Below are 72,089 nucleotides of genomic sequence, written 5' to 3'. Positions count from 1 at the left end.
TTGATATAATCAGCTTTTATAACACATTTAAACAATATGTTCACACCTTTTACAAAAGCAGATTGAAAATGACACCTTCATACATTCAAAAGGTCTCGTTTCTTAAATTCAGTCAAATGAATCAATCATTTAGCTTTGTAATTAACAACCTCTTTGACAGATTATTTCATCTTGCATGCTTCAGTAATCAAAAAATCTTTTGGCACCACTTTAGGTTACAATTTACAGTATTAACAAACACTACCAGCTTAATAGACTACTAATCACCTGTTTAATAATAGTAAAAAAGGTAGAAATTGGGTTTAGGTTTCAGGATTAGAGATGCAGAATGAGATCACACTTTATAAATACACAGTTAATACCGGTAACACTTTATTTTAGGTCACAAATCACGGTATTAACGAACAAATAACTAACACTACAAGCTTAATGAACGACTAATGAGCTGTTTAATGAGTAAGGTAGAAGTTGGGTTTAGGTTTTGGGTAAGATTAGAGTAGCAGAATGAGATCTTACTTTATAACTACGAATGAAGTTACTATATTAATAATAAGCCAGTATTTAATAGCATGAATTGTGACCTAAACTAAAGTGTTACCTTAATATCTGAATAATAGGCAATTAATAAGCCAGTTAATAGTATGAATTGAGGCCAAATCTAAATTGTTACCGATCTTTTATATTAGTTCTTCCTCTATGTCCTCCTGCCACGAGTCTCCTATCATTTTTTTCCGACAAACCTCATGTCCAAGAATAGTCTCCCTGCAATTGTAAGTAAGTATGTCTTAGAATTGAAAATCCCCCAGACTGGGCTCTCGCCTGTGTGTTTGTGTGTAAAGCGGGCTGCGGGGGAGTTGAGATGTGTTTGAATAAACTCCCCACAGCTCTGACTGAAGTGTGCTATCAGGGGTTCAGCCACGGGACGCAGCTGCATCTGGATTATATGAAGGACGGAGATGCTGTGGCTTTCAAAACTATATACTTTTTTTCTAAATGTAACCTGCACCCGAACCTTCACCTGCTAAGCAACCTGCCACCGTCAGCATCCGCAAACAGAAAGAGGCGCCCGTGACTTGATGGACTTTCGCCTTCCACTATGCATTAGCCTGCAGCTTTAATTTGCATGATGTTCAAGGAAGGTTCATGGTGGAATTTATTAGTTTAGAGCTTGTCTAGCTAAATGTATATCCGAAAGCTGCAGTTATCTTAAGGGAATAGTTGACAAAAATGAAAATTAGCCCATAATTTAATCAAGCCATCCTCGTTTTACTTAAGTTTTTTTTCTGTCAGATGAAGACAGTCGCACACATTCAAAAAAAATTATTTAAAATGAGTTGAAACAACACAATTCACGAGATTTCATTGGGACAACTTAATTTTTTTTATGTTCAATCCACATAAATTTGTTAAGAGTCTTAAATTAACTTAATCCATTTATGTTGAGACAACATGAATGAATTGGGTCACACTTTACAATAAGGTTCATTAGTTAATGTTAATTAATGCATTTACTAACATGAACAAACAATGAACAATACATTTACTACTGTATTTGTTCATGTTAGTTAACGTTAGTTAATGAAAATACAGTAGTTCATTGTTAGTTCATGTTAACTCACGGTGCATTAACTAATGTTAACAAGCATGGACTTGGATGTTAATAATGCATTAGTAAATGTTTAATGATGATAAATAAATGCTGTACATGTGTTGTTCATGATTAGTTCATGTTAGTAAATGCATTAACTAATGAACCTTATTGTAAAGTGGTACCATGAATTGTGTATAACCCTGTATTTTTTACAGTGCACTGTAGAAAAAAAGCAGGATTCCACACAACTCATTCAAGTTGTCCCAACACGGATCGATTATGATAAATTTTAAGGATTAAGTTGATTGATCATTTTCCCAGATATGGATTTCGGCTGGAAGGGCATCCACTGCGTAAAAACCTGCTGGATAAGTTGGCAGTCCATTCCGCTGTGGTGACCCCGGATTAATAAAGGGACTAAGCCAAAAAGAAAATGAATAAATGAATGAATGAATGGATTGAACATAAAACAATTAAGTTGTCCCAAAAACATCTCAAAAGTTGTGTTATTTCAGCTTATTTTAAATAAGTCATTTGAACAAGATAGGTGACGCAGTGGCGCAGTGGGTAGCACGTTCGTCTCACAGCAAAAAGGTCGCTGGGACGCTGGTTCGAACCTCGGCTCAGTTGGCGTTTCTTCCTGCGTTCACTTGGGTTTCCTCCAGGTGCTCCGGTTTCCCCCACAGTCCAAAGACATGCAGTACAGGTGAATTGGGTAGGCTAAATTGTCCGTAGTGTGTGAGTGTGTGTGTGTGTGTGAATGATTCCCAGAGATGGGTTGCGGCTGGAAGGGCATCCGCTGCGTAAAAACTTGCTGGATAAGTTGACGGTTCATTCCGCTGTGGCGACCCCAGATTAATAAAGGGACTAAGCCGATAAGAAATTATGAATTTGAACAAGAAGCAAACTTTTTTTGAGTGTAGTTTTCAATTTTATTTTGGCTCTTTCATGCTGTAAATAATGGTGTTGTATAGTGGATTTTATTTTGAAACTTCCGAAAGCACAATAAAGTCGACATGAAATCTAAATTGAGAACTTTAACAACACAGGCTCATTCTGAAAATGTAGCCAGGAGTTACGTATGACAACATTTTTTCTTTAAAACGAAAGCTACTGGCGGTATGACGCCATTCGCTTACTAGCTGACCAGTTTGTCAATTAGCTCGTCATGTACGTCAGCAGACTTGAGATGCAGAGAGAAGATGACCACGATGATGGCATTCGAGTCTGGCGAAGAACGGTTCCAAAAAAGCGGATAGGACAAAACAAAAAACCCCAAAAAAAAAACAGGCGGGACTCGAAACAGCGACCTTTTTGCTTTGAGGAGATTGTGGTACCCACTGCGCCAACATGCTGCTCTATCTATCTATCTATCTGTCTGTCTGTCTGTCTGTCTGTCTGTCGTCTGTCCGTCCGTCCGTCCGTCCGTCCGTCCGTCCGTCTGTCTGTCTATCTATCTGTCTATCTATCTATCTATCTACGGGCGGTATGACGCCATTTGCTTACTAGCTGACCAGTTTGTCCAGTTAGCTCGTCATGTACGTCAGCAGACTTGAGATGCAGAGAGGAGTTGACCCTCAAAGCTGCTTTACTTCTGATCACATGGTATGCCTTTAGGGTGGAGCTATCAGTACTTAAGGGCAGGAGTACGACTTTTGAACATTCCTTAATCTTCCTCCATTTTGTTAGCAATGGCTATCTTCCAATAATCTAATCAGTTCCTAGACTAACAAAGTCCTGCACCACCCTTCATTTTTTTCTAATTTAAGGAGCGTTTCAATTGTATGTACGTCATGATAATGGGAGAAAAGGACAATCATAACTTCCGTTTCATGGAGATGTGGCACTTCAATAATATAGTTTTCACTCCGAATAGCCCTTCAGAGGGCAATATATGCCAACTGGAACATCCAACAGTCTCATGTGCACTTTGTGAGAGGTCATTTTAAAAGCGATATGAAGCTGATATATTATGCACGACGACAAGCTGACCAACTTCCCTCATGGATGCGTATGAGAAGGATGTTGAGATTGGCAGAAATGTACACAGCGCCCTCTAGTGGATTTGTGAAAACAAAACAGCAAGCAGATGTAACAATAATAATAATAAGAGATTAATAATAATAATAATAATAATAAGAGATTATATGGAGTACACATACCAGCTTTGTTCCAAGTTTTCGAAACAATGGTAATGTGCTCAAAAACTATCAAAAACTAAAACGGTCCTTTGTTGTATGGCTATCTTTTTTTTTTTTTTTTTGGAAATAGCTAAAAAATACATTGTAGGAGTGAAAGTTATTGTTTTATTATTGTATGCCAATAATCATTAAAATAATTAAGTAAGATTCATGTTTCAGGAAGACTTTTGTTTTGTAAATTAATCCAAAAATCATTTTTGATTAGTAATATGCATTGCAAAGAATGGGATTAGGACAATATGAAAGAAGATTTCATTAGTATCTAGATTTTATGAACGCTCAGATTTCAGATTTTCAAGTTGTATCTTGGCCAAATATTGTTCTAACGAATATAGTCACCATATCAAGGAAAAGCTTATAAGTTCAGCTTTCAGATAACATATGAATCTCAATTATCAATAACTGACACTTAAGAAGTTTTGGGATAAAGCAGGTTCACATTTTTAAAATAAAACAGCCCTGATGTGAAAATCCGATTCATTTCAATCCACTTAGAATTCAGCTCCAATCCTAAAGAGACATGTTTCATATCTCCTCTCCCGACCACTAGGTTGAAATACACCAATCCCCTCATAGATATCAGTGGGACATTGGATCAAAACACTGGATAAAATTGAGCTCTACCATTTGGCCATGTTTCAAACCTCTAAGCCTCATGGTTTGGTCTGCCAAGGATTTAGGCTTGCCATCAGTTTTAGGGCAGTACAATAACAATAATTAAAACCATTATAAATAAAATAGGGTTTCTGTACATAGTGCTTTAATAAGCATATGCTTCCTCCCTCTCCATTGTAAAGGCTTGATCTGAGAATACTAATATAATTGTACTAGAAAACAAGACAAATAGTTAATACCGAAAGTCATTTTGTAGTGCATTAGACATGTTACCATCCCTGTTTGATTAAAATGATGCAATTTCATCTCAGGATCATGCAAACCCCTGAACACTGTGTACTGGCAAAACTATATAAATTGATTTTTTAAAGGGACCAGAACTATTTGATCGACTTGTAACAGTCTTAAATGACAGATAAAGTCCAACGTACACACTTTACAGTAGCCTTGCTGTCTGAATTTTGTAAATTTCGGTGTCTGATTTAGTTTTGTTTTAGCTGAAGTGGTTCAGAATACATGCACTTACAGATAGCATTGACACTTTAAAGGACAAAACAACATTTTAATGTGGCATAAAGTTCTGAAATCACATGAAATATGTCCTTATGGTGGCTACAGAATGGTTCGACACAAAAAAGCATGAATGCTAAGTAGTGGCATATAAAAGCAAAATATAACACTTGTATTTAGTGAAATATTTAGCTTGAAAGGATTGATTGTGGTGCCTTTTTTTAAATAAATGCCTTTTTATTTTTGTTTTGGGTACTTTTTGTGCTGAATAGTGTTCCCTAATGACATTAAGACATTTTTTTAAAGTGTTGCTTAAAAGCTTAATGATTAATATTTTAAAGAGAAAACACACACAGACAGAAAGTTTGAACTGGGGAACGCACAGAAATATGCACATTGCATAACAGCTCTGTTATTTAAAGATCCATATCACTGTATTAAAATGGTTTACAAACCGTGTCATAGCAATACCACACTGCCCTCTTGTGTTCCAATATTAAACTTGCAACTCTAGTTTTAGGAAGAGAAAAATAGATAATTTGTGGGTATTATTATAGAGAAAAGCAATAACGACTTGTTGTCTCAGCTCAAAAACATTAGATCACAATTTGCAGGACCTCAGTAAATATCTCCAGGTAAAAAAAAAAAAAACTACCAACAATAAATAAACACAAAAAACTTTTAAGTAAACAATAACACATTTATATAATTCTTAGGTTTATAAAGATAAAAAAAAATATATATATTAATTCATAATGTATAAACTAAAAATCAAAGCAGTTTTTAAAGATATACTTTTGATTTTAAAATAAAATTTACATTTAAAGGCAGCACGGTGGCGCAGTGGGTAGGACAATGGCCTCACTGCAAGAAGGTCGCTGGGCATTTCTGTGTGGAGTTTGCATGTTCTCCCTGCGTTCACATGGGTTTCCACCGGGTGCTCCGGTTTCCCCCACAAGTCCAAAGACATGTGATATATGTATTTGGTAAGCTAAATTGTCCGTAGTGTGTGTGTGAATGAGTGTGTTTCCCAGTGATGGGTTGCAGCTGGAAGGGCATCAGCTGCATAAAACATATGCTGGATAAGTTGACGGTTCTGTGGCGACCCCAGATTAATAAAGGGACTATGCCGACAAGGAAATTAATAAATGAATGGATCTACATTTAAGGGTTCTATTTTAAAGTCGCATTCCCACTAAAAAAAATCCTTCAAATTCTCTCCAGATAAAAACTATTAAAATTGGGCAAAACTTACAATTTTACAATCAAATAAAAGAAGCATATTAAATGCGATTAAAGTTACTTCTTTAATATTCCATCTTCATAAAGTGTAACTATATACGTATGCAAAAAACAAACTATACTTGTTATACTTAATATTATATACAGTGGAAGTCAGAATTATTTGCCCCCCTGTTTATATTTTCCACAATTTATGTTTAACAGAGAAAAGATTTTTTCAACACTTTTCTAAACATTATAGTTTTAAAAACTCATCTCTAATAACTGATTTATTTTATCTTTGCCATGATGACAGTACATAATATTTTACTAGATCTTTTTCAAGACACTTCTATACAGCTTAAAATTATTGTATAACGATGGTTTGTTCTGTAGATTTTCAATATATATATATATATATATATATATATATATATATATATATATATATATATATATATATATATATATATAGCTTAAAGAGACTAAAAATATTGACCTTAAAATGGTGTTTAAAAAATTTAAAGTGTTTTTATTCTAGTCGAAATAAAACAAATAAGACTTTTGTCTGGAAGAAAAAATATTATTAGACATACTGTGAAAATTTCCTTGCTCTGTTAAATAAAATTTGGGAAATATTAAAAAAAAAATTCAAAGGCGGGGTAATAATGATACGACTGCTGTTATTGCAAGATTAAAATTAACAAATAAATATTATGAGGATGAACTGTGATCTTTGGTCTTTTAATATGTTATCAAATTATTATTGCTTTTGACATATTAACTATTGTTACGGGTGTCCTCTGTAAATCATGGTTAAAATAAGTTTTATGACATTCACTTTTTTGCTTCTAAAAAAATGAAGAAATAGGGTGTCACGGTGGTGCAATGGGTAGCACGATCGCCTCACAGCAAGTAGGTCATTGGTTCGAGCCCCAGCCCCAGTTTGAATGTTCTTCTTGTGTTGGCGTGGGTGTCCTTGGAGTGCTCCGGTTTACCCCACAGTCCTAACACATGTGCTATATGCGAATTGAATAAGTTAAATTAGTCCTAGTGTAAGTGTGTGAATGCAAGAGTGTATGGGTGTTGCGGCCGGAAGGGCATCCGCTGCGTAAAACATATGCTGGATAAGTTGGCGGTTCATTCCGCTGTGGCGACCCCTGATGAATAAAGGGACTAAGCTAAAAAGAAAATGAATGAATGAAAGAAAATTAAGAAAAATATTAGAAAATCTGAAGAACAATTACAAATTCTGTCAAATGGCTTTAACCTATCAAATTATTAATATCAATATATTCCTTTATTTCTTTTAATTATTTTTTTTACTGACTGACCTTTTAAATTTATAATAAAAAAAAACAGGCAAAACATGCCCTAAATATGTTTATTACTATCAAATTATTTATAAACATTTATACATTTTATTCATTCATTTATTTTTATTTAACTTTTTTTTATTATTTCTTAATTTATTTTTGATTGATTGACATTGATTGACCTTTTACATTTTATAATAAAAATCATGTAAAAACATGTCATAAAAATTTACATTCCTATCAAATTCTTAATATCCATGTAAACTTATTTATTTATCCATTCATTCATTTATTTATTCATTATTCATTCATTCAATTTTATTTTATTTAAATTAAATTAAATTAAATTAAATTAAATTAAATTAAATTAAATTAAATTAAATTAAATTAAATTAAATTAAATTAAAATTATAATTGTTTCCACTTAGGCGTCACGGTGGCGCAGTGGATAGCACAATCACAATCGCCTCACAGCAAGAAGGTCGCTTGTGAGCCTTGGCTGTGTCAGTTGGCGTTACTGTGTGGAGTTTGCATGTTCTCCCCGTGTTTGCGTGGGCTTCCTCCGGGTGCTCTGGTTTCCCCCACAGTCCAAAGACATGCGGTACAAGTGAATTGGGTAGGCTAAATTGTTCGTAGAGTATGAGTGTAAATGATTGTGCATGGATGTTTCCCTGAGATGGGTTGCAGCTGGAAGGGCATACGCTGTGTAAAACATAAGCTGAATAAGTTGATGATTCATTCCGCTGTGGCGATCCCAGATTAATAAAGGGACTAAGCTGAAAATGAATGAATGAATTAATTAATATTCCTTTGTTCATTCTTCATTCATTCATTTTAATTAATTAAATATTGATTGACTTTTTAAATTTGTAATACATAAAATGTGCACTGCTCTTAAATTCTTATTATATATGTAGACATTTTATTTATTCATTCATTCATTTTTATATTCTGTTTTTATTAATTTATTTTTTTATATTAATTGACCTTTTACATTTTATAATAAAAATATGCAAAAACATGCCCTAAAATTGTGCATTACTAACAAATTCTGAATATCCATATAGTCTTATTCATTCATTCATTCATTCATTCATTCATTCATTCAATTATTTATTCATTCATTCATTAATTCATCTATTTATTTTAACTGATTTAATTTTTAATTTTTATTTTTTATATAATATATATTTATATGTCATGTCATGCATTTATTTATTTAATTATTGTAAAAATCAGCATTATTCTTAGGACTTTGAGATGGGATATTATGACAGGTTTTATGCAATATTAAATTTTAATTCACAACAGATCAAACAGGATTTTGCTCTACAAAGCACCTTGTATGACTGCAACTAGTGATTTAATTGCACTGCACTTTGCCCGTGAACAGTAAGCAAACACAAGTGTGTCCATGTGGACCCCCCGCCCCCCTACACCCTGACACACACACACACACACACACACACACACACACACACACACACACACACACACACACACACACACACACACGCTCTGATAGCCATGTCCTACTTTTAGTGACAGCATTTGTCTTCGAATTTCGATGCGATTTCTGTGTGCACTCCAGGGAGTAAAGCTCAAAAGATGACATGCACCCAAATAAACTAAAGCAATATGGGATGAATGAATCTCAATATTAGCAGATTTCCTTCTCAGGAACTCATATGCCTTTTTTTATTTTTTTTTGGTGGTAGTGTGTGTGTGTGTGTGTGTGTGTGTGGTGGGGGGGGGGGGGGGGGGCGTTATCGTAAGCTAAAGAAATGCATACAGTGATGGATGGGCATATAAATAAATAAATAAAGAGGATGAGATTCATACCTGGTTGCCATGGCAACGTACCTTCTCCTCACTTCAATATCTGCTGAGCGGAGAGGATTCCTGGCTCTGCAGTGAAAGACTGGAGGAAGAAATCCTGAAATAATGAGAATTACACTGTAAACGCCTATGGATTGTGCATGAAAATCTTTGGAAATTACATGTTTATAGGGTGTTTATTCTAGAAGTGAAGACGTCTGACATTCATGTGACTGGAGACTTGCAGCTTGTGGTGTCATTTATATTCATTTCCATCTAAATAACATGCAAATATTTTAAGGCTATTATAATATAAACAAAGAGAGAAGACAATATTAAAGATGAATGATTTTATATTAGTGATTAAGATTGAGTGTAAAAATCCTTCTTTAAACCTTCTGGAGACAACATTTTATGCAGCCTAAATGGTTTGGTTTATTTCTATTTCTAAAGCAATTTTAAAGTCTAAAACCTTCCAGACCCTGGATTTTAATTCATTTTCATCAAAATAAGAAGGATAAGTTATTAAACCAAAAAGATGAGCAATTTAAAAAGAACACATTGTTATGTTTGACGTAATATTTTTTCAGTAATTATGATGTTACTTTACTGCAGGTCACATTTCAGGTAAAAAAAAAAAAGAGTAATAACTTCTTGTGGAGACTGAATTTAAAGCAACTTAGGATTTTGAAACCTTTATTTCCATCGAAATAATATGGGTAAATACTATTAATTACTATAAACATAACAAACACAAAAGAAGGTCAATATTAAGATAATACAATTTTACAATTACAAATATAACATATGTAGTGCTCAGCATATATTAGTACACTCCTAAAAGAAATGAATGGGTATTCATGGCTATATTCATTCATCAGGCAGAAACGATCCCCACACACACCACCCCAACTCACTCACTCACTCATTTCAGACTGAACAATGTCTTTTGCAGGTACACATCTCTTTTACTCGCTTAGGTGCCGATCCTTCAGCCTGATCTTACAAGGAAACAGAACAATTTTTTCAGTTTAGTGGCTAATTCATATGAGTTCAAGCTGTGCAAAATTGTATGTTTTTAAAAAAGAGGCGCGGCACCCAACCCAACCCCACCCCTAAACCCAATCGGCAAATTGTACAAAACTGTGTGAACGAGATCGTAAAAGTTCATTTGGATTAGCTACTAAACCAATAAGGTATGAACTACCATGAAAGTGTTGGATCCTCCAACGTGAATCAATTTCCTTATAAAACAGTGTATCATATCTTCACACAGACTAGGTGTCTGTTATGTGAATCCATCTGTTTGTGTCTTTCTTTCTTTCTTTCTTTCTTTCTTGTTTTGTTCTTTTTGGTTATTTATTTATTTATTTATTTATTTATTTCTCTCTCTCTGGAAAGAAGCACAGAGAAGGAATCTTGTTCTCTTTCTTTCTTTCTTTCTTGTTTTATTCTTTTGGGTTATTTATTTATTTATTTATTTCTCTCTCTCTGGAAAGAAGCACAGAGAAGGAATCTTGTTCCCTTTCTTTCTTTCTTTCTTGTTTTATTCTTTTGGGTTATTTATTTATTTATTTCTCTCTCTCTGGAAAGAAGCACAGAGAAGGAATCTTGTTCCCTTTCTTTCTTTCTTTTATTCTTTCTTTCTTTCTTTCTTGTTTTGTTCTTTTTGGTTATTTATTTATTTATTTATTTATCTCTCTCTCTGGAAAGAAGCACAGAGAAGGAATCTTGTTCCCTTTCTTTCTTTCTTTCTTTCTTTCTTTCTTTCTTTCTTTCTTTCTTTCTTTCTTTCTTTCTTTCTTTCTTTCTTGTTTTGTTCTTTTTGGTTATTTATTTATTTATTTATTTATCTCTCTCTCTGGAAAGAAACACAGAGAAGGAATCTTGTTCCCTTTCTTTCTTTCTTTCTTTCTTTCTTTCTTTCTTTCTTTCTTTCTTTCTTTCTTTCTTTCTTTCTTGTTTTGTTCTTTTTGGTTATTTATTTATTTATTTATTTATCTCTCTCTCTGGAAAGAAACACAGAGAAGGAATCTTGTTCCCTTTCTTTCTTTCTTTCTTTCTTTCTTGTTTTATTCTTTTTGGTTATTTATTTATTTATTTATTTATTTATTTCTCTCTGGAAAGAAGCACAGAGAAGGAATCTTTTTCCCTTTCTTTCTTTCTTTCTTTCTTTCTGCCAATCTCCATTCAGCAAATCTCTGAGTCTAGCAGGAGCACTTTTAGCTTAATTTAGCAATAATTATTTTACCATATTAGACCATTATCATCTCCCTCAAAAATGACTAAAGTATATCTAGTGCTAGTTCTGTGTCCATGCTCACCATATATACCCTCAGTCACTATTCTCTATTTTACTACACTTGAAGGACTGAAAATTCGATTACTCAGAACACAGGAAAGGACAGCATTTTGTTTGTGCTTTGCTGGTTGATAAATCATTCAGATGGATTAAAATTTCAATTTCTTAGGTCAGACCCTGTTATAGTTATTTCAGCGAGCTGGCTATGATTAATGAAACAAAGTATTTAGATTTCTGTAATTTATTGTTCATTATGTAATATATTTTCAGCGCCTATTTTTATTTTCATTGCAGTTATTTTATGCCTAACTCTGTAAATTCATGTTAAACACATACTTTGAGACAGGAAGAATGTTGAAAAAATATTTGGTGGAGAAAAATGATTTTTGTACTAATATAAGAGCAGTTAAAACAGACCGGTCAATTTTGACCGGAAACACGAAAGTAAGGGGCAGGATGTGAACACAACAGGAGGGTTAAATTAATATTTTCTATAGGACTTTACAATATTCTATTTGTGCATACACATTAGATTAGTCAGTACTGAAGTCAAATCTGAAGCTTATCTAACAAAATAACTTACAATAATGGTTCAAAAATTGGTAGGCCAAATTTATATGTTGGGGAAAAATATTAAATAAGTTTTTTAAAAATAGCAAAAATCAATCAATCAATAATTTTATTGTCGGCTTAGTCCCTTTATTAATCCGGGGTCGCCACAGCGGAATGAATCGCCAACTCTCGCCTCACAGCAAGAAAGTCGCTGGGTCGCTGGTTAGAGCCTCGGCTCAGTTGGCATTTCTGTGTGGAGTTTGCATGTTCTCCCTGCGTTCGCGTGGGTTTCCTCCAGGTGCTCTGGTTTTCCACACAGTCCAAAGACATGCGGTACAGGTGAATTGGGTAGGCTAAATTGTCCGAAGTGTATGAGTGTGAATGAGTGTGTGTGGATGCTTCCCAGAGATGGTTTGCAGCTGGAAGGGCATCCATTGCGTAAAATATAAGGTGGATAAGTTGGCGGTTCATACCGCTGTGGCAACCCCAGATTAAAAAAGGGACTGAGCCGAAAAGAAAATGAATGAATGAATATTATTACCCCAGGTTATATTTCAGGGTAAAATGTCAGAAGAAATCAGTATTGTTTGTTCTTACAGATCTATGTAAAATGACTTTCTTGGTTCCTGTACGTAAACCATTCTAGACTCTCTCAACCTTCATATTCATTTGTGATTTTGAGGAGAAAAAATATCTAAAAGTGAAAACAAACTAAGAACATTTCTGAGCAACGCTTTCAGTCAAAGGCATAAAAGCAAGCAAACAGATTTGAGGATGGTCAGAGGAAAAATAAATATCTTGATTTGTTATTTTTCTACTGCATAATCCTGTAGGAAATCAATATCATTTGGTTCTTATAGGCCTATGTAAAATTACTTTCCTGGTTCCTATATGTAAACCTTTCTAGACCCCCTCAACCAGACAAAAATATCTAAAGGTGAAAAACTAAGAACATTTCTTAGCAATCCTTGAAATTAAATTAATAAAACAAAGCAAACAGATTTGAGGGTGGTCTGGGGGGGAAAGTCTATATTTGTTATTTTTCTATTGCATAATCCTGTAGGAAATTAATATTATTAGGCTCTTATAGACGTATGTAAAATTACTTTCTTGGTAAAGCTTTCGAGACCCCCTCAAACTACAAATTCATTTGTGATTTTGGGGAGAAAAAATATCTAGGAGTGAAAACAAACTAAGAACATTTCTGAACAACGCTTTCAATCAAATAAATAAACCAAAGCAAAGAGATTTGATGGTGGTCTGGGGGGAAAAGTCTATATTTGACTTTTTTCTATTGCATAATTTGGTTCTTATAGAACTATGTAAAATTACTCTCTTGGTTCTTATATGTAAACCTTTATAGACCCCCTCAACCTTCATATTCATTTGTGATTTTGGGGAGAAACTGAAAGCGAGACGTGACTTTTAAGGGACTGTTTAATATGAATTTATTAATCATTCTTACTGTTCAATGAAAGCAAATTGTCGTAGTTTATTAAAGACGCAAACCTCTCATTGCACGACAGCTGCACCTTCAGCAAACCTCCTAATTCATGCAGCACGAGGACTTTATGATTGTTCATGAACGTCAAAGGGGCTGATCTGTTCTGCAAAATATTTGACTTCTTGTCACTGCATATCAAACGACTTAAACGATATAACTAAAGAAATCTCCACTGTGCTGAGCGAGAGCGCTTCTTAATGAACAGCGCATCATCGATGACGTAAGCGTGCCCAGGCCCGAATGTAATGTGAACAGCGCATCATCAATGATGTAAGTGTGCTCAGGCTCAAATGCGATGTGAGTGCGGGCCGTCGGAGGGGACAAGCGTGCTTTGGCCCGGTTCAAGGCAATAGGGATGGGTCGTTCATCAACGATTCGTTCATTTTGAACGAATCTTCAATATGACTCGGGAACTACGAGTCCTCTTAGGAAATGATTCGTTTATCCGCGCGTGCGCACATTTGTGCAGGTAGTATCAGTAATTTCAAGTCTTCATCATATTGGCAGAAGCCAATCATATGCATTTAGAGCCGGAAAAAGAATTGATCCGCTCCCCTCTCCAGTCCTCTATCGGGTCTGAGTCACTCGTTCATCACGAGCCAATCATACGCGTTTAGAGCCGGAAAAAAAAAATTTATTCGCTCATCTCTCGAGTCCTCTATTGGGTCTGAGTCATTCGTTCCTCATGGGCCAATCATACGCGTTTAGAGCCAGAAAAAGAATTGAACCGTTAATCTCTCAAGTCCTCTGGTTTGAGTCATTCTGTCACGTGATAAACGAACGATCATGGCTCCTATCGGCTTAGACTGTGCATTATATGTGACTGTCAGTGTAACGTGAATAAACCACTGACATTTAAAGACATGAAGAGGTGAGCTGAGCAAAGAGACAACAATACCTTCATAGACAAAACAGCAGGTAAACATTGAATTATTATTTTCTTCTTCTTATATTCTATTTATGACTTATTTGTCGTGTGATCAACCTTTTGGGCTAGTTGTAGATGTGTTTGGATGCAATTGGTAACATTTTAATAATATTTTTGCATATTGAACTAAATTAACGAAATGATTCAAAAAAAGATTTGTTCATCTTGATGAACGAGACTCAAAGATCCGAGTCAGTAAAATGATCCGAACTTCCCATCACTACAAGGCAACTGTACATAGTGTGAGTACGCCCTAAGAACATGTCGGACCAATGCTTTCAACTAAACAAATAAAACAAAACAAACAGATTTACGAGTGGTCTGGGGAGGAAAAAGTATCTTGATTTGTTATTTTTCTACAGCATAATCCTGTAGGAAATCAATATTATTTGGTTCTTATAGGATTATGTTAATTTTACTTTATTGGTTTATTTTACGTAAATCCTTCTAGACCCCCTCAAACTACATATTCTTTTGTGAATTTGGGGAGAAAAAACATCTTAAAGCAAAAAACTAAATACATTTCTGGGCAACACTTTCAATTAAAGGCATAAAAGAAAGCAAATAGATTAGAGGGTGGTCTGAGGTGGAAAAAATATCTTGATTTGTTATTTTTCTATTGCATAATCCCGTAGGAAATCATTATTTGGTTCTTATGGGCCTATGTAAAACTTACTTTCTTGGTTCCTATACGTAAACCTTTATAGACTACATATTCATTTGTGACTTTAGGGAAAAAAATATCTGAAAGTGAAAAAAAACTAAGAACATTTCTGAGCAACACTTTGAATCAAATAAATAACCCAGGATTTAAGGGTGGTCTGGGGGAAAAGGGATCTTGATTTGCTATTTTTCTATTGAATAATCCTGTAGGAATCATCACTGAGAGCAATGGGAATTGTGAAAAGCTAAGGAAATGATTCAAAAATGTATATGTTGTCCAAATAAATAAATAAATTGTACATTTAAATTATGATTTGTAATAAGTTAAATGATATTAATAACAGTTAGCATAATATTAGCAATAGTGTTGTCAAATAAATTAGCTGTGAACACAATTCAGCTCAAAAAGTCAGCAAAAATGATTCATTTGGGGCTCTCAAACCTTCAGTCGTGTGCTGTCGCTTGCATAAAGCGCTTATTCACTGATTTCAACTTCATTTCAAAGGAAACAAGCACCACAAAGTTGTTCTACACTTAAACTGGGACATCTTGCATATCGTAAGGGCCTCTTTTTGTTTCTGAGCCATGCTGTTCAACCTATCCGCAAACGAGGGGGAGGGTAAACGCTTTGGAGACACGACGTTTGACAGACAGCCTCGAAAACCAATGACAAATCAAACAACTGTTCAAACCGGCCAATGGCGTCGCTCTCTGGGCAAATCTGACCAAGCGGGCGGGGTTTGAACGAACACGCCCCGCCTTCCGTCCAATCGTTAGGTTGCGCGAAGGCTGCAGTTTCAGTTTGTTTTATTCACCATTTTGAGTAGCTGAAGGTAATATTTAAACTAAATACCTTCGTAGAGCAGGAATACCTCCAGCATTGTTTAGTTTTCGTCACAGGGAGAGGACGTTGGTTTTTTCGACGTGCCCCCTTGTGTTTTAAAAACACCACGTTTTGTTTGCATTTACCCTGCTTTTCTTTGGCTCCTTTTCACAATTTTAACCGCTACAGTATTCCTGCAAAATGGCAAGACCAGTGAGGTACGTGGGTTTCATTCGTCCTACTGATGGCTACTGCATGCACGCTGGCTACTAGGCTTCACGCATGTGCCAGGCATCCTTAGCTTCTTGTTTAGCGCTCGGATTTTGTAACATTTTGGCTCGTTCGTGCATGCATTTTGCTCGTTGTTTCTTCCCCAGTGACGAAGGGCTGTGTTTTATGCTCGTGGCTACACCATGCACGGTTAAAATCCGCATTAACCGGGATTCTGCAGCGTGATGTTTCTTGTGCATCACCTACCTAGATTTCAGATTATATGTGTAGTGTGAGAGGCACTGAAAAAGGCTTCATGTTTCCTTGTAAGCCAGTGAGAATATGGCTTCCCATTCATCCTCGCCAGAGCTTCAGGAGGGGAAATAAAATCCCGCTGGAGGTGCTCGTTGGCCCGTTCGTGTGATTTTTGCAACCTGTAATGCGCACATATTTGGGCGAACAGCACGGTTTATGCGGAAACAATAGATTGCGAAAGCGCGTTGGTGTTTTTTTTTAAGGAAAGCGCTTTTTTGGTTTTTTTTCGATAGCGGTAAATTAACACGACGCGGGTGACGTCAGAGGGGGGCGGGGTGCCTGAGAGCGACCACACCTCCCGTGTGGAGTTTCTTATGTGCAAAACGTGCACCTAATTCGATGTTTAATCTTCGTGTTTTGATTTTAAACGACATAAATTGATTACTGCATATGAATGTTTGTTAACTGCGTCTACAGAATACGGTATAATGTTATACAAATAGGGGAAATGCCGCGCGTCGTCTTCACGTAGGCTGTGTCGTTTGTACAGAGAAAAAATGTCGCGCGAAGGCCTTAGTAAAACATTCGCCATAGTAATCTTGTTAATATGTTCGAAAATGACTTCAGTTCGCGAAGTTATTTTAATTATTAAACAAATTATTTCACAATTTGAAGAAAACAAAAGTGTTTATCCAATGTGATGTTTTAATTTACATACAATTTGTAAAAAATATATGGTATTTTGAACTATTTGTATATAAAATAATTTAGAAATATATACACACATACATGTATGTATGTATGTATATATATATATTACATACACACCTCTCCAGAGAGAGGGGGTGTTTATGTATGTGTATAGATAGATAGACAGACAGATATATTTAGAGAAAGGTCTGTGAATGTATATGTGTGTATATACATAGTTGAAGTCAGAATTATAAGCCCCCCTGTTTATTTTTCCCCCAACTTCTGTTCAACGGAAATAACACTTTTTTCCAACACATTTCTTAAGTTCTAATAACTCATTTCTAATGACTGCTTTATTTTATCTTTGCCAAGATGACAGTAAATTATATTTTACAAGATATTTTTCAAGACACTTCTACAAAGCTTAAATGGACATTTAAAGGCTTGACTAGATTAATTAGGCAGGTTAGGATAATTAGAAAAGTTACTGTATAACAATGGTTTGTTCTGAACTCTTATCGAAAAATATATATAGCTTAAGGGGGCTAATAATTTTGGCCTTAAAATGGCTTTTAAAAAATTAAAAACTGCTTTTATTCTAGCCGAAATAAAACAAATGAAACTTTCTCCTGAAGAAAAAATATTTTCAGACACAATGTGAAGTTTGATTTAGGAAATATTAAAAAAGGAAGAAAAAAATCAAATGGGGGCTAATAATTCTTCAACTGTATGTATATATATACATACATACATACCTACAGGCACACACACCTCTCTCATTCTCTCTCATTCTCTCTCATTCTCTCTCATTCTCTCTCTCTCTCTCTATATATATATATATATATATATATATATATATATGTATATTTATATATATATATGTATATTTATATATATATGTATATTTATATATATATATATATATATATATATATATATATATATATATATATATGTATATTTATATATATATATATATATATATATATATATGTATATTTATATATATATATGTATATTTATATATATATATATATATATATATATATATATATGTATATATATATATATATATGTATATTTATATATATATATATATATATATATATATATATATATATATATATATATATATATATATTTAGAGAGAGAGCTGTATGTATTATTTAGTTTTTAAATTTAAAATGTCAGCCGATATTTATTCTTGTCTGGGGGTCAAGTTTTTCTTAAATTAAAATGGAAAACAGATGAATTTGTATGGTAATTGGGTTTTAGAATATTAAAATATATTTATATAGTAGTTTTAATTAATTTCTTAACCCATTTTAAGTGTGATTTTTAACAGTTTCTAATTTAATCTCTTGTAAATTTTGAATGCTTTGGAGCTCAGAACATAACTTTGCACTTTTTTTAGAATCACTTGGCAGAGTTTGTGCAGTCCAAAACAATCACAAATCTGAAGTCGTGCACCAAATTTGAAATTGATATCTCACAAAAAGTGCAAACCATTATGATGTCTGCTAAAAGTAAAATGTATGGGAACGAACTAGGAATAAATGACTAAACCATCAGAGGGTTTTAAATATAAATCAATTGACACATTTTGAAAATTTTCTTAGAGGTCTCTATTGATGCCATGGTAGAACAAATCCAAATATTTTTGCTCAATCGGTTAACAATTAGAAGTATTTTTCACTAAATGTTACCGCTAACAATAGTTTAATGGTTTTTTAAAAAAAACTATCAGAAACTAATAAACCAGTTTTTACTCAGAATGATTAAATATAAATGTGTAGATTACTGTTTATATGTTGTCATCCTTTCTAAATTGATTATTATGAATTATTGCAAGTTCTAATCCAGAAATTGAATCATTTAAAGTAACTTGTGGCTTTTCAGTCCTCTCAACACCGAGTCGGGCCTGAGTGGTTAAATGGGACAAGACTGCAGTATTAATGAAACCCTCATTGAAATGCTAATTGAGGAACTGTTTAACGATCATTAATTCAAGTAAACATAATGAAGCAAGGCATGTTAAACGAGCTTTTCGTTTCCTGAATAAATGCTGACCACTTTCAGAAATTCAGTGAGCCTTTAAAACAGGAATTAACGTCGCTCTGCTCACAAATGTGTCATTGGGAAGATGTTTTGCATGTATTCATACATATTTTTTTGTCTTACAGGAACAGAAAGGTGGTGAATTACTCCCAGTTTAACGAATCTGATGATGCAGGTAATTAAACCACCTCTAAAATGCATTGCATTAACTTTCAGGAAACTGTTAATGTACTCATGTTTGCTTATTACTGCTCTGCAAGTCGTTTGATGACCTCTCATGCATAATCTATTTGTGTGTCATGCTCTTTAATTGTATAATTAATTCAATTTCTGCCTCCAGATGAGGATTATGGAAGAAAGGAGAAGGAAACCACCAAGAAGATACGTGCTCCACCCCGTGAAAACAAGCACAAGAAGTCTAAGAATTCGCAGGAAGAAAGGCAAGAATCTGTCTATTTTCAGCACGCTATCAAAATAAATGTAAAATGTGCTCAGAGATATAATCAAGGTTCACAAAGAATGTGCAATGGGGTATTGTGTGTGTGTTTATTTATATATTTATATATATATATATATATATATATATATATATATATATATATATATATATATATATATATATATATATATATATATATATATATGCATACATACATACATACATACACACACACACACACACACACACACAGAGATGTTATAAATATATATATATGTGTTATAAATGTACTACTAAATATATTCATAGACAATAGTAGCAAGTGTTTACCAAATAAACTAATCCATGATTTATTAAGGGCAAAATATGAATAATGCCTTGTAAATCTATTTAATACATGTCCAACTGTGAGATTTTTGCATGTTCCGATCTCTAGACATGGTAAACCTTTTTGAGATCCATTTTCTCCTTGTGACCCACATATGCAACGGTTAATTATAACTAGGAAAAAATGCCACATACAAGGACATTCTCCTTCAAGGATCAAACTGCTAACGAATGTTTTCTGATTTTTCCCCACAGCGAGGATTCAGATGAAAAACTGACCAAATCCAAAAATGATTCGGCAGGTAAATTACGCTTTATCTTTATCTCCAGGGCTGCACTATATTGATCAGGCCTGGGTGATTTTTGCCTAAAATCTAAATATTAATTAATTGAGTATTTTAATTCTATTACGATTAATGAATGATTGTTTTATTAATTTTTTTTTTTTTATTATTTATCTTTTTGCCCTCATAGTTCACTGACTGGTTTTGTACAGGCAGGGTTCATACACATGTTTTTGTTTTTTTACAAAAATTCCATAACTTTTTACCGGGAGTCAATTTTTCATGACTTAATATTTCATGTAATGTTTACATATACATGGTAAATCAGAAGAAACGTTTACATTTTATTACAGCATATCATAAAACACGCAGTTAGTTTCAATTAATTTTAATATCTGTATAAAATAATGTGAGAGCATGTTTTTGGCCAAGAAAAGAAGTAAAAACTAACCTCCATTCCAGTAAACAGTTATGTGTCAAACTAAATTTAGTAATCTTAATAGTTTGTTAAACTGCTAAGAGTAGGTAAAATTGCTTCTCTTTTAAAGCTGTGATTACTCTGCACTTTTCGCTCCATAGACTTCATAGGCATGCGTTTCTGGCCTGCTCCATTCGCAAGCACGTGTTTTGCATTTCACTGCGTTCGAAAGTTCAAGCTTGGCGAATTCTTACCTGTGAAATCACATCAGGTGATCGCGTGAGACCAATGGAAGATAATTTTAAATAAGCAATTTAAAATATGGAGAAATTGTTCACTTTTGTTAATGTCTAATCAGATTTTCCATGACTGTATAAACCCTGACAGTAAATATGCTCGCATATTACAAGTGAGGGACTTCTGAATGAAGGATGCATTACTTGATTATTACATAATTGAAAGAAACACAAACTATCTTCAATCTATTATTTGCTGGATATCAACTTTAAACAACTGAAATTCACATTACCTAAAACGAACTTCTTATAAAAAAAAAAAAAAAAACTGGAGCTCCTTCACGAGACTCAACACTAAACACTTGCTCCAACGAGCTCACGGCTGTCCCGCAGCTCTCAGCGCCACCTGCGCTCGTCATCACCACCAAACCGACCAATCACAGCTTCTGCTCTGCATCGTTGTGACGTTTAGTTTCATTTTTTTGAAAGGTGCATGGGTATGCGACCACACACACAAGTGGGGTCACATGTCTCCACACACGATAGGGAAATTAATTGAAAAAAAAAAAACGACCTGGAGAAATTAGATTGATTATAGGGTCTGAATATTGATTTTGATTCATTTTCAAATAATCGAAACATTGCGATTATTTTCTTATTCTGTAATGGATATTATGATATGAATACAATTTCACCAGATGACTTGAATATTGCTAACTGGAAAGCATTTTAAGTTTTTGACTGATTGGATGATTCTGTAGATCTGAATCATCTGCATAACATATAATAAACAATCAACTAGCATAGATAAATCCAATAAAGAAATTATACACATAGAATAAGGTGTTAAGAGTCTTACAGTATTCATATATACAGTAATTTTAATAATCAATTCTGCATGGTCTTCGTGGGATAAATATTTCAATAAATTCAATCATTAATAAAGTTACAAATTATACAATTTCTTAAATCTGAATGCTTTTAAAATCCTCATACAGGTCAGAGGTGTTAAACACATGCTAATTATACATTACAATACAGATTTAGCATTGCACATCCTGTGATGCAACTATTTCGAATGATCACATTGCAATATCGATGCTTAATGTTGTGCAGCTCTAATTTGATCCAGAAAGAAAGAGTTTAATGTAATGAGCGTCTTCTGGTCTTTCAGATGACTTCGGTAGCGATGAAGACAACGACTTTGGAGAAGAGCAGGAGGAAGATGGAGGAAGCGACTATGGTGATAAAAAGGCTAAAAAGGGAAAGAAGCCAAAGGTGGAGAAGCCTGGCAAAAAGTCACTGAAGAGGAAACGAGGTGGAGGTAAGTCGCAGATCGACATTAAAAAAAATGTCACTTTCCCTTGAACTCTCATGCATAAAGCATGAAGCGGCAGGTGCTAAGCTATCAGCATAAAGGCTAGTCTTATTTTCAACAATAACCGCCTATTTAAGACCATCTGATTGTCACCGATTAAGTAATAGATCATGTAACACAGTGTAGTAACAGAAATCCTTAAGTGCTTAAATATTAATCTACAGTTTTTCATATATGTTATTTGCCACACTAGCATAATGCTGAAAAATTTAGAAAATGCAACTGCAACATGCTCAATTTTGACTTTGGATGTAGGCCTGTCATGATATCCATTGTCTGTTGTGCGATTATATTGCAACAAAATAAATTGATGAATGACATTATTGTCATCTTATTATATATTGCCAGATTGAAAATATAATATCATCACAATGCAAGTGCACACTTCCAAAGAACACATATTTTATTCTTAGGAATAGATAATTTAATTATAGTCATTTTTAACAGTTTAATAATCGGCCATTGGAATCAAGTGTGAAAACGCATAACCTAAATAAATAATAAATGTTAACAAAAAAGTGCAAGGTGAAGAGGAACAGAGGCTGCGATATCTGCTACCAGATCTACAGTGTTTTCAGTTGTCAGAAAAATACTATAGTGGGTTTTCCGCGAGGTCTTCAAGTCTTAAGTCTAAAATTAAAAAATCTAAATTTTTTGCCTTAAAGTTTTAAAATTTGCTGTTTTAGGTCTTAAATATTTTTACATGATGTCCATGTAATGCAACATTTAATGCTCATTTAAATTATTTTTGTTGTTGTTGCTTTGTTTTCGTGGTGTTGTAGTTCTTTATTTCACTAGTCCAAATTTAATTTGTGGTACAACTACAACTACAAATGAGGCCAACATGCAACAGCCAATCAGCTTTCTGTTATTGAACTCAGTGCGCTCGGCGAATGTGACGTCATTGCAGAGTTTGCAGTGGTTTGCTTTGGGTGCAAACGGCATGATTTCGGCTGGCCAAGCGCACAAAATATTTTGTGACTCGTGCGAATAGTTCGTGCGGTGCTGCGTTTCATTTGAGTTGTTTCTCTGTTTATCCATCTGACTTTATGGTGGCTTTCTTTTAACCACCCCTGTCATTTTAAAGAGCCTCGTCTGTTTAACGTATGTGCGCAGTCAGCGAAGGTGCATGATGCGGAGCCAGGGGAAAGTAAAAATCAGCCTTAAGATGTTTGTTTGTTTTTTTTCCTCTAGTTCAATGTTGCATCTAACCTGTCTTCAGTAATTTTGTGAAATTTTTTTTTTTTTTTTTTTTGCATTTTCTCTTGGTGCATGCGTGTTTTTGATATTGTAATATAGGTCTTAAATTGAATACTTGATGGTCTTAAAACATCTTAAATTTGACATTACGATATCAGCAGAAACCCTGTATAGTGTGTTTAACCATACTGACAGTTGGCACCTCCAATAGAGATGGAGATGATGCACAATCAGCTAAAATGTTGCTTGAATTGCTTTTTGTGTATGGACTATATATATTGCAACATCATAAATGATTGAGGTCATGTCCATGTGTTGTGTGGTAAGTCCATATATTAATTATTCTCACAGGCCTATTTGGAATAGGTGTAGAAACGCACAACTAAATGAGAATAAATGATGTATTTGTGTGTGTTTTTGACAATTGTGTGTCCTCTGCAGATGATAGTGATGATGATAAAGAGGTGAGCAGGAAACCGAGGCAGGTGAGACAGGCTGCGTCAAAGGCTGTGTCCAAACAGAGAGAAATCCTGCTGGGAGACGGAGGCAGTGAGGATGAGGAGAAGGATGAGGAAGAACAGGCCTTCCTGGACCGTAAGTGTCATCATCATTATCTTTTATAAAATTCCTCATTGTTGAAGCTTGTGGGGAAGAAAGTCTTTTTGTTTTTATGTAAATTAAATCTTGAGGCATTTAAGGGTGCACTAGTCTGTCCAAATTGTGCCCAGGTGCGTTTCCCGGTTTGACCAAGTGTAATGCTGTGTTCACACCATATGCGGAAGGTGCGTCAAGCACAAGTGATTTACTGTTAAGTCAATGCAAATTCAATGCGCGAATTGCACGTTTTGCGCAAATCACTCAAGTTTTAAAATCTGAACTTAAGCGGATATTCGCCCCGCCTTAACCAATCAGGAGTTTGCTCTTGTGGGAGCGTAATTGTGACGAGGGCCTGTTGTTGGTGTCCCAGGGGAAATCCTCAAGCTGACGCCTACAACAGTTCATCAAACTGGGCTCGGCTCAGTCAGAAGCACCGCTGAAAGCCTCCGTCATTCAGGTTAAGTTTCTGGAGGAGTTTGAGCTCACAGAGCTGGATTCACCTTTGAAGGGATCTAGTGGACTCAGACACGGCCCTAAACGTATCGACGCTGTTTTTTCAGCCTTCATAAAGCACAAACACTGTTATTTAAAAAAAAAAAAAAAAATCCATGTTAGCCATTTAGCAACGAAGCTAGAGTTATGGGCAGACAGAAGCCCTGCTCATCATGCGAATCCGCGTCTGTTCTGAAGTGAATTTGATGAGCGAATTAAGCGGATTTGATGCGCGAATGAAGCGAGTAAACTTAAATTTTCACACGGCTATTTACGTACGATTTATCCGCACGCTCCGTGTCTGGTGTGAACACAGCGTGCGTGCTACGAATCGGGTCCAGGCGTGGTTCAGTTGGCCAATCCTGGCCAAGTTGGAAGAGGTGTGCCAGAATGAGGTTCTGTTAGACTTAATACACTTGTAGTGTGAGTGCAAAAGGCGCCTGAGCCCGAAACTAAAGACGAGACGTGACTTTTAAGGGACTGTTTGATATGGATTTATTAATTATTCTTACTGCTCAATGAACAAAAACTGTCATAGTTTATTACGCAATGACTTTATAGTATTTGACTGCGTGTCACTGCATCCCAAGTGACTTAAAGCTGAGCGAGAGCACGTTTCTTCCAGTTAAACTGAACGGTTGCATCAATGACGAAAGTGTGCCCCGGCTCGGAAAGTAAAATGCAATGAGTGCAGGCTGTTGGGAGGGGGGATCAAGCGTGTTTTGGCACGGTTCAAGACAACTGTACCTAGTGTGAATTAACCCTAAAAGGAAAATGTTCTCACTATTTACTCACCCTTAAGTGGATCTAAACCGTTGACTGACTTCTGTTTAACACAAAAGACAGTATTCTGAAGAAAGCTGCAACCATAACCTGTAACCATTGACTTACATAGTATTTGTTTTTCTTACTATGGAAGTCAGTGGTTACAGCATACTTCAGAATATCTTCTTTCGTGTTTAACAAACAGGTTTGGAACGAGGCAGAGTAAATAGTGGCATAATTTTCATTTTTGAGTGAACTATCCCTTAAAAATATACTGCTTTTTCCCAGCAGATGATAAAACAAAAATCTATATCCAAACATTTAATTGTTGAACCAGTAATGGACAAGCACATATGACGGATCCAAAACTAAAATGTCACTGATTTTGAATAACATAAACTTTTAAATATAGATTTGAGCTTGCTAATTCTCTTTTTAAAATTGAATAAATAGATTATTAGGGTAGTATGTAGAAAAACGTCACACCGCTGATGCTGTACAGAAAATGTTTTATATTTGTATGTGTGCCCACTTCAAAATCCTGTTTCTCTGTTTTTTTTTCTACATATAGGTTACAAATAATATCAGCATTTCACTTAAATCCATAAAAGTAATTTCTCCCAAATTTCAAGTGGAAATATTGTCATTTGGACCATTTCTTCAGATGATTATAATTAAATAACAAAGTTTCATTTGGTGCTATTTAACCAAATATTGATTTATCTTCAGCTTAATGTAGTGTTGTCAACACTGGAATACGGTACCATTCCATACTGAAATTTTCCTGCATACTGAAACCTGCTAACATTTCAGCGCGTTCTTAAACGGCGCTGATTTGCCATTATGTTCAGTCATCAGTTCATTGAACTCACCGCTGTATACTGTGTAACTACAGATATAGGGACGCTGGAATATTTTAAAGCCATGAAGATCAGTCCATTCATCAGCAGATCACTCGGATGTCAGCTGATTTAATAGACTATGAGATCTTCGCGGCTTTAATACGCTCCAGTTCCCTGTATCTGTGGTTACACTCCATAAACTGAGGTGAGTTTGGTGGACTGATGACCTTTACAACCAGTCACAGTCATTTCTGTTGAGCACGAGAACACGATGGCAAATCAGCGCTGTTTTAGAACGCACCGTTCTTACGTTTTTAAAATTCCAGTATCGTGACGACACTAGTTTAATGCAAAAAAAATCTAAATGGCATTGCTATTTTAAATTAGGAAGAATTTATCATTAGTTAGAAGAAATAAATGAATATCATTACATGCGAACAAGTAGGTTTCATTAGTTGATGTATTTACTATCATGATAGGAGTATGAACAATACTTGTACATTTTCATTATTTGTAAATCACTTTTTCCAAATGCCTTATTGATATCCAAATTCATGCTTGTTAACATTAGTTAATGTACTGTAACATGAACAACTGTATTTTCATTAACTAACATTAACTTGCATGAACAAATATGTAATGTATTGTTCATGATAGTAATGCATTACTAATACAACCTTACTGTAAAGTGTTTCTCTAAATTGTATATGAGAGATGTGTGTGTGTTTCCCAGAGATGGGTTGCGGCTGGAAGGGCATCCACTGCGTAAAAACCTGCTGGATAAGTTGGTGGTTCATTCCGCTGTGGGGACCCTGGATTAATAAATTGACTAAGCCGACAAGAAAATGAATGAATGAATATGAGAGAAGCTGTGAATTTCCAAGTGGTCTCTCTTAAAATGTGAATCTTCAATTTTTTTTTGGTGCTGCAGAAGAGTCAGGCAGTGATGAAGACTTCATGGTTGATGATGATGATGACAGCGATTATGGCCACTCCAAAAAGAAGGGCAAAAAAGTGGTGCCAAGAGGTGGAGGACGGAGAGTGGAGAAGAAGGAGAAGAAATCCCCCAAACCCCGGCTAAAGGCTACAGGTAAGCAATAGCACTCTTGAATATTTAGGATTTGGGAAAATAAAGGGCAGATATGATAAATAGTATCTAATTCTTAATTAAATAATCAGTTAAAACAACATGTGTGCATGTTTTTCTGTTCTAAAATATAGCAAATATGAACGTAAAAGTTTTGAACAGTAGTGCTAACATGTCTGTTTGTCCCTCAGTGAACCCCAGCCCTATGAAAGGCAAAGGTAAAGGGCGCCCGAGCGCAGCTAAAGCGCTGGAGAAATCCTCGCCTAAAGATGAAGAGGAAGCCGAGAGTCCCGCTGAAGATGAAGAGGAAGACGAGGTGGAGAAGAAAGAGTCTCCTCCATCCAAAAAGACGAAGGATGAAGCCCCCGAAGACGAGGAAGAAGATGAAGAAGAGGACGGCTCAGAAGAGGAGGCTCCATCCGGGGAAGACTAGCCATGCTAATAACAGCGGCCCTTTCTTCTCTTTCCCTTTACACTCTCTTCTCCCCTTCTCTGCTTTTATTTCAGTTTATTTTTTTGAGTTTGTTTGCTTTTTCAGATATTTTTTTTTCAGTGTCTGTTGTGGCCTGGCTCAACGGTTTGAACTTCTTTTCTTTTTTTCTTTTGGCCTGTATTTTCCATATCGCAAAGGACTTTTCCCAGAACTTGTGAGCGTATATATCTATATATATTATTGAGTAAAATGTGTCTGAGTCTGTTTATTTATGGGTATATAATCTTGAGGGAAGCCCATCGTTCCAACCAATAGCGTCGCTGCTCGCCCAGGGGTAATCACATGACTGTGCTCTCCAAAAAAATATTAATAATGCTTTTTGCGCTCGTTCATTTCTGTAACATGTATTATAAAGCTTAACGTCCACTTGCCATTGTTGCGACTGATGGTCCTCTTTCTTGAAGCACGTTTCTGAAAATATTCGTAAAACTATTCTTACGTGAATTATTGCAATAGCCATGAGGTTGCGTTTTAAAACTTAATTGCGTGTTTGGCTGCAAATCGATAAACCTTCACAGTTCATTTACTCCAATTTACACACAATTGGAAATTTAGTTCATAAATCCGAATTTCTAACAATTTTACGGAAAAAATAAAAACCCATTTTTACGTATGAGTAGTTTTGCGACAATGTTTCTGAATGAGGTCCAATGCTTTTGTGTATTAGTGATTTCTCTCTAGGAAGCCATTCGTTAGGAAGTTTCGCAATTCGTAATAGTTCACAGCATTTTTCTATAACTAGTGGTTCGTTTTTGTAATTATTCCACATGCGCTCACTGCTCTTTGCGGTTAAAGATGGAGAAACTGGTATCTAATGCTCATGTTTTCACAATTACTTTTGTCGTCGTCGTCAACGTCGTACACATGTTATCCAGGGTTTGCGACTCAATTTTAGTTTTACCCTTTTTAAATAAACCTTCTCTATCCGTGTAGTTGTGAACCATAATGCATTTAGTATTTTAATAGAGTAATATGTCACGTTGTCATTAGGAAAATATTTTTGATTGTGTTCGTTGCACACTATAAATGGGAGTAAACATGATAAATGTGCGATGTTTGCTCCATTTTTAAGTGCAAGTTTTTTTTTTGCAAAACTATTTTCGCTGGTCACCAACATGCATCAAGCTAAACTCCTTTTAAGCCGTAAATATTCCTTCAAGAATCATGTTCTGATGTCTGTAATGTACGTTTGTTTATTTTATAGATATATTTTCTTGATCATCTCTTCTAGAAGCTGCAGTATGAATGCTTTCATCTCTTTTCTCAAACGAGGGGCGCAGTGCGAGTTGGGCCTTAAAACGGTTAATTGTAATCTAAGGTCTCGCACACTTTCTGCCTTACAAAGCCTGTGTTTCTTTTGTTTAAATAGTCACTGCGAAGCTAAACATTCAAACAGCGAGGGTGTTTTTTTGACTCGTGCCCTTTTCGTCCTGAGATTGTATTGCCAAACGTTGAGGGATCTCTTCAACTGCGCAACTAACGTTTTAAAGAGTCGAGTGTTGTCCTTTAGCCCTGGATCAGATGTGCTGTCGTGACGCATGTGCACTGTGAGGATAGAGAAGAATTGTATTATTCATACTTTGTGTGTTTGCTCGTATATATATTTCAGTTGCTGCTTTTTTTTTTTTTATTCCAGACACGTTTGATTTGTATCCCATGGTGCATTTTAGGGGGGGCTTTTCCGTCTACAGCGCATACATGGCATTCTAACACGGTTCGATCCTTTCTGCCAGGCGTCTCTGAATATTTTCCACTTGTGCTGTCTATGAATTGGTTTTTAACCTAGCTGTCCAAAAACATGAATGTTTTGTTTTTCGTGCTTGATTTTAATTTGAAACTATTTTTTATTTTATTTTTTTGATTGGTTGGTTGGTTTGTTTCATTATTCCTCCTCAGATTTTTTTGTATTGTTTGTTTTTTTTTAAGAAAAAAATAAAATGTATCTTCATTTTAATGAGAATCTGTTGTACTTCTACTTATTTTTGGTGCAAAATCGGTTTTCAATTTTTAAAATGTGAAACTCTGGGTCTTCGCAGGGTTTTAAAATGTCTTAAATTTTAGGCCTTAAAGTCTTAAATTTACAGAAATATTGTGTTGTAGATCTTGAATCATTTTAAACAGGTCTTAATTTATCTTTCTCCAAGTAAAACTACCCAATCTGGCTGATGCCCAATCACCTGATGATGATGAAGATGCATGCAGCGAAATTGGACCCCTCCAGCCATACACAAACATCACAGATTTCAGGGGAAGACAGGTGACCTATAGACAAGACACCTGTAATCAATCTCAACTTTATATGTATATATATATATATATATATATATATATATATATATATATATATATATATATATATATATATATATATATATAGACACATACATACATACACACGTTTTTTTTGTTGTTTTTTTTTGGCAAAGAGATGCCGTTCACAACTGCTGTTAGACAATTTTGCAGCAAATTCTTCCAATTAAATTCCCTAATCAGGGAAAGAAAATTAAAGCAACCCAATCCTTTACATGATCTTCCATTTATTACGTAAACTATTTACAGAAGCAACCGGGTCATTCAAAAAATTCTAAGTGTTTACCCCTTCATTTTAAATTTCACTCATATAGGTCTTAAATTTCATTTGCAGAAACCCTGGAAACTCGGCTCATTTAATAGTTTTCATAAATTAAAACCACATTCCTGTGTTCAGGTGGGTTTCCTCCGGGTGTTCCGGTTTCCCCCACAGTCCAAACATGTGGTATAGGTGAATTAAATAAGCTAAATTGTCTGCAGTGTATGTGTTTAAATGCAAGAGTGTATGGGTGTTTCCTATTGTTGGGTTGCAGCTGGAAGGGCATCTGCTGCATAAAACATATGCTGGATAAGGTGGTGGTTCATTCCGCTGAGGCAACCCCTGATTAATAAAAGGAATAAGCCGAATGCAAGAAAATAAATGAATGAAAACCAGTGGTTTTAGTGGTTAAAGTTTCCTCAGTGAATATTGGTTCGTCCTTTATGCGGATTAATCTGTTATGACAGCATTCAAAGTGTATTTCAAGAGTTCATCCAAAACAAATATGAGGAATGAAGTTAAGGCTGGATATTTATATTAAATTTGAAATCGAAATTAGTTTGTGAAACTTCACTTTGTTTAGACTTTTGGTAGAAAAACAATCACTGCACACCTTTCATTTTCAACCAGTTCAGTTGTTTATAATAATCTGATTGAGATTGAAAAAGCTTTGATCTGTTTTTTGAGGTCAGTCAGTGTTTTGCAGTGTTTAACATCTGTAATGAAAACATTATTCATGGCTGTCGGGATAAAAGCTTCAACCTTCTTAGCTTTAATTAAATTATTAATCAAAAACTAGGATAATGTTTTATAAAGATGTAGTTCACCCAGAAATCCTAATTGTTCCTTTTTTTCTCCACTCAAACCTGTTTTTCTGATCCATTGTACACAAAAGAAGATATTTTGGAAAATGTTGCGGGCAAAAATAGCCGTAGACTTGGATAGTTCGACAGGATATAAAATCATGAAAGTTTAGAGCCACTTGAGGAGATATCCATTTTTTGAGTGAGAATGTTTCATTTCTCTTTAAGAATGTTAAATGCATCCTGCAACCATTTTAAATCCTGTTAAGCTTAAAGATGAGACACCTCACTTTGGTGTCTGCGTCAAAGTAAAATTAGTATTAAAAGCACGCATCTGGTTCAATGTTTCCAAAAACTTTTCTGAAATAAAATGTCAAAATATGGATGAAATAAGAGACTAAGCCGAAAAGCAAATGAATGAATGAATAATGTCAGAATGTCATTCAGTGTACACTCTGACAAACACTCATGCAGAGTAGACTAATGTTTTAGTTTAATCACTTACACTTTTCTCAGCTTACATCAAACTTAACAAAATATTAAGTTCAATTTTAGTAACAAAATCATTTGTTGTCATTTTCATAATATAACATTCAATGCATTCTGAGTCATTTATATATCATCAATTGATTCTTGTACTAAATAACCTGACAATATTTAGGACAGGGGTCACCAACATAGTGCCCCAGGTAGCCCGCGAGGATCACATGAGTTGCCCGTGGCCCTGTTATAAAATTAGCTCACCATAGCACCACATACCGCTGCATCTAATATTTTTTTAGCTATTCTTTTTAAATCACACTTGCATTGGTTGATATTTATCTGTTTCCAATCATTGTTGACAACTATTGTGAGAAATCATTAACATGATCAGTGTCTTCACATAGATGAATATCATTAATTATTAATAACATATAATTAAAAGTAAATTGAGCAAATTTGTTATTAGGAAGTGTGTATCAAACTGGTAGCCCTTCACACTAAATACCCAAGAAGTAGCTCTCAGTTATCAAAAGGTTGGTGACCCCTGATTTAGGATGATAGCATGATATATAGAGGGGTCTTTGACCCATGATGAGTCTAAAGATTTAGTATAGTTTTGTAAATGGATCCATTCATTCATTCATTCATTTTCTTGTCGGCTTAGTCCCTTTATTAATCCGGGGTCGCCACAGCGGAATGAACCGCCAACTTATCCAGCAAGTTTTTACGCAGCGGATGCCCTTCCAGCCGCAACCCATCTCTGGGAAATGTAAATATATCATTTTTATTTATTTTGGTGCTGGATTCAAGCAATTTAAGAAAAGCTTGTTATAAGAACTCCATTAGCATCTTCTCTTCTTTAAACATCCAGATCCATCCCAATTTAAAGGCTTAGTTCATCAAACAAATGCAAATTCTGGCATCATTTCCACATTCTCCACTTGTTCCTTTCTTCTGTTAAACACAGGAAAGAAACAGCCATGGTATTTTGGGCTTTTTTCCAACATTATTCAAAATATTTTTGTTTTGTGTTCAACAAAAGGAAAGAAACTGACAATTGAACCGCTTGAACATGAGTAAATAGTGAGGACATTTTCGATCATGGGTGAACTATCCCTCACGGAGATGTTCTGGCCTATGTTCAGGGTGCAAATCATACATTGATGATCAGGGCTGGGGGTGAGTTTGTGTTGGTTTCTGTAATACATGCTCATGTTTTGAGGGATATTTAGTGTATTCTGGCCTTGAGTCACCTCTGATTAGCTATTTTAGAGGTTACTGTAGGTCAAACTATACATCTAATTTTTACTTTTAAGATATATGAAGATACCAACTCATGTTTTACAGAAAATAAAGTCTCTTGATCTGCAGTTTCAGACTGTTGAATGACTTCTCACATAGACTGACTGGCACGATTATGCATCGAAAATAGGATGAACCGTTATGCGGTGGTCAAAAGTATTGACATCTTAATAATAGAATTATTAATTAAGGTACAGATCAGAGCAAACTATTTAAAGGGAAAACCTCCCCATACATCCGGTTTTGATTTCCTTCAAGGGGGATAAAAATTATTAAATAGGGTGGTCAATTAATTAGGGGGCCCCCCAAACCCCGTTTAAATCACCTCCTGCGTATATCCACTGAAAACACTGTCCATCTGTAAACAGAAAACGCAGTTAACGCATTGATAGAATGTACAGAGTTTATTTTATTTGTCATTTTGGTTTCCGTGCACATTACTATGGCAGTCAATTAGAAGAGCAGGTGTGATACTAAATTCTAACACACGGTGTCAGTGTTTACAACATAGTGTTTGTTGTTTAACGTCTGTTTCACAGATACTCGAGAGATGTTTGGGGAACCATCAGTGGCGCCCCCAGAAAATTTTCTTAGGAGTGTCCCGAAGAGGCCATACCAAATCTTGGGGTGGCACACAAAAAAATAATGAATTTAGTATAATGTTATATTTTTGTTTCTGGTCAATGAAATAATGTGGAATTGATGCATTTAATTAATTACTCTTGAAGTATTGCAATTTATTCATTGAAATAATTCAGCAAGTACTTGTGCAAACCAAATAAAACAAAACAATATTTAGTTAAAAACACTTTATATATATATATATATATATATATATATATATATATATATATATATATATATATATATATATATATATATATAACTTTACTTATTTTTAACATAATTGTATTGTACAGCATGCCATGTCTAATGAGTTAATTAATAAAACAAGATTAATGAGTTAATAAAACAGACAACTGAAGAAATTGTACAAAAGGCATTCCAATATACACACACACAATCACTATGCAGACCCTAATAATATAATGTATCCATATTCCTCTCTGAGACACAATATTATTAAGTAAGTAATGTTATTAATACAGCTTTTTCTATTAATGTACCTTAAGGTAAATATACATTGCCATTGCTGTCTATTGAAGGTGTGTGCATGCTGTCCATTGCGATCGGGGAGGGGCAGTGAACGTCAGTGTCACCAATCAATCCATAATAATTTAGGGGCTGCATTTTATTTATTTATGCATTCATTCATTTATTTTTTGAAATATTTTACATTTGTGTAAGTACATTTAAATTAATAATACCAACAGCAAAGTCACTGGGGTGGCCACAGCTTGCGCAGGGGTGGCTGTGGCCACCCCTTGGGGGCGCCCCTGTGAACCATGAGCATTACCAATAGACCCCATTAAAATAAAAAAATAAAGTAAGTAAAAGCAGTTACATCAAAAAACTTAATTATTTACCAGGGTCGTCAGAAAAAAAGATGACAATGTTTCTGAGAACTGTGAAGGAAGTTTAAAGGCTAGAGGTGCAAAACAAACTTACACAGTGTGAAATATTGTCAAGTAAGCCTGCTTGAATGTGAGAAACAAGACCTTCAAAAATGAAGTGGTTTCTGTTATTTTTAGCATCTAAATTAATCTTTAAGCATTTACAATATATCTAGAGAAGTTTTTTGTTGTTGTTCTGTTTGCAATTGGGAAAAAAGTTGTTAGCAAATCAAAATTTTAATTAAACTGCATAAATGCATGTGTTAACTTTCATACCAAGTCAGTGTATATAAGCTTTGTGTACACTGTAAGTGTAAATGTAAATGTAAATGTGTGATACAACGCCTTCAACCCACATGTGACACTCTATTGTAATACAGATTCAACGTTGGGTTGAAATTGGAGATATAGCCTACTCTTGATAAATGTGGATTTCTCAAAAGGAAATAAAACTGAACCATCCACATTTTTGCACTCGTGGGGAAGAAGTTAACACAATGCAGTGACAGTTTACATGAGCAAAATGACAGACAGCAGATGGATAGAAACAAACAATAGGTATATATGTAATTCAGCCACACTGTAGGGTTTTCAAGCATTAACCTTCTTTTCAAGGTCATGCCACAGCGTCTCATTTGGATTCAGATCAGGACTTTGACAAGGCCACTCTAAAACCCTCTTTGACAAATGAACGGATAGATGGAAAGACTACAAATAAGTGTAGTTGGATGGTTGGATAGATAAAAAGTCAATATGTATATTAAATGATGAGTAGAAAGACAGACAAATATGGAGGGATGAATAGAAAAACAACAGATTAGTTGGACGGGTGGAATAACACCAAATAGGTAAGTATGGATGGATGGATGGATGGATAGATAGATAGAAAGAAAGAAAGAAAGAAAGAAAGAAAGAAAGAAAGAAAGAAAGAAAGAAAGAAAGAAAGAAAAAAAGAAAGAAAGAAAAAAAGAAAGAAAGACAGGCAGACAGACCATTGGGTCCATTAAAAAAACTGCCTTTTTAAGGTCATGCCACAGTATCTCAATTGGATTCGGGTCAGTACTTTGACTAGGCCACTCCAAAAACTTCTTTGACGAATGAACGGATAGATGGAAAGACTACAAATAAGTGTAGTTGGATGGATAAATAGATAAAAAGACAATACGTATATGAATGATGAGTAGAAAGACAGACGAATGGGTGAAGGGATGGATGGAAAGACTAAAAATAAGTGTAGTTGACGGATGGAATAACACCAAATAGGAATAGATAGATAGGCAGACAGACAGACAGACAGACAGACAGACAGACCATTGGGTCCATTAAAAAAACTGCCTTTTTAAGGTCATGCCACAGTATCTCAATTGGATTCGGGTCAGTACTTTGACTAGGCCACTCCAAAAACTTCTTTGACGAATGAACGGATAGATGGAAAGACTACAAATAAGTGTAGTCGGATGGATAAATAGATAAAAAGACAATACGTATATGAATGATGAGTAGAAAGACAGACAAATGGGTGAAGGGATGGATGGAAAGACCAGTGTAGTTGGACAGATGGAATAACACCAAATAGGAATAGATAGATAGGCAGACTGACAGACAGATAGATAGATAGATAGATAGATAGATAGATAGATAGATAGATAGATAGATAGATAGATAGATAGATAGATAGATAGATAGATAGATAGATAGATAGATAGATAGCAAGTTTACTGTAAATGCTCCTTTAACGGAAGCTGTAATATAACTGGAAACACACCTGTACTGATGTGTTGGAAACTTTATTGATAAGCAGCTGAAACTGCTATAGAATGCAGCTGATCGGGCTAGTGTCTATGATGTGGCTCTTGTCGTGTGTGTGTGTGTTCTCACAGCTCGTCCCGCCCACTTCCTCCTGCAACTGCTGATCCTCAACTTCAACTCATGTCACTGTAAGTTTGGACACGTTTACATGGGACTCCATACAGCCACAGCAATACAACGGCGACACTTCAGTTTACATGTTTGCATGGAAATCAGACGTATGTATGTCAACTGCTGTTTTCTGTCTACTTTTATTGCATAGCATATTTGACGACGTGAAGCTGATGATACACCTGTACCTGTAAAGCCATAAAACCATAAAAAAGATAACTTTCTTTGATTAATTAATTAAATGACTGTTATGTATCACTGTATATATGCTAATTTTCTTTATAGAGCATTTTATAAATAAATTATAGAACTGTACAATATTTAACTATATAATCATTTTGGTCTAAATATGTTTCTTTAAAATTTAAAAACGCTTGCTAATTTTGTCCTAAAACAGATGTATGCCATCAAACACAATGTCAATTTAAGAAACAAAAAATGTTCCAGGACCTGAAGTCCCCTGTCAAAGGCAGCGTCAGGTAAGATGTGATTCGCTTCGGTGCTTCTTTCCTGTCTAAAACCTTTCATGGTTCAGTTATGTTTGATTCAAGTTATACTTAAGACTTTTTACTCTTAGCTTAGGCAGGAGTCCAACATGTATGCTTGACAGCCAAATAAACGAGTGTCACTCATAAAAGTTAAACTCTAATGTGTTTGTGCATACAGCGCTTTAAAGACGTGTTTCTTTCCTTCCCAATGCACTGTGAAAAGAGGATGCGACAGTGCTTATAGACCTTTTTCATGGCTGCTGCATGGTGGGCGCCATAGCGAGCAGTGTATTCCGGTAGAATGCTAAAAACTTCCGTTTACAGCGCGTACAACTGGTAATTTGCGCTCCGAAAATGGGTTTCAATAACGTTTTTAATATATTACAGAGTGTTTTTGTGACACACAACTTAGAAATGTGTCTGTTAAAGCCGTTTTAATCTGTCAGATGTGGTTTAAGCCCGTCAGTAATACGAGAAAAACATTCTCCTAGTTCACGTGTCTGCCGTCAGAAATACAGTAAATGTTAATACAGTATTTTTGCTGTATTTGATTTACCGTAAATTCTACCAAAAATTGTTAACAGTGTAATGTTAACAAGCATGAATTTGGATTACATGATTTCGTAGGTCTGTTGGAGACAATATTCCTAGCAAACCTAATAAATGTTGGAGACATACTTGTTACATAAATGCACTAAATCATACTTAATCAGTGTTTATTTGAGAGAGCTCAAGAAAATCTGCACTTGAGCCGCGTATATTTGAGCCCAGGGCCATGAAAGAAGTTTTGTGCACGAACAGCGGAAATCGGCACGCAAACAAAGAGATTCGCATGCTCGCATTACACAAATGCAATCTTGACTTGAAATTGAAATAACGTCATAGGTATTTTTAGATCTGTGTAAAAGGCCTGCCACCACAGCTGGAAAAATCCTAGAGGAAACGCTGGATATTAATAATGCATTAGTAAAGGCTGTACTATGATTAATTAACAAATCAATTCAATTCAAGTTTATTTGCGTTTTGCTTTTTCCAACAATTATTGTTTCAAAGCAGCTTTACAAGAACTGCACATTATTGCATTACAATCAAATTCAATTTATTTATTTATTTACTTTAAATACAAACTTTGCATCTAATCTGACTTTTAGGCAATTTGCAGACACAAACACCTATTTTACAAGAAAAATGTGTCTTTAGAGCACTTGCAGTGTCTATCGATTTATTTGTTGTGCGCCATCATACATTTCCAAGGGTTGAACCAATATGGGCGAGGGATAGGGGGTGTCATATTTATGTTCATTTCTTTTTGATAGTATGAGTAGTATTTAAAACAGATCATATCAAACAATTTTCCACTATTTAAAGGGAACACTTCCATCCCACCAAACACACATCTTGTTTTGACATCATTTAGGGAAATCAAGTATTAATTACCCCCTCTCCCTCCCCCGCAATTTGCACCCTGATTATCAATAAATCATTTATGTTTGTGAGTAATTCACATTAAGTACATTAACTAACAATAAATATGAAAACTTAAAGTGTGACCTTTTTTTGTTTTAACTCTATTATTCTTAAAGCCAAATTTATTGAATCCAAAAATACAGCCGTAAAAATGTATTGTTGTGCACTTGTATCCTAGAATCTACAGTAACTTACTGTAAATCAGTAAGAATACTGTTTACATTTACAGCACAATTTATCTTGATCTGTGTATTTACATACATTTCTTTACCATAAAATATAGTCATTTTCACAATGCAACTTTATAATACAGTAACAGACTGTATAACTGTTCTACAATTCACATTACAGTTAAATACTGAGTAATTTGCTAGAACAGTGTGAAATAGTATTATGACTACTCAGTAGTATAAAATTACTCGTTAACACTTTATTTTGATAATCCATTTGAGTGTTAGTAAACAGTCTGCTTAATATCTGCTAATACTGCTCCTTCAACAGACATTTAACTGACTATAAGAAACTTTGCAAGTACATGTCAACTTACACTAACCCTAACCCCAACATAACAGTCTACTTTTAATCTAATTAGAATTTGTTTGCATGTAGATGCACTGTAACTTAATTCAACAAATTGACCATCCAAATAAAGTGTGACCAATTACTCTTTATATACATATACTAGCACTTTTTCTGTTTTGGTTTATAACAATGAAACAATACCCTTAGTTCAGCTATATGTAAATAGTCAAGTTATTCAAGAAAAATTTTAAGAAACCAAGTTCACTGTAAGTGTAGTTTAATTATAAACTAATTTCGAGAGGAGCATGTGCTCATGATTGACCCAGCTGGTCCACATTAGCTAATTATGATCCTCCAATCAAAGGATCTCAAATCACTATATATATCCTCATTTCCTTTCTACAACTATCTTCGTCTAGAACAAACCCTCCTCCTCCCCTTCTTCCTCCTTTATCCAGAATGGGCGGCACGGTGGCCCAGTGACTAGCACTGTTGCCTCACAGCAAGAATACCAATGGGGTTGGGTCCTCGCTGAGCCATCTGGTATTTCTGTGTGGAGTTTGCATGTTCTCCCCGTGTCCGCGTGGGTTTCCCCCGGGTTCCCCGGTTTCCTCCCACCATCCAAATGTGCTCTATATTATAGATAAAACAAGCCTAAATCTTTTTTATAATGTCTTACTCTCAGGAAGTTCGCCTTGGCCTCAGCAGCGGGGGAGTTTGAGATAGACCTGAGCTCAATCTCCACTCGCCCTGCAAAAGGGGGGAGCCCTGGGCTCGAGGATCCCTTGAGCTCAGGGCTCTCTCCCGGGACAGCATGCCAAACAAGCTATGTATAAATCATGAGCTAAGTGTGAACTCTTGAAAATAAATAAAACATAAATATTCAAATAACATTAATTTTTAATTGTTATTTTAATCAATGCATTTTTAATCATAATAGTGAAAATATAATCTTTTTTTTGAAAAATAAGCATAAATTAAAAGCAGTGGAACAAATTGTGTTAAAGAGTATTAATACTTAATTAATAATTATTTTCTTGTCTTTGACCTTAGTAATAATAAGATTTCTACACTCCAAAAATAAATTTGCAGTTAGTTTAAACTACTTATTTAAAATGAATTGAAACAACACAATTCCTATCTGTTTTGGGGGAGGGGGCAACTTAATTCTTTTAAGTTCAATCCACTTAAATTTGTAAAAAAAAAAAAAAAAAAAAACAATAATCGATTTGTTTTGGGACAACATGAAGGAGTTGTGTGGAAGCCTGCATGTTTTTAAAGTGCACACTGTACAATGCTTCCTTCATGTCGTCCCAACCCAAATCGATAAAGTTAACTTAACTGATTAAGAAATTAAACTGAATTGAACATAAAACAATTAAGTTTTCCCAAAAACCCCTCAAGAAATGTGTTTATTCAGCTCATTTTAACGAGCAGTTTTTTGAGTGTAGGGAAATGCACTTAAATATGATTAAAGTAGCGCCACAATTCTAAAACCCTCAATAAACACGCTTTATTTCCTTGTTTTTAACTTTCATGAGATTAAACGAAACATGAGATTTGCAGTTTGCTTAATTGGCTAAATATAAATGTGTCAGTGGATCTTTTTTGTCATTTACGTCAGTATGTGCTAAACAGGCAACTCACATTTCTACAAACCATAGAAAGCTAGTTAATGAGTCTATTAACTGGAAAAAACCCACAATCACTCTAAAAGTGTTGCAAGTAATCTGAAACTGGCAAAGAAATTGCCGACACTGTGGAAATTATTCCTGCATATGCATTTCTTTTTTTGTTTATTCCCACCGTTTAAAGTTTCCAAAACAATCAAGACTGTGCTAAGTCCGCTATCAATGAATCTGGTCTGGTAGATACACTGTGATTAGTACATATTGTTCCTCGCAACACACTTCAAGGTCAAAGATCAGCGGTTGTGTGCTAAGTAAGTCACCATATTTTATAGTGCTGGACAAACATGCTGTGTTGACCAAAGGGGTGTTATATTCCGTCACACATCCTGGTGTCAACGCTCATAAACACATGACGTTATTTCTGATCTGTCAGCCTAAATGGAAAACTCAGCCTTGCATAATACCTGAGTAATTGTGAAAGAAGTTGTTGTGAAAATTGGGAAATACAGTCGATGTATGATTCATAACATATTGACAGCCTTCTTACTCAATTTAGCAGATTTGTGTAAGAAATATAATCAGATTTAAATAATGTGTATTATTTATGCGAGGTGTTTAACAGCTTTAAAGTCCCAGTGCAATCAGAATTAAGTTTTTTTAAGATGCTAGTATTAGTATGTTACAATTAGAGATATTTATAAGCTAGTGTGCTCCAAAACAGAGACTAAAAATCCAAATTTAGGTGATATGTACATTAAAAATAATCCACCCTAAATGGATCAACGATATTTATGACATCACATTATACTTCGTTTTTTCGTCAAATATTCTGACCAATTAAATGCTCTCTAGTATCTGACATGCCGTTCCCCTTTCAAGATGCTTCTCATTTGCTGATGCGCTTGAGCTCGACAACTCTCATTGGCAGAGCTGTGATAAGAACAAAACGCTATTGGATGTTTTTTAAAAGTGGAGCCCTATTTCTTGCCCTGTCTTGATGGTTCAATTAAAATTGTGTCACATATCAAACAAAACTGCACATTTTAAAGCTCTTCATGTGACCATTTAATGGATAGTTCACTCAAAGATTAAGCAATATTTTTTTTCACAATTGAACACGAAAGAAGATATTATGAAGAATGTTGGAAACCGGTAGCCATTTTTACCTCCACAGTAGGAAAATAAAATACTATGTCAATAGCTGAATCCCAATTCGCATACTATCTGTACTAAACAGTGATGGGAATAATGGCGCAATGAATAAAAAGCGTTACAAATAACAGTTCTGTTTAAAATAACAATTAATCAATTGAACCGTTGATTATCATTACTGACAATAAAATGATCGGTACTATAATTGAGAACACTGAAGTAATTTTCATCTAATGAAGTACCTCACGTTGTTACTTGCCGCTACTAAATTAGTAGCTATGCAGGTGATCTCTGCGACTAACAGAGGAGACCAAGCCAAGAAATCAAAACAAATAAAACTTGATTTTTCTCAACCACCAACACCTATTACTTACACAGAATTAAACAAAATACTATCTAGATATATAGTTGAGGTCATGCTGCCGTTGTCTCCCACAGCAACATTAAAATAGTGTAGACTAGTGTACAATGTTTTATATTTATTTTAAAGTCATTTGACAAAATAAATTAGTTTTAAATTAACACAACAGTTACTTTACCTGGTAATTAGTTACTTTTATAATTATGTAACTCAGTTAATAACTCAGTTACTATTTGTGAGAAGTAACTACTAACTATAACTAATTACTCTTTTAAAGGAACATGCCCAACACTTGTACTAAATAGTAGAAAGAAAGAATTAGTGTGTCATAAATCATAGTACGTTGAAATGAGTATTCCAATGTTTACCTGGATGGTTTTCTTGGTAGTGCTTACTCTACCCTGCTGAAAAATCCAGCTTAAACCAGCCTAGGCTGGTTGGCTGGTTTTAGCTGGTTGACCAGCCTGGTTTTAGAGGGGTTTTGGCCATTTCCAGGCTGGTTTCCAGCCATTTCCAGCCTGGTCTTAGCTGGTCAGGCTGGAAAATGACCAGCCAAATCCAGCTAAAACCAGCTTGACCAGCCTGGTTTAAGCTGGATATAGCTAGTTTTGGCTGGACTCCCAGCTTGGCTAGGCTGGTCAAGCAGGTTTTAGCTGGTCATGTCCCAGCCTTACCAGCTAAGACCAGGCTGGAAATGGCTGGAAACCAGCCTGGAAGTGGCCAAAATCTCTAAAACCAGGCTGGTTGACCAGCTAAAACCAGCCAACCAGCCTAGGCTGATTTAAGCTGGCTTTTTCAGCAGGGTAACTGCTAATATGATAATAATACATTGCTTTCCCAGAGATGGGTTCCGGCTGGAAGGGCATCCGCTGCATAAAAACTTGCTGGATAACTTGGCGGTTCATTCTGCTGTGGCGACCCCAGATTAATAAAGGGACTAACCCGACAAGAAAATGAATGAATGAATAATACATTGTATGTATGTGAATCTGATTCAACAAACACATGTAAAAAGTATTAACAAACTACAAACATGGCAGATGCACAAGACTGAAAGTTTTGATGAAGATGTTTGAATGACTGTAAATTAATGTCCAACCTTCTTGGAAAATAATATTTAATCTGCAACAACAATTTTCAATAAAGACGTGTTTAGCCATTAAATTCAGCAGTGTTGGGCAGTAGTGTCGCTACAAGTAGTGACGCTACTAGCTTAACTACATTTCTCAGTAGTGTGGTGGTAGCGTCGCTACTTTCTAAATCAAACAGCATTTCAGTAGAGAAGCTATTTTATTAGTCAAGTAGCACAGTAGCGTCCACACAAGCTACATTTACTGATCGCGGATCGAAAAGTGAAGGCACTGACATCGTGTCTAGCCGATGAAAGTAAATCAATATGATGGCAAGAATGAGTTATTCTTCATCTTTCTGTTTTACGGTGTTCAACAACAGTTTTTGGTGCGTTACTGCCACCTCTGGTTGATGATGTCGCCAACCGAAATTTGCTTGATGGAAAGATGACTGAGGGAGAGGAGTTATTTCTAAAGCAGAACTTCTCGTGACCATACCTTGAGAAGTACGTTAAGATGCAATAACTTAAATTAAAATTAAATTAAATTTCGGATGCTGTCCTCAAAAATACTTTAGTATGTATGTATGTGTATGTATATATATATATATATATATATATATATATATATATATATATATATATATATATATATATATATATATTGTGTTCAACAGGTTTGGAACTACGTCAGTGTGCAAATGATAAATAAATATAAATTTTTGGGTGAACTGTATCTTTAATCATGCACTGTGAAAAAAAAAAATCTGTAAATTAACAATTTTCTAAATGTTGAAATTCATGTTTGTATTTTTCGCTCTTTATTTATGCATTAGAATTGCATTATGGGCCCTAAATCCTTTAACTACTTTTACCCTTGAAAAGTTAAAAAAGTGACATATTTTACAATTTATAATAGTTTAAAGTGCTATATTGTCTGAGTTGGTGTTGAATATTATACTAAAAATATACTAAAAATTCTAAAAAAATCTTGTTATAAACTGCCAGTACATTTTCTGTTTTATTTTTGCACTTATTTTTATATTATTTCTTATACATTACATTGTTTCAAACCACAAAAATGTCACTAAAAGTCACTTCGTTAAACTGTAGAGTTGAATTTTTAACATCAAAAGTCAACAGAGCAGAGATCAACATCCCATAATGAAATTCATAACTGTAAATAAACAGAAAAAAATAATATATATATATATATATATATATATATATATATATATATATATATTTTTTTTTTTTTTTTTGACCATCTAGGTCAAATGGATCAATATAAAATATTACAAAATGGTTTAACTATTTCTTTAACTACCACAGAGATTAAAGCAAGGAAGGAAAAGAGAGAGGGAAGAGGTGGACGAGTGGAGAATTTGGACATGCATGGCAGGACCTCACAGTTGTTCTTGATTAATGCATTAACATGTGGCTTGGAGGTTTGTTTGGCTGCTGGGACCATCTACATCCCACCTCTGCTGCTGGAAGCTGGGGTGGAGGAACGCTTCATGACCATGGTACTTGGTAAGTAACTCAAAAAGAGCTCATGGGTAAAGCTGTTTTTGGAGGACATTTTAAAAGTCTAAATGTAAAAACTCAATGTCATTTTATGCTGCTTATCTGCCTCATAATAACGCTGCTTTGTGGAGTCTAATAAAACGCACAACATAATAAAGCATTTTTGTTGTTTCCATATATTCTATAAAACAAAGATGAAAATCGAAGACTATGCCATTAGTTAAAAATTTAAATATATATTCTCTATCTTGGCTACGCATGTGTACATCGTGTCTTTTGCGTGAATTACTTTAGAGTCTTATATGACTCCATAATAATAACTTTCTCTAGATTTTAACATTCTTCTAAATTTTTTTGAGAATGTAAATCTCCTACACAATCCAGCAAATCATGTACTGTTCTAGTGTTTTGTTTTTATATTATAATTTAAAAATATTACATAGCATATTGTGCCTTTAATACATACACACACACACACACATATATATATATATATATATATATATATATATATATATATATATATATATATATATATATATATATTAAAGGCACAATATGTATACGGTATAGCCTACATTGTTTCTGAGTGTTAAAAAAAGTACAATAAACAAAATTAAAATCAAATGACTTAAATTTTAGATGTTTCTAAACTGTCATGCAAAATAATTTCCACGATATGATGAATTAATCATCCTAAAAATGACTGTACAACTCACTCACAAAATACAGTCCTTATGTAAACTTAGCCAAGAGTGAAAAGCTAGTCATAAAGTAAAACATATGCTTTAAGTTTTCATATAGAAATTTTCTTGAAAGTTATAAATCGTAGGGTACTTACCTATTTGTGATATGACGAGACATGTTTCCTCTAGAAAAATATTTTGGCGCGAGACCATACAGCCGATACCGAGCGTATTCGACTCACAAACAAATGACTCTATTGAACTGGTTCTTCTATTCAGATACACAAATCGTTTGCTGATTGAGCAGAGTGAATCCGTCAGACCAGTTACTGAACGACTCACTTGCTAATTTGCGTTTTCACGAGAAAACTTTGCATTAAGTTAAAATTGCTTAGTTTTCTACGTAAATTATTACATTTGACTCACTTAATCAAACAACGTTACTCAAAAGAGTTTTGTTTTGTTGGACACCCCAATACTGTATGTTAATACCTTGATAAAATGTAACCAGCTATTTATTTTAAACAAAAACATGTTCTTTGCTCTTTAAGGTTTGGGCTTTAAGCAGTGAAATTTAAATTACACTTACTGAACTAAACTAAACTGAATTTCAAGTCTGATAACTGGAATAAAATCGATGTAGTGTTAGTGTAAGTTGACATGTACTTGCAAACTTTCTTATATTCAGTTAAATGTCTGTTGAAACTAAGAGCGGTATCAATAGATATTAAGCAGACAGTCTACTAATACTCAAATGGACCATCAAAATAAACTATTACCGAATGAGCATGCACATTTTTAAATGAGAAATATGGAAGATTTAACCATACAAATCATTAATAGATTACTATCTGTTTATTTTCAACAAAGAAAAGGGTGTTGATTGTAAGCTGAAGGTGACATTGGTGATTCAAAAAAAGCTTACTGAATCAATAATGAAAATGTCATTGGTTCTAAACCTGTTAAGAATTGACTTCCAGTATGTTTCCTTTTTTACTATGGACTATCAATTTAATGCATTTACAAACACAAATACACACATGAGGATGGTGTTCTCAACACTGACTACGTTTACATGGACATCAGTAATCAAATTAATTGGCTTAATCTGAGTAAGAAAATAATATGATGAAGGTGTTTACATAAGTTGCCTTCCCAGGTAGCAAAAAATTCTGGCCCTGATTTGGCATAAATTTGGCACAGCAGGCATTCATTCGGCACTCGCATACAGCATATGGGCCAAACATGGCCCTGGTTTGACAGAGGTGAGAGGTCTTTAAAGCAGCACACAAAACTTAGGCCAGATGTAAAATGTAGTATTTGGCCCAGATGGTAATAATTGATATGTGGGCCATGTAAGTTTGGCCTATCTTGACCCACATTTAAAATACATTTTTATTATTTTATTATTATTAATTTAGAAATAAAATTCAACCAGTCAGAAAAAGCACCCCTATAGCCCGCCTAAAGCGCAATGATTCATAGGTTTGTCAATTTCATTGCAGTTGTGACACACTAACATATCTGGCCCAGTTCAGGCTGGGTTATAAACTTGGCTGAGACTTGGCCTGGATATGGTCTATGTTTGGCTCTTGTCTGGAAGCCAGAATTGGTCCAGTCATGTAAAGTAATTCACTGCGGCATATGGGCCAAGCAAAAGCTGATTAAGTGGGGCCAGAAATATTTTGCTGTATGGGTTTCGAATCCTTCTTTCATGATTCTGTTTTACATGTATAATTTGATTGATGTCATCAAGTAACCTCGCCATCTACATTACCTCTGGAGTTTCACGTAATTTCAGGTGTTTCACTTTTAATTTGTCGACTTTAACTGCAGTTTGGCACTTTCACTTTCATTCAGTAACATTTCAAGCATGCCCCTGTGACAAACGAGATATTGGATGCGATTATGAACTGTGTTGTTTTAATAGAATTAAATACCACACGCCATATGGTGTAAAAAATTCAGCATTTCACAATGCAAGTGTCTATGGTCCTTTAACGACTCGGTAGGTGCAGAGAATAGTTTCAAACAGCCGTGTGTGTGGAATATCCTGACTCAAAATACGCAAAAATCCTACACAGTAATAACTGTTTGATTGCGGTGTTTACATGTCTGCACTGCACTTCAGTAATACCAATAAAAATTACATCCTCCACATGTCTTAATTCCATTTCTGTTTAGTTCCATTATGAACTTTACTTTAGTCGAATTAAGGTAATCAAAAATCGCTGTTTACATGGTAGACTCTTAATCACAGTGACGTCTTTGTCGTATTAAAATTGGATTATTGGTGTCCATGTAAAAGTACTCAATGTTCTTTCCTAAATTATGTTTATTTCAGCTGTAGGACCAGTGTTGGGGCTGATCATCGTCCCTCTCATTGGTTCGGCGAGTGACAGCTTGAAAAGTAAATATGGTCGTCGGCGACCCTTCATATGGGTGTTATCCATGGGCGTCCTCCTCGGGCTGTTGATCATCCCTCAGACGTCCACCATCCTCACAATCCTCACACAAAGACAGGGCCATTGGCTGGAGGTCCCACTGCTGGTGCTTGCCATCTGTTTAGTGGAGTTCTGTGGTCAGGCCTGCTTTACCCTTTTGGAGGCCTTGGTTTCAGATCTTTTTCCTGGAGAAGAAGAAAGCCGCAAGGCTTTTTCCATCTACTCTCTAATGCTCAGTTTGGGAGGATGCATTGGATACCTGCTTCCCGCTGTCGACTGGACCACTTCAGACACTGCTGTCTACCTGGGTGGACAGGAGGCTTTCATCTACACTGTTCTGACATTCATTTTTTTGGCCTGTTTGATAGGTACGTGGTTCATCTCTGAGGAGCAGACGGGGAGAGAAAGATTTGGGGAGGTTGATATGTTCAGAAAACCAACGTTCTGCTGCCCCTGTTTGGCATTTGGATTTTTGCCTCTACGAAGGACGTTGTCTGGTCTCCTTTCTGTATTTCCCAGACTGTATAGGCTGTGTAGTCGGATGCCAAAAGTCATGGCAAGGTTGTTTGTGGCGGAGTTGTGCAGCTGGATGGCTCTCATGTCTTTTCTCCTCTTCTACACTGACTTTGTTGGCGAGGGATTGTATAACGGTGTGCCCAGTGAAGAGCCAGGCTCCTTGGGAAGGATACGCTATGATGAAGGTGCAGTTTTATCCATTTTAAAAAATCTAAATTTACAATGTTTGTACAGTTTATTTATTTATTTTATTTTATTTATTTACTTTTAAAATGTGTTATTTTTTTTTTTACTTTATTAATTCAATGCTGGGCGCAGTGGTTAGCACCTGTGCCTCACAGCAAGAAGGCTGCTGGTTCTAGTCCCAGCTGGGCCAGTGGGCATTTCTGTGTCGAGTTTGCATGTTCTCCCTGTGTTGGAGTGGGTTTCCCAGTACTGAGTTGTATGGATGTTTTCCAGCCCTGGGTTGCAGGTGAAAGGGCATCCGCTGTGTAAAACATATGCTGTATAAGTTGGCGGTTCATTCCCCTGTGGCGACCCCTGATGAATAAAGGGACTAAGCCGAAGGAAAATTAATTAATTAATTAATAACTACGTACACTCTTACATTTTTTTAAAAAGACTTTACATAAGTATGTTTTATAAGTATAAGTATGCATAAATATCAGCTTTTTATAAGTAAGTATAAATATAAGTATGTTTCCTTCCAGGTGTGCGAATGGCCAGTCTGGGTCTTTTCCTGCAGTGTGTGACGTCTGTGATCTTCTCTTTGCTTATGGAGCGGATGGTGATGTGTGTGGGTGTTAGGAAGCTGTATTTGAGCAGTGTGGTGGTGCTGGCTGTGAGTACAGCAATAATGACTGTATCCAACAACATTACACTGGTCACCATCATGGCCGCAGCTACGGGATACACCTTCTGCACCCTGCAGATTCTGCCATACACACTCACATGCCTCTACCACTCCAATTCACAGGTAAGAACTCCATAACAATGCATCAAACTATTATATATAAGGCTGGACAGTTTAATGATATGTTTTGTTGTGACATTAGACACATATTACATCATTATGGAAGGCAATCGTGGCCAAAAACTTTAAAGGGGACCTATTATGCAAAAACTACTTTCAGGAGGGGTTTAAGCACAGTTGTGTGGCAACAGTGTGTGAATATAAGAAGCCTCTAATGGTAAAACCCTAATTATTTCTATTTATTAAAGAATTCACAATTAGCTCATGATTTAAACATAGCTTGTTTGGCATGCTGTCCCGGGAGAGAGCTCTGAGCTCCAGGGATCCTTGGGCCCAGGGCGAGGGGAGATTGAGCTCAGGTCGATCTCAAAACCAACTTGCTGCTGAGGGTAAGACATTTAGAAAAAAGATTTAGGCATATTTTAGGCATGAAATAGAGCATATTTGGACATTGGGAGGAAACCAGGGAACCCAGAGGAAACCCACGCGGACACAGGGAGAACATTCAAACTCTGTACAGAAATGATAGATGGCCCAACGAAGACCTGGCGCCATTGGTATTCTTGCTGTGAGGCAACAGTGTCACTGGGCCACTGTGCTGCCCAATCTGGATAAAGTTGGAAGAAGGGGAGGAGGGGGGTTTCATCCAGATGAAGATAGTGGTAGAAAGGAAATGATGATACATATAGTGACTTGGGACCTTTTGATTGGAAGATCGTGATTAGGTAATGTGGGCCAGCTGGGTCAATCATGTGCATGTGCTCCTCTCGAAATTAGTTTCAAGAGTTCACACTTAGCTGATGATTGATTATAAAGCTTGTTTGGCATGCTGTCCCGGGGGAGAACCTTGAGCTCATGAGATCCTCGAGCCCGGGGCTCCGTCCCATTTGCAAGGCGAAAGGGGAGTTTGGGCTCAAGTAGATCTTGAGAACTCCCCTGCTGTAGTAACTAATGAACAGATAGAGATTGCTTTCAAGATATAACTATTTACTTGGAGCATGTCTATGGTGCCGATTTGGATTAGTCGAATAACTTAAGTTGCATGTTTTTGGACAGCGGGAGGAAACCAGGGAACCCGGGGGAAACCCACGTGAGCACGGGGAGAATGTGTAAACTCTGTACAGAAAAGCGGCTGGCTTTGTAAGAACTAGAACCAGTGACGTTCCTGCTGTGAGGCAACAGTGCTAACCTCCTTGCCATCGTGCCACCCATCTAAAGGAGGAGGAGTAGGGGTGGATGAGGGGATTCTTCAAAACGAAGATGGCTGCTATATGGAACTTGCAGTGTTTATAGTGCCTTAGGAATCGCCTGATTGGTGAATCATAAATTGAATTATGCAGGGCCAGCTGCAAGCACGTGATCCTTTTGAAATTAATTTATAAATAAAATTTAACTTAGTATTAAACTTCACTTATAATCACACTTCATTAAAACAGTCTGCAAAAACATTTTGAGTGACATTCTCCTTTTGTACATGTCATCAAAGGAAGAAAGCCCCGCCAATTAGAGACGATCATTCTTTTATTAGCATAAACAGCCCTGAGTGAGAAGCAGCCATCCGCCATTAATAAGATAATGTCAGAGACTATAAGAGGTATTAGCCACTTTTTCTATTTTAACCTATTGTAAGTGCAAATATAGTCTTAAATATAACAAATCAAATGTCTCTTATGCTTTTTGATGCATTGGCACAAGTCAAGTGTGTGTTGAGATTAGGCATGGGCCGTTATAAGATTCTAATGATATGATAACCTTGGATATCACTGTAACGCCAGGAAGTGACAAAGACAACTCGAGGTAAGATCCAATATGCAGGTTTATTCAGCGTCAGGCAAGCAGTGGTCAAATCAGGTGTTAACAGGTATATGCAGGCAAATCCAAAATCGTAATCAATATTCAGGCAATAGGTCATAAGGCAGGCGGCTAAACTAGAGAACAAGGGTAAACAAGGCTAGGGTCTAAACACGGGGAAAACAAGACAAGGAGAACCGTGTTGTAATGTCACTTAGTAGTAAACAAGACTCGGCAAACTGGATGGGTTCATGAATGGCTTAAGTATGGTGTGTTATCAGTCTTTGACAAGGTTCAGCTGGTGTATGTAATCAAGCGAGATGAATGAGCAGGCGTGCGTGTTTGGAAGAAGTGCATGTATGAATATGTAGTCCTGGGAAATGCGAAAGTGAAGTTCTGGTGTTCGTGTGAGAACCAGCGATCTCTGGAAAGCGATCGCTGGTTGTGTGACAATCACGGTTTCATGGTATTGTGATTACTGCTTTAAAATGTATTCTTTTTAAATGTCTGGGTAAAAAAACTAAAACTTGTTTCACCTCTGTTCAAAATATATTTTGAGAAACATATTCTCATATTCTCAAATATTTTGATAATATATTTTGGAACAATTTTCCAGTGATGGTTTGCAGCTGGAAGGGCATCCACTGCGTAAAACATATGCTGGATAAATTGGCAATTCATTCCGTTGTGGTGACCCCAGACTATTAAAGGGACGAAAATAAAATGAATGAATGTTTTGAGTGTACATAAATACAGAAAATCCCTGACCCATGTGTTCTATTCTAATGTGTTGCATTCACAATTTCCAGGTGTTTTTCTCCAATGACAGACGCCAGTTGCCCCTCAAGGAGGATGATCTAAAGTTGATCAAATCAGAGACACACTTCTCAGCAAAGCAGAAAAGGACCAATGGATGTGTCAATGGGTATCCGGGTGCCATATCCTTCCAGAACAATATTAAAACATTAGATCTGCAAGTGTCTATCCCCATGGATCCGCCAGCATCATCACTCAGAGGAATGGGCACAGACATCGCCATATTAGACAGTGCCTACCTGCTGTCTCACGTGCTGCCGTCACTCTTAATGGGCTCCATTGTGCAGCTTTTCCACAGCGTGACAGCGTACATGGCCTGCGCGTCTGTGCTGAGTGTCGTGGCCGTGTATTTCTCCAGTAAGATCGTCTTTGAGAAGGCGGATATTGATGCAAGGTGAATGAGATGATAGAGAGCAAATGACTCTGGACAAAGAAAAGAATAATACAGAAATGGCAGCTGGTTCTGTTTGTAGTTTTTGGAAAGAGCAATGGCAAACGTGCAATTAAAGGTCAATGCATTACAATTAGCTTAATAAATATATATCAATATACAGTTAAAGTCACAATTACTAGCCCTCCTGTTAGTTTATTTTATTGAAATATTTCCCAAATGTTCCCAAAAGTACTGGGTTGTGGCTGGAAGGCCATTCGCTGCATAAAACATATGCTGGATAAGTTGGCGGTTCATTCCTCTGTGGCGATCCCTGATAAATAAGTGACTACTGAAGGAAACTGAATATATGTATTTCTTAAATGAAGGTATTTTTCACAGTATTTCCTATAATATTTTTCTTCTGGAAAAAGTCTTATTAGTTTTATTTTGGCTAGAATAAATAGTTTATTCTTTATATAATTATATAAAGTTATATTATAAAGTTTTATTTTATTATATTATATTATGTTATATTATATTATATTATATTATATTATATTATATTATATTATATTATGTTATATTATATTATATTATATTATATTATATTATATTATATTATATTATATTATATTATATTATATTGTTATAAAACATTTTTAAGGTTATTAGCCCTCTTAAGCAATTTTTTTTCGATTGTCTACAACACAAACAACTGTTATACAATGAAAAGTTAAGCCTTTAAATGTCACTTTAAGTGGAATACTAGTATCTTGAAAAATATCTTAAAATATAGACCACATTGAAGCCTGTTGATTTGATATAATAATAAGCAATTAAAATTCTTAAAGCCTATGCGATGGAACATTGTGATGTTTTATATAAACATAACCTTTTTAGTTATGATAGTTTTATTAAATGTAATTATTTTAATCTGTTTTTAAATGTTTAAATAATCATGTTCCAAAGCTGTTTTCAGGTATAATCAGTAGGCATCATGAATTAGGGAAAATATATTCAGTAGGTCTAATAATTCTGACTTCAACTGTAAATACATTTCAAGTCAGAATTATTCGCCCCCCATTGAATTATTTTCATTTTCCAATATTTCCCAAATGATGTTTAACAGAGCAAGGAAATTTGCACAGCATGTCTGATAATATTTTTTCTTCTGGAGAAACTCTTATTTGTTTTATTTTGGCTAGAATAAAAGCAGTTTTTTAACTTTTTAAACACCATTTTCAGGTCAACATTATTAGCCCCTTTAAGCTATATATTTTTTTCTCATAGGCTACAGAACAAAAACATGGATATACAATAACTTAATTACCCTAATCTGCCTAGTTAACCTAATTACCCTAGTTAAGCCTTTAAATGTCACTTTAAGCTGTATAGAAGTGTCTTGAAAAATATCTAGTCAAGTATTATTTACTAAAATAAATCAGTTAATAGAGATGAGTTATTAAAACTATTATGTTTAGAAATGTGTTGATCTTCTTTCCATTAAAAAGAAATTGGGGGAAAAATAAACAGGGGGCTAATAATTCTGACTTTAACTGTAGCTATAAATAAAAAATTATAAGACCGCTTAAATGAAAGATTTCTCTATACTCAAACTTTTAGTGAGTAAGATGTATTGTTCATTTCATTATATAAACTACTGATCACATTCCTTCCAAATGTAGAAAAATGTGTTGCCATTTGCAGCTATTTTGCGCATAATCAAATTCAAACATTCATTTTCAATCGCATTTCAGTAACTGCGTCACAGGGGCAGCAGTCTTAGAAGAGAACCACAGCATTCACTGTGTAAAACATATGCTGGATAAGTTGGTGGTTCTTTCCACTGTGGCAACCCCTAATGAATAAGAGACCAAGCCGAAGGAAAATAAACAAATGAATGATTTGATGAGTAACTGAAGCAGTTTTTTTGTTCATAGCAATATATGTAATTTGGCTGAATATATTCAGCTATGGGGGCGAAGCAGTGGCGCAGTAGGTAGTGCTGTCGCCTCACAGCAAGAAGGTGGCTGGGTTGCTGGTTCGAGCCTTGGCTCAGTTGGTGTTTCTGAGTGGAGTTTGCATGTTCTCCCTGCATTTATGTGGGTTTCCTCCGGGTGCTCTGGTTTCCCCCACAGTCCAAAGACATGCGGTACAGCTGAATTGGGTAGGATAAATTGTCCGTAGTGTATGAGTGTGTGTGTGTGTGAATGTGTGTGTGGATGTTTCCAAGACATGGGTTGCTGCTGGAAGGGCATCCGCTGTGTAAAAACCTGTTGGATAAGTTGGTGGTTCATTCCGCTGTTGCGACCCCGGAATAATAAAGGGACTAAGCCGATAAGAAAATGAATGAATGAATATTCAGCTATATATGTGGTCAAACATTTTTAAAGGGTCTTAAACATTTTCCAATTTATTTATTTATATAGATGACGTCAAGAGCTGAATAGTAAATAAGCTGAATATGTGATTTAAAACATGGAGGACTGAAAGTTTCACGCTTTACATTTTCTGACACAACCCTGTGCAACATGGAAAAAGAGTTACATAGCTCTAGGCATGCTGTGAATCACATGTCTGAAGATTTACTTATTCTTTCCTCTTTTTTATTCTTGTGCTAAATTAACTGAAACTCTAAAGCTGATTATCTTAATAATTAAGTTTAATAACACACTGAGTTGCCATACAAACAGATCTATGCACTTAATTTAGTTTACTTTTTATAATTTGTTTTAGTTATAGACACACATAGAGATATTTGGTTTATATAATGTAAAGCAAAATAGCAAGTTCATATAAATATAATAATGTAAGATGTAGATTACTGATTATCAGTCAGTTCTTTATCAACTGCCGCCCTCTAGTGTCTAAATAGCTGCTGTTTTATTTACCTTCATTTTCTCCACCGTTCACTCAGTTCTATTTCTTCATTGATGGAATTGTCTTGATTTTTCCTGCTTTAGTTTATTATTTATTTATGCTTTCATTTTTAGTTTTTATTTTATTGAAACTTTTTGCAGCTGTACATGTCAAAACTCATCCATTGCTGTGTTTTAGCAACTAAATGGTGATTGTTTCCTATTCTATTGTAAAATACATGTATGTCTACTAAATACTCAAATTGTGTGTGTGGCAATAAATGACATAAAAAATAAATGAAAATTTACTTTAAACCTATTGTTGTTCATAAGATTTAAATATCTAATTGTGGCGACACTGTGACTTAGTGGCTAGCACTGTCGCCTCACAGCAAGAAAGTCGCTGGTTCGAGCCCCAGCTAGGCCAGTTGGCATTTCTGTGTGGAGTTTGCATGTTCTCCCTGTGCTTGTGTGGGTTTCCTCCGGGTGCTCCAGTTTACCCACAAGTCCAAAGACATGCGGTACAGGTGAATTGGGTAAGCTAAACAGGCCGTAGTGTATGATTGTGTGCAAGTGTGTATGGATGTTTCCCAGCACTGGGTTGCAACTGGAAGGGCATCCGCTGCGTAAAACTTGTACTGGAGAAGTTGCCATTTCATTCCGTTGTGGCAAACCTCGATAAATAAAGGGATTAAGCAGAGGGAAAATGAATGAATGAATAATATATTTTATTATTATTTTATATAACGTTATCACATAAAATAGCCAATTTTGCATTATATAATAAATCTATCTATGATCTTTTATCTATCTAAAAGCCAGTAAAATTATAAAAGCACACAAAAGTACATTTTTAGTTTCAGATGTTTTGCATAAAACCTCAAGATTACCTTGTAGCACAATTAAAACTTAATTTTTTTAAAGGTATTTGGAGGCAGCATTTAGGAAAACACCCCTATTGATCATAATCATGAATAAAAAAACACAATTAATGATTTAATTTCTAAAATATACACACTTATTTACATGTGCAGAATCACATTGTCTGAAGTTTTTTTTTTTTTTTGCTTTCGTTGGATGTTTTTCCTATCCTTATAAATAATGCATAGCTTGTTTTACTCCAAACCAATGACGCGCTTCGCTTTGCGGCGAGCCCCCGCCACGCAACCAATCAGAACCCAGGAATCGGATCCGTGCCCTCGAGTGCATTGCGATGCGTGTCATGTGACAGGCCTCGGTGAGAAATGCCAACATGGAACCGTGGCAAGGACGATGTTCTTCCCAACAATAACATTGAAAGGGACGCCTGGATTCATCCTATGTCGTGCATCCACAACCCGGACACTTTAATCAATATTCACACGAGGTAACGAGAAGGAAAACTATCGTCTCGCGTTCGATAAAACAGGGCGAAGTCGATTTTATTTTACCACAGGGTCAGATTCGATCCAAATGGCTCCACTTTGACGAACTTGACACCTGTTTGCGGAAATATCTTAACCGTGTTTTGCGAAATTGTGCAGTTTTTCTGGGCTGTGTGCAGAAAGCATGTGTGCAGGCCTGTTTTCCTGCCCTGCTGACGCACTTTTGAGAAACACATGTCTGGAGCCTCGTGTTTGTGTGTGTGAGTGTTGTAGTGGAGCTTTGCTGCTGGCTTTGATGCGAGTTTGATTTGCTAGTTTGCGTTTGGTGGATTGTGTTTATGTTGTGGTGGTGATTTGTGTTGTGATGGTGTTTTTACAGCCCCTCCTCTTTCTAGCCCATAAACCTCGGTGCTTTAATCTCTGATGCGCGTGGCGGTGATGATGATGATGATGATGAGCGTGGCTGCATGTAAATATTGCTCTCTGAGATTGTTTGGACGCTTAACATTTGCATGAGATACAAGATGTCAAACTAGCCGTCAGACAGATTTATTATAGGCGGGTTTAGTGCATGTGTGTATAATAGTTTGTTTTTCGTTAAAAAAAAAATAAAAGCATTAATTTTTTTTATATATATATAATGCACCATTTTATGAGTTACATAGCTTTAAAACTGGTAAACAATTACTCTTGGGTTGATATTTTGCTTTCAGCATTTAGATTTAAATTAACTGTGTCAAAACATTAACACTGATATTTCATAAATTATTAAAATGTAATCAAAATTTGATTTTTTATTCAGCTTAAAGTTAAAGCATGGTATAAAGCAATAGCATGACTGTAGTGTATACGAGTGAATACACAAAATTTGGTGTTTGCTTTTTTATAATTTGCTTTTTATTTATTTATTTATTTATTGCTGTGCTTAAACTTCTTGATTGCCTAGAATATTTCTCGCTTGTATATTTATTTGATAATAAGAGAAATGTTGTATATGTATGAATTATAATAATATATCTGTACCAAAAATACCTAAATGACTTTAAAATGAATTTAAAAAGTGCATTTTATCATGTGCAAGTATACAGTCACTTGTGAAATTATTCATAACTCTGACAAATGGTTGTTGCTAGATGGGATTTAGTTGCAGCCGGAAGTTAACAAGAATTATTTATAATATTTATAAAATTTCACATTAATTGTATTTCATTAAAGTCTACCCCCACCCATAACCTAAACCCAATCATCACAGTAAGTTTTATTTTTTAACGTCTACCTCTACCTTAACCCTAAACCCTAACTATCACAGTACTGTAAAAATATTAACTATTGTTATACAGTGTCACAAAAATTTCAATATATTGATGTGTGTATCTGCAGCTGTATCCTAATTAGACTTCACCCTCCCAAATTCTGACTTCAGGTTTTTGTTTGAAGGTAAATAAAAGCTGAGATTTTTTTTTCTCACAATGATGCTTCTTGTACATTCTCTTATTATCTTTTGGGAGAAGCTTGTGTCATTTTCGGGGGAAAAAAAACTGCTTGAAATAAAACAACTTTAGTTCAGAATTTGCCTAGGGTATGAATAATTTAGAACTTGCCAGTATCTTAAAGGGATAGTTCACCCAAAAATGAAAATTCTGTCATCATTTATTCACTCACTCTTCACTTGTTCAAAACCTATTTGAGTTTTTTCGTTGATCACAAGAGAAGATATTTTGAAAAATGCTGGTTGAACAAACTGTTTTATGTTGCATGGATCTATTTTTGAGCGGAGTCAAAATAGCCACTTTGTTTGGGGTTAAAACGATACTTTTATATTTTCCAAAATATTTGCCAAAAATCATTAGAATACTAGCTAAGGACCGTCTTCCATGTATGCATGGGCTGATATAGGATTCTGACGGTATGATAACCTTGTTTTAAAAATGTAACTGTTTTGCGGTATTGTGTTTATTGCTTTAATATATGCTCTTTTTAAATGTCTGGGTAAAAAACAAAAACTTTTTTCCCTATTGAACACTATTTGCATTTTGAGAAACATATTTTGGGACAGTAAACATGTCAGGCTGAATAATTCAAATGAGTCATTGACTTCTGCTGTCTTCATTTATTTCAAAAACTGATTTTTCTTACAATTTAAAACGGCACCTTTGGATATCTTTTCTGCTGGAGATGCTGCTGTCCTGAAAAACAACAACAAAAAAAGTAAATAAAAAAATCTTACGCATACCGTAGGAATGGTATTGCGAAAAAATTTTGACTGTTTTAAAACCTTGACTTTTCTAAACTGCGGTATACCTTGAAAGTGGTTATCGTCCCATGCCAACATCCATGAAGACAGTTCATCTTTTTATTTTTTCTGTAAATGTATAATCAAAAGTTAGTTTTATATATGGATTGCTAAAAATGGTATTTGTTCAACTTTAAATGTGATCTTCTGCTGGTTTGTTGAACCCATTGGCTTCCTTAGTAATTTTTTCCCACTATAGAAGTTGATGATAGTGATGGGAAGTTCGGATTATTTTATAGATATATAGATATATAGATCTGACTCGGATCTTTGAGTCTCATTCATCGAGATGAACGAATCTTTTTTCCGAGTCATTTCGTTCATTTGGTTCAGTTTGCCAAAATATTATTAAAATGTTACGAATTGCTTCCAAACACATGTACAACTAGCCCAAAATGATGATCACATGACAAATAAGTCATAAATAGGATACTATAAGGAGAAAATAATAATTCAATGTTTACCTGCTCTTTTGTCTATGAAGGTATTGTTGTCTCTTGGCTCTGCTCACCTCTTCATGTCTTCAAATGTCAGTGGTTCGTTCACGTTACAGTGACCGTCACATATAATCTTAACCAATGTACAAAGTCTGAGTCGACAGGAGCCATGATAATTAGTTCACCTTTCAATTCAATTCTTTTTCCGGCTCTAAACGCATAAGATTGGACTGTGAGGAACGAATGACTCAGAACCGATAGAGGACTCGAGAAATGAATGGTTCAATTCTTTTTCCGGCTCTAAATGCAAATGATTGGCCACCTGCACAAATGTGCGCACGCGCAGATGAACGAATCACTCCCTGAAAGGAGTCGTAGTTCCCGAGTCATATTGAAGATTCGTTGAAAATGAACGAATCGTTCATGAACGAACCATCACTAGTTGATGAGTCCAATCAAACCACGTTCTTCAAAATATCTCAATTTGTGTACAGCAGAAGAAAGAATCTCATAAAGGTCTAAAGAGGGACAAAAAATTATGTAATTTTCATTTGTTTATTGAACTATCCCTTTAATTGTTCCACTTTACATCACAGTTTTTCTTCAATTTTTTTCTTCTCGCAGTGTTTACAAACCGAGGCAATACTTCCGCCTTCTTCTGACCTGCGCACCAACCAATGGTCTCCATAAGCGACAAAGCGGTGGCCACTGCTAATGAATCGTTTGCGGACCATGCCTTGGCCACCCTGCCCTTCGCGGAGGTGTGCGGCAGTGAGAGCAGCGAGCGGGGCAGCTCCATCTCCTGCTCCAGCCCCGAAACCGGAGATGCTGGAGCTCGACTCTGCTTCAGCCCAGGGGAGGAAGATGAAGACGAAGGCCCTTTGCAGATCTTCCTAGACTCCGCAGAGGAGCTATTAACCCAGATACCCAAGCTGCCTGATTTTATACCCCAGCTGTCCAGCACCTTCTCCCCAACCCTGGAGGACATCGAGGAGTTTTTGATGGAGAAGATGGAGTTGCATGCTCCTCTGAGTCCGGAGGAGAAGTCAAAAGAGGATGACGCTACTGTACCGCCGTCTTCCCCTGGCGAATCTGAGGAGAAATCCAGCATGATGGCAACGTCTCAGACGACTCAAAGTGTTAACGCTACAGCTAGTGCCACATCGGTGCTCGTTGGTGCTCCATTTGTACTTCAGTTGCAACCTCTCCAGCTAAGCCACGCCCTCCCTCAGCCAGACAACCAATCGGGTGTGGCCGGTGGGCTCCGCGTGGCCCACCTGGTGCTCGGTGTCCAGGGGACACAGAACATTACGCTTCTTTCACCGCAGGTGCCGTCTGCAACTCTTCTGCCCATCATGGGCGAAGCTGTCAACCAAGACCAAAAGTATGTGAAGATCGCTCCGCTGCCTATTGCCGTCAGGGCGGTCGGAATCGCGGGCGCAGGCCTGGTCAAAGCCATCACTCCACGTCCATCCAGGTCCACAACGGAAACCTTGCGGGTACATAAATGCTCTCACCCAGGGTGTGAGAAGATGTACACTAAAAGCAGCCATCTGAAGGCCCACTTCCGCAGACACACAGGAGAGAAACCCTACCTGTGCAGCTGGCCGGACTGTGGCTGGAGGTAAGACTGGACTTGGAATCTTTATTATAAGCTGATCTTTATAACATCAACCCCTATAATGAGGCCTTGAATGGCTGATTTTGTTCTAGTAGTCATGATCTGATATCTTGCTGTGATTTCTGTTTTAAAGGTTTTCTCGTTCTGATGAGCTGTCCCGTCATCGACGCTCTCACTCGGGAGTCAAGCCTTACGAGTGCACAATGTGCGACAAAAAGTTCGCCAGGAGCGACCACCTATCCAAACACACTAAAGTGCACCGGGGTCCCCGCGCCGGCAGACTGGTCAGAGCAAACGTCTGACTCCTCCCCCCCAGCCCCGGAAAAACCCACCGTGTGTGATTCCTGGAGTCTGAGAGGGAACGCTACGATATCTAAATGGGCTCACAAGCTGAAACCCTCCGCCTTCATTTACGTCTGTGTCCTTCCTTCTCTCCCCCTCTTTTTTAAAATCGTTTCTCCAGATGTTTGTTTCCCTTGGTGCTACAGTCAGCTAACTTGAATCTCAGGGATGTGATTGTTAAGCTCAAATGCAGATTTCTGGCTTTTCGGTGGGCTAAAGCAAAGGCGAGTTGCATGCGGCAGATTGCCTTCGATTGCCTTTAACCTGGTTTGCAGGTAGTCTAAATGGCAATATAAGCCGAGGATAATCCGTGTTTCTTGTATATTTTGTGAATATTGTGTTATAGATCTAAGCGGGTGAAGATATAAATAAGGAATCCAGTATTTGTTTGTGTTTTGGTTTGGCTGTTGAGCATAAAATCCGAAGCCAGAATGCTGCAGAATTTCCCTTCCCTTTTAAATTAAAACAATATGCACTATGATTTAGGCTATGGTGTTATGCAATATCAGGCATGGCCTCTATCTACGGGTGAATCTCAAGGAGAAATGTCAAGAAATGCAATATTTAGTCATGTTTACTGGAAGTAAATGTATTAAATATATGTAATAAGTCCTTATTAAAATATGTTTGACTTTACCATACATTTTTGACATGGGTGTTTCCCAGTACTGGGTTGCGGCTGGAAGGGCATCTGCTGCGTAAAGCCAGAATAGTAGGTGGTTCATTCCACTGTGGTGACCTTTGATAAACATTCACAGAACGACAAGCCGTAACATCATTAGACTTTTGATATTTGGTTGGTTTTGGGTTAGAGTTCTGTCCCCTCGACGTTGGGATACGACTTCAATCTGACAGCTATTTTGTTTTTTTAACGCCATTTCGGTCGTCATACAGTAAACATCCATCATTTTTGAATCCATGAGCATCTAAACCAGGGGTGTCTAAACTTAATCCTGGATAGCCGATGTCCTGCAGATTTTAGCTCCAACTTGATTCAAAGAAAGCCTAGTAAGAGCTTGGTTAGCTAGCCCAGGTGTGTCTGATTGGGGTTGAAACTCTAGGACTGAGTTTGGACACCCCTGATTTAAACACTCTCAAGTCAGTGCGTGTAAAGATTTTGGTCTTCTTGCACACTTTAAATTCTTCCAAACAGTTCGCTGCAATAATGAATCACCCATATCCTGAGCTAGTTCATCATGATGCGATTTACCTTTTCACCTCTTTGTGCAGTTTGGCCAGAAATCCCATCATAGACAAGAAAAAAATAAAGTAGTGACCGCAGGATGAAGGAAAGTAGTGGAGTAAAAGTACAGATACTGCACTAAAAATGTACTCAAGGCAAAGTAAAAGTCAGCATCTTTAAAACTAATTAATCACTAACAATTCTGAAGAAAAACTACTCACAGTATTACAGAGTACTTGTAATTTGTTACTTTACACCACTGCATAATATATGATTTGCTAATAAATTTGTATAATGCCAATATGTTGAATTTGTAAACTGTACAGTACAGCTAGAAGTATAAATCATGGTAGCATTAGTTTAAATTTGACAGATTTCTAATATCAGGACAAATTAAAGATATTATATTATATTAAATTGCATTATATTATATGATATTATATTATATTATATTATATTATATTATATTATATTATATTATATTATATTAATTATATTGTATTAAATTATATTTATTATATTATATTATATTATATTATTCATTTATTTTATTTTAAGCTTAGTCCCTTTATGAATCAGGGATGCTGAAGTGGAATGAACCGCAAACTAATGTAGTATATGTTTTACACAGAGGATGCCCTTCCAGCTGCAACCCATCGCCGGGAATTATATAATATTATATTTTATTATTTTTTATTTATTATGTTGCATTACATAAATGAGATGTTTTTGCATTAAAGGGGTAGTTCACCCAAGAATGAATCATTTACTCACCCATCCTTTGTTAAAAACCTTTCTCTGTTGTGTTGAACAGTAGCTTTTTAAGTGCATTTTAGATATGTGCATAAAAAAGTTGATTGAAAATACCAAGATGCGCATCAATTTTGAAAACGTGCATAAAAAACGTATGCGCATAGCTGAGTAGGATAAACTTTTTATTTGATAAGAAAAGATGCGCATAAACTACAATGGAAACACTTTTACCTTACAAAGTCCAGTATGCGCATTAAAAAAGTCGTGAGTTTGTTATAAGAGATCATGTGAAGGTAAAATGTGTGTGAATGGACAAACCAGCAAGCTGAGCACATTGTAAACCATCTGAAATGTTGTTTTGGTCATTCTAAAACACCTTAAGCATTTCAGTTTTAGTGGTATTATATTAATTACTACCTCCAGAATAGTCAAGAGCATCTGTGGTCTGCGTTTCTCGCTTTCAAAATCCGCCATGCGTTCATTGCGTGTCGGCATTATCTTAGGCGCAAGTCATTTATTAAATAAAGAAAAGATTCGCACAGCTTCTCCTGCCGCAGCAAATTACATTTTATATTTGATAATTGGCGCCAGTTAATAAGGAAGTGACGATTTTGTTTTCTTTTTTTCTCGTTGGATGGAAACGCTGCTTTATTCACATCTTTTATGCGATATTCCAGTTTTGCACAAAGTTAATTTGCATATTTAGGAACATGGAAATTGGAAGCATAGCTATTACATCCATTGACTTCTATTGTATTTTTTTCTGATATGGATGACAATGGGTGCATTCTTCTAAATATCTTCTTTTGTGAGAAGAGAAACTGAGATAGGTTTTGAAAAAATGATGGGATGTTTTAAAATTTCATTTTTGGGTGAACTTTCCCTTTGAGGTAATAACAGTAAGGAGAGGAAATGAACACAACAATGCATAAAAGACGCACACACATTTTTTATTTGACATTTCTTTGTGAGATTCACCTTATAAAAGTACTTTAGCTCTTATACGCGAATTGTTACGTAATGCAGGATTAGCTCCTGTGTGTATTTGTGTTTTTATTTTGTACTTCGAATGTTTAGTCTCCACCCCTTCCCCCTCGCGCAAATCCAATCGCATCAAAATAAAAACATCAGGAATTTTCTTGGCCCAATCACATCCCTGCGCCAGCTGAAAGGTATTTATGCATCAAGTTGCTTTCCACAGTTTAGTTTTTCTCGTGCCTCATCTCTCTCAGTCTGTTGAGAGCGTATGCCAAACCGGGATTTCGTCCGCGTACGGGCCCCAGTGGATAACATCACTACATGTATGGACGAATTTGATGTACTGTAAAACATATATAAGCTAGAAACAACTTTCTCTTCGATCTGTAATCACACAAAAGAGAATTGTTTCCTTTATGTCGTCGTAATGTGCTTTGCATTAGATCAATGCATTTTTTTCTACTTAGTGCCGTCACGGTTGATAAGCTAAATCGCTGAGGACAGCAGTTACTGTTTGCAAAAAAAACAACAAATAAATAAATTAAAAAAAACTGGCAGCTGATCGTTTCCAGTTGAAATGAAGCTATCTGGACATCATGTTACCGATACGCCATTGAAGGCTGCAGCTCTGTCATCCATTGGACTGTGCTCGAGTTTCTTTTTGACCATGGATGGGAATTTCTTTGGCGTCATCTTGCCTTTTTTAAATGGGGTCTTAACTACGTTACGCATTTTCTTTCCTGCTCTACTTAGTAGCTATCATAATCCATCAGGTGCTCTACATACTTAGTATCCGGACTTCTCAGTCTTCAAAATGTTTGTAGCACTCTCGTAGGCCTCATCACTTTTAATATCACACCGAGAGCATCCTGATTGACAGTGTTTCCAATAGTACTACCATGTACTGCCTGTTTTAAGATACTGTTCTCTTTTATTTTTGAAGGGAGTTGTCTGTTAACGGGATTTAGAGCATTATTTTCCTTTCCAAGGGCTCATCCTTGATTTTTCTGCCACCACCTTCATCCCAATAAAAGCATTAAATTATTTACTTTACCTACAACATCATGCTAATGCATTAACTGTTTTCATTTACACGAACCATCCGACTGGAGCTGCTCTCATGTCATATAGCTGGTCAAATTTAGCTTCTATTTTTGAAAAATGCTATTTTCCTATGTAAGAAATAAAGTAAAAGAAAAAGCAACAACCACCTTTTGGAAAAGCTGTGATATGTCACCTTTAAGGTTTAGATCAGGGGTCACCAAACTTGTTCCTGGAGGGCCGGTGTCCTGCAGATTTTAGCTCCAACCCTAATCAAACACACCTGAACAAGCTAATCAAGGACTTACTAGGTATAATTAAAACATCTAGGCAGGTGTGTTGAGGAGGTTGGAGCTAAACCCTGGAGGGGAACCGGCACTTCAGGGCAGAGATTGATGACCCCTGGTTTAGATGGATCTATCAGCTGTTTGAAAAAAAAAAAAAGAGTTGAAAGGTTACTTGCACATTGAAAACTAAATGAGTTATTTTCCCCCTAGAGAATACATGGCAACCTGTGGTTTTGAAAGAATTACATAAATATTGCTATTATTAATATTTTTTGCTTTATAAATTATTTAATATGCTTGTCTATTCAAGTGTTTTAGTTTTTTTTTGTCCTTTTTATACGTTGTTTTTTCAATTTACTGCAGCTTGCGTTGCCTTATATACACTACCTGACAAAAGCCTTGTCTTTAATCCCAGTTGTAGGGGCAACAGATAATAACTTGACTTCTAGCTGATCATTTGGAAAAGTGGCAGAAGGTAGATTATTCCCATGAATCATCTGCTGAATTGAACCCCAATCATCACACATACTGCAGAGGACTTATTGGAACCCGCATAGACCCAAGATTCTCACAGAAATCAGTCAAGTTTTGTGAAGGAAAAATCATGGTTTGGGGTTACATTCAGTATGGGGACGTGTGAGAGATCTGCAGAGTGGATGGCAACATCATCAGCCTGAGGGATCAAGACATTTGTGCTGCCCATTACATTACAAACCAAAGGAGAGGGCAGATTCTTCAGCAGGATAGCGCTCCTTTTTATACTTCAGCCTCCACATCAAAGATCCTCAAAGTAAAGAAGTGGGTCAAGGTGCTCCGGGATTGGCCAGCCCAGACACCAAGCATGAACTTTATTGTGCATGTCTGGGGTAAGGTGAAGGTAAAGGCATTGAAGATGAATCCAAAAATTGGTGATGAATTCTGGGAGTCCTGCAAGAACGCTTTCTTTGCCATTCCAGATGACTTTATTAATAAGTGTTTTGAGTCATTGCAGAGATGTATGGATGCAGTCCTCTAAGTGTGGTTTATTCATAAACTAATTTCGAGAGGATCACGTGCTCATAATCAACACGGCTGGCTCCTTGTTAGCTCCGTAATCAGCCCTATTAGATGATCACGGAAGCATTATAAATAACCTGAGTTTTCCACTCCAGTTATCTTTGTTTTGAAGCTCGCTTCCCGCTACAAAACGCTCCAGCATCGCACCATTTAACCTATCGATACGGAAGAACACACAACAACAACAACAACAACAACAACAACAAACAACAACTCCAGCCAGAGCTCCACTCTCCCTGAGAATTCAGCCGCAGCCTCGCCAAAATCGAGCCTGAATTCCCGCAAAAACGCCGGTGCTGCCCACCAGCTCTGCCATCTCCACTTCAAACTGCCTCACGCAAACGCAGTCCACAACTCCACCTAAACTCTCTAGGCGTCGACGATCCAAAACATCGCAAAAGCCTAACTCACTGCTTCCTAGCGGTGCACCCTCGGTAACGTATAGTATGCTTTTAAGGGGAAGCATCGCGGAAACAACTAATCTCCATCAAAGACTAAACCTATTTACAAATCTTTTAAAAACAAGACTCGCGTGACTAGAAGATTCATAAAAACTCACCCTTCAAGCCCGTCCACAAATCCATAAGTAAATCCCTGCAAAGATCACGACATTAATCCACGACATATTGATACGTCGATGGACCGCGCTGTTATCATCCAAACTAGTCGCTGGTGTGCCGCAGTGTCTTCACACTACACTGGTAAACAAACTTGGCCTCCGATCTTGATTGACGCCCCATCGAGCCAATAGCGAAGGAGCAGCGCTCTCATCCAATGCGCTTTTAAAACTCGATATGGTTCCGCCCTCTCAACAATTCATGAATGAACCCAGCCATAAAAGACTTGTGAATGAACTGAGACAGACATGCTTGCAAATTAAGTTAAGATTAAGAATTTTAGAAGTTAAGATTCCTAACATGTATTTAAACAAATTAAGTAAAGCCCATAACTAACATTCCATTCATACAGTTTCCACTAAGTAGTGAATTAAGCGTTGATGTTGGGATTTGATATAATAAATAAATAAATTGACAAATAATAATAATAATAATAAATGAATGAATTAATAATAATAATAATAATAATAATAATAATAATAAAATAATAAATAAATAAAATAAATAAAAACCTCTGCCAGATCTGATAGCATTTAACTTCTGTAAAGACTACTACCCAACCAGTGAGAATTTAACACAAAAGTCCAATCGTAATACGTCAATGACCCATACTTGCATATACAGTGCCATATGTAACGGCTGGAGGTGAAAATGGTAAAGAAACTAACTTTTCGCTTGACTGCATGAATAGGACATTTAAATAAATCTTCAAGAAGAATTTCTAGGACCACCAGACAAGCTACACCCCATATCCCCAGCTCTGCATCCACCTGCTATCCTGTGGAGGAACAAATGCCCACCTCGATCATCCTCGCAGACTGCGACAACGAAGATCACAATTGTCCATGCTCTTATTAAGATGCCTTGCATTAGATATCAGCTAAAACAATTTTGTCATGTTTGCTATACATGTATCATGTTGTAAATTAAATTTCTGATTTTTTCTTGTTTCTCATTCCAGACATTAGGACAGCCGGCCCAGAAGCTGACCTTCATCCAACCTATTACACTCCACATCCATTCCAAATGCAATCACAATCTACACAAGGATGCATTTCCAATCATACAGCCCACATCCATAATGCCATATTCACACTAGTCTTCGGGTTTTGAGATTCTCTGAATTACCATCAGTTGCAATCCCACAATCCACCTCGCCATATCTGATCTGACTGGAGGAACACTATCTCTCTCCATTAAGCAAGCAAACCGATTATTTCGGCAAAGCATGTCCTATATACATTTTCGACATCCCTTCCCCCACTCACACAATTCAAATGTTTTAAGTGTAAGCACAACTTAAACTATCCCATACACCCATACATTTTCACTCACCACAGTTCCAACTTATTTAGGGGTTGGCAAAATTTTTCTATTACTGCAGCAGGGATGCTCTAAGCAAGCTCTATACACTTACAAGTCCAATAACACTCGTCACACTGCCCTGCACTAATACCGCAGTAAATGCTTCTGCAGGAGCACACATTGTCTCCATACTGATCCTCTGCAGCAGCAGAATCGCTCCACTGTGCCATACTCACCCATTGCACCTGTAGCTAAGCCCTTATTCACTTCATCTCTACATATCACTACTAACAGTATTTAATATTCTTGCGAGAGCATTCAAAACTCTCCAATACCGATCACTACTGCACCTATCCAATAGCAGTAGCGCTCCGCTGAGCTACACTCACCATAGCATCACAACAACCGCAGTGACACTCTATCTGAGCCCCTACTTACTTTCATCTCCACACATCACTTCTGATATTTAATATTTTTGTGGGAGCACCTATAATACTCCAATACTGATTACCACCGTACCTGCAACAGCAGAGATGCTCAGCCAAGCCTTATTCTCCCATTGCACCACTGTCACAGCACAGCTCCTTTCCTTCCCACTCCCCAACACTGCACAGCAGTTATACATTTTCGGGAAAGCGTACCCGCCTCCCGACATTGACTTCCACCACATCTCTGCAACAGCAGAGAAGCTGCAGAGCTTCTTTCCCCCCCGCTTCACTGTCGCAGCAGTGACGCTCTGCCTGAGCTCACATACACTTCCATTCAACATACCACTATTGACACTTCACAACAGTTTAAATGCCTCCATAAAAGCATTTACTCGTTATTATCGTCTAGCCCAATTACATGTAACAGCCTCAGCGTGATGCATGTATACATTTGGAGAGGATATCAATTCATCCTCACAGCTCGCACTCACGACATCCACTATCTTGAATACAAGGACAGAAATTTATTCTGCCTGTTCCCCATCCCCCCCCTCTTTCAGCGCTCCCAGTTCAGCAAATAATCTCCCCCTATCTCTCTCCCAAGAGTGCCTGAACCCCGACCCCAACTGGAGCAAACTTTTTTCCCCAAGGCTACCAGTATAAATCTTTTCAGTCTTCACTTCCTCCCTGCGTCGAGTTTCTCCGCACCTCCTTCTTCTCCTTTCTAGCGTTGAGTTCCTCCGCACCTCCTTTCCTTCCTTCAAGCGTCGAATGCTTCCGCTCTTTCCTCCATCCCCTCCCACTCTCCCCCCACCACCTCAACATCTTTTACTCCCTACCCCTTTCCAGCGTCGAGTTTCTCCGCTACTTTTCTCTTTTCAGCGTCGAGTTGCTCCGCTACTATCTCTTCCTTCTAGTATTGTTCTTCCGCTACTCTCATCTCTTCAGCCTAAGTATCACCATTCAAGGCCTGACTCCCCCGGAGTCAATCAATTACCCCAAACCCCCCCCCCCCCCCCCTCCCTCCACAATCGACAACTTTCTTGTTTTCTAGCGTTGAGTTCCTCCGCATCTCCTATTCTATGTTCTAAAGCGTTGAGTTCCTCCGCACCTCCTTTCCTTCCTTCAAGCGTCGAATGCTTCCGCTCTTTCCTCCATCCCCTCCCACTCTCCCCCTCACCTCCTAAACATCTTTTACTCCCTACCCCTTTCCAGCGTCGAGTTTCTCCGCTACTTTTCTCTTTTCAGCGTCGAGTTGCTCCGCTACTATCTCTTCCTTCTAGTGTTGTTCTTCCGCTACTCTCATCTCTTCAGCCTAAGTATCACCATTCAAGGCCTGACTCCCCCGGAGTCAATCAATTACCCCAAACCCCCCCCCTCCACAATCGACAACTTTCTTGTTTTCTAGCGTTGAGTTCCTCCGCATCTCCTATTCTATGTTCTAAAGCGTTGAGTTCCTCCGCACCTCCTTTCCTTCCTTCAAGCGTCGAATGCTTCCGCTCTTTCCTCCATCCCCTCCCACTCTCCCCCCACCTCCTCAATATCTTTTACTCCCTACCCCCTTTCCAGCGTCGAGTTTCTCCGCTTCTTTTCTTTTTCAGCGTCGAGTTGCTCCGCTACTATCACTTCCTTCAAGCGTTGAGTATTCCGCTACTCTTACCTTTCCAGTCTAAGCTTAGACTCCCCCGGAGTCCTGCCCAGCCCACCTCCTATAGGAGTCTCCACCACCCCCTCCCCATTTAGACTCCTGTAGGAGCCTAATCTTTCAGCTCTAACTCCCACGGAGTTACCCCAAGAGCTAAGACTCCCACGGAGTCCCCCCTCCCCTCTCTCTCTCGCCCCGGCCAAATACGCATCTTTCCTACCTTCTAGCGTTGAGTTCCTCCGCATCTCCTGTCCTATATTCCCTAGCGTTGAGTTCCTCCGCATCTCTTTCTCTTCCTTCCAGCGTCGAATGCTTCCGCTCTTTCCTCTCCCCCCTCTTACAACTTCTCTCCTCTCCCCACCTTTAACTCCCAATCCCCCTTTCAGCGTTGAGTTTCTCCGCTACTTTCTTTCTTCAGCATTGAGTTTCTCCGCTACTTTACTATTTTCAGCATTGAATTCCTCCGCTACTCTTTCTATATTTCAAAAACATCACTCACCAATCTGACTCCCAAGGAGTCTTCCCACGTTCTGACTCCCCCGGAGTCCTGCTCAGCCCACCACCTACAGGAGTCTCCACCTCTCCCTCCCTTCCCAGACTCCTGTAGTAGTCCAATCCTACAGCTCTAACTCCCACGGAGTTGACCCAGAGCTCTGATCCCCATAGGTTTCTTTTCTTTACCTTTCCAGCGTCGAGTTCCTCCGCATCTCATGCTCTCTTCTTCCCAGCGTTGAGTTCCTCCGCATCCTCTTTACTTCCTTCCAGCGTCGAATGCTTCCGCTCTTCTCTCCACCCCCTCTACAACCCCTCTCCCCTACCCACTACATTCCCCTTTCCCAGCGTTGAGTTCCTCCGCTACTTTTCTTCTTTCAGCGTTGAGTTACTCCGCTACTTTCCTATTTCTAGCACCAAATCCCTCTGCTACTCTCCTTTCTTCCGTTAGGCTCCCAACCCTGCCTCCCCGAACCCAACTCCAACAGAGTCCCCAGCCTCTCCTAAGAATCAGTTTCAACTTTTCTCCTGCAGTAACCTATCTCACTTCAATTTACATTCAGCAGCCGGATATGGCACTGACCTCTCGCCTTTTGGGGGGCACTTCAATACGCGGCTGCTGTCCCGAGATGAAAACCTTTGCCTTTTGGGGAGTTCTCGAGACCTACCTGACCTCGAATTCCCCTCTCGCCCTTCTAACGGGAGGGAGCCCCGGGCTCGAGGATATTACGAGCTCAGGGCTCTCTCCCGGGACAGCATGCCAAATACGCTTTATTGATTATCAGCTAAGTGTGAACTCTTGAAGTGTGGTTTATTCATAAACTAATTTCGAGAGGATCACGTGCTCATAATCAACACGGCTGGCTCCTTGTTAGCTCCGTAATCAGCCCTATTAGATGATCACGGAAGCATTATAAATAACCTGAGTTTTCCACTCCAGTTATCTTTGTTTTGAAGCTACCCCCCTTCCACCCCTACATCCTCCCACTTTTTCTGATCGGGCGACACGGTGGCCCAGTGGCTAGCACTGTTGCCTCACAGCAAGAACACCGCTAGTCCAACCCATCGGGCTGGTTGGTGTTTCTGTGTGGAGTTTGCATGTTCTCCCCGTGTTCGCGTGGGTTTTCCCCGGGTTCCCCGGTTTCCTCCCACCGCCCAAAAACA

General features: G+C 36.6%; 3 protein-coding genes across 6 annotated transcripts; all 3 read left to right on the top strand.

Moving 5' to 3' along the window:
- Positions 1-16,005: 16,005 nt before the first annotated feature.
- Positions 16,006-29,778, top strand: nucks1a (nuclear casein kinase and cyclin-dependent kinase substrate 1a). 2 transcript variants are annotated; one of them, NM_001004601.2, is made up of 8 exons: positions 16,006-16,262; positions 19,386-19,435; positions 19,601-19,700; positions 20,282-20,328; positions 22,139-22,288; positions 23,984-24,136; positions 27,170-27,328; positions 27,517-29,778. In NM_001004601.2, the coding sequence occupies exons 1-8, from the start codon at positions 16,246-16,248 to the stop codon at positions 27,756-27,758; spliced, it is 918 nt and encodes a 305-aa protein (NP_001004601.1). In that variant the 5' UTR covers positions 16,006-16,245; the 3' UTR covers positions 27,759-29,778. The 2 variants fall into 2 exon arrangements, 1 of the variants encoding a protein (NP_001004601.1); XR_012386768.1 differs by having other exon boundaries at positions 16,021-16,262; positions 23,984-24,349; positions 24,406-27,328.
- Positions 29,779-36,418: 6,640 nt separating this feature from the next.
- On the top strand, positions 36,419-53,006 carry slc45a3 (solute carrier family 45 member 3). 2 transcript variants are annotated; one of them, NM_001098195.1, is given in 7 exon segments: positions 36,419-36,516; positions 36,807-36,888; positions 44,432-44,632; positions 47,657-48,457; positions 48,983-49,248; positions 51,846-52,752; positions 52,783-53,006. In NM_001098195.1, coding segments are annotated over 4 exon segments (1,614 nt in total). In that variant the 5' UTR covers positions 36,419-36,516; positions 36,807-36,888; positions 44,432-44,490; the 3' UTR covers positions 52,251-52,752; positions 52,783-53,006.
- A 3,306-nt stretch (positions 53,007-56,312) lies between these two features.
- On the top strand, positions 56,313-65,114 carry si:ch211-117k10.3. Of its 2 annotated transcripts, XR_012387304.1 has the most exons (4): positions 56,313-56,449; positions 59,802-60,801; positions 60,932-61,805; positions 62,970-65,114. XR_012387304.1 is itself a non-coding variant. In XM_678953.7 (3 exons), exons 2-3 carry the CDS (start codon positions 59,855-59,857, stop codon positions 61,098-61,100), a joined length of 1,116 nt encoding a protein of 371 aa, XP_684045.1. In that variant the 5' UTR covers positions 56,313-56,449; positions 59,802-59,854; the 3' UTR covers positions 61,101-62,409. The 2 variants fall into 2 exon arrangements, 1 of the variants encoding a protein (XP_684045.1); XM_678953.7 differs by lacking the exon at positions 62,970-65,114 and having other exon boundaries at positions 60,932-62,409.
- Positions 65,115-72,089: the final 6,975 nt, after the last annotated feature.

Source organism: Danio rerio, chromosome 11, assembly GCF_049306965.1.
Source record: "Danio rerio strain Tuebingen ecotype United States chromosome 11, GRCz12tu, whole genome shotgun sequence".
NCBI lineage: Eukaryota > Metazoa > Chordata > Actinopteri > Cypriniformes > Danionidae > Danio > Danio rerio.
This window is presented reverse-complemented; position numbering and strand designations above follow the sequence as displayed.

Coding starts and splice junctions, on each gene's coding strand:
- nucks1a (NM_001004601.2), top strand. Junction 19,436..19,600: donor TAACGAATCTGATGATGCAG/GTAATTAAACCA, acceptor TTCTGCCTCCAG/ATGAGGATTATGGAAGAAAG. Junction 19,701..20,281: donor AAGAATTCGCAGGAAGAAAG/GCAAGAATCTGT, acceptor TTTTCCCCACAG/CGAGGATTCAGATGAAAAAC.
- si:ch211-117k10.3 (XM_678953.7), top strand. CDS start 59,855: ATGGTCTCCATAAGCGACAAAGCGGTGGCCACTGCTAATGAATCGTTT. Junction 60,802..60,931: donor TGGCCGGACTGTGGCTGGAG/GTAAGACTGGAC, acceptor TCTGTTTTAAAG/GTTTTCTCGTTCTGATGAGC.
- slc45a3 (XM_073915382.1), top strand. CDS start 44,491: ATGCATGGCAGGACCTCACAGTTGTTCTTGATTAATGCATTAACATGT. Junction 44,633..47,656: donor CTTCATGACCATGGTACTTG/GTAAGTAACTCA, acceptor TGTTTATTTCAG/CTGTAGGACCAGTGTTGGGG. Junction 48,458..48,982: donor AAGGATACGCTATGATGAAG/GTGCAGTTTTAT, acceptor GTTTCCTTCCAG/GTGTGCGAATGGCCAGTCTG.